This window comes from Diadema antillarum, unplaced genomic scaffold, assembly GCF_040938485.1.
Source record: "Diadema antillarum isolate AM-2024a unplaced genomic scaffold, OU_Dant_1.0 seq00000326_RagTag, whole genome shotgun sequence".
Lineage (NCBI taxonomy): Eukaryota > Metazoa > Echinodermata > Echinoidea > Diadematoida > Diadematidae > Diadema > Diadema antillarum.
Genome location: NW_027271344.1, coordinates 242,501 through 311,578, shown reverse-complemented (window position 1 = coordinate 311,578; position 69,078 = coordinate 242,501). Strand labels below are relative to the sequence as shown.

At 38.1% G+C, this 69,078-nt stretch overlaps 2 protein-coding genes across 2 annotated transcripts; both read left to right on the top strand.

Annotated features, from left to right (window-relative positions):
• Positions 1 to 19,246: 19,246 nt before the first annotated feature.
• LOC139730649 (uncharacterized) lies at positions 19,247 to 47,569 on the top strand. The gene is made up of 6 exons (XM_071641508.1): positions 19,247 to 19,448; positions 36,028 to 36,324; positions 37,177 to 38,060; positions 39,432 to 39,657; positions 40,362 to 40,505; positions 46,020 to 47,569. The coding sequence occupies exons 1-6, from the start codon at positions 19,298 to 19,300 to the stop codon at positions 46,337 to 46,339; spliced, it is 2,022 nt and encodes a 673-aa protein (XP_071497609.1). The 5' UTR covers positions 19,247 to 19,297; the 3' UTR covers positions 46,340 to 47,569.
• An 11,478-nt stretch (positions 47,570 to 59,047) lies between these two features.
• LOC139730674 (transmembrane protein 26-like) lies at positions 59,048 to 68,438 on the top strand. The gene is made up of 3 exons (XM_071641531.1): positions 59,048 to 59,238; positions 66,838 to 67,051; positions 67,689 to 68,438. The coding sequence occupies exons 1-3, from the start codon at positions 59,048 to 59,050 to the stop codon at positions 68,436 to 68,438; spliced, it is 1,155 nt and encodes a 384-aa protein (XP_071497632.1).
• Positions 68,439 to 69,078: the final 640 nt, after the last annotated feature.

Sequence of the window (69,078 nt, the reverse complement as noted above, 5' to 3'; positions counted from 1 at the left end):
AATAATCACAGGAGTGTTATAGCTTTACAATAATCTTGTCATTCTGGTGGAGTATATCATGTTTTGTGCTGTTTGGGAAGGAATGCAAAAGAGATGGTCCATCTTTAAAGTCATGTAACTCATGACCTGTCAGCACACTATCTCCTCATGTATTAGGCCTACACCAAGCTGGAAATTAGGCCCTATCCATTCATTTTCATTCATTCCTGTTTTATCTTATTACTTATTTTACCAGGCACTGCGTCCTTTGTAAGGCCATGCTTACTCATAATGATTCAGGGACTTCATAGAATGCCCTGATAACCGGGAAAAGTCGATCAGTGATGCGTCCTGTAAGGGGTCCAGAAGGTTTTGTCAGCCAGACATATGCCTAAATAATATCGTGGGAAAGTGAAGAAGGAAATGATGTGGGCTCACAAACTAAACAGTCTGCGCGACAGCAGTACTAGCAATATCAACAAAAACCTTATTTCAATTACATCAGTCATATACTGTAGATGTTGGCAACTGACGCAGAATTCCAAAATCACACAAAGAGAATGTGTAAGGATGCTTTTCTTGCAAAACCATTCTCTGAGATACAAACAAAGCTGAGTGCTTTTCTTACTTAAATGAATTGATAATATCTGCATCTTCCATCAGTCATTTGGTTTAAAAAAAAACCACACACACATTTTCACCAATTTTCTCTACGGTAGACTGCTACCGCAGAGATCACGTATTTCCTGCTTTCTGAGTTAATGGCAGGTGTCATGACAAACGTAAAGATACAAAAGACAGCATTAAATATCAAAGTATTGCACAATAAAATATTATGGATTTGTTTGGCCTTGTTCTGTTCACATTTGGTTGCGACTTCATTTAGCATCACTGTGTATAGTATTTAGTGCATGATATCATCGGTTACAACGCATCTATGCGTGGAAAATGTTTTGATGCTTCAGAAAGACTGAGGCATTATTCTTTGTTGATAGCAAATCAGAAAGTCATGTGACAAAGTTTGTGAAGCATGTTCGGCAATGTGACAGGAAGTTGATAGTCCATGGGCCAGGCCAGATATTGGTACTGTACCACCTGGGGTGGCAAAACCTTTTTGGTGTCATTTTGTTTGTCGGGCAAAGATATGCTTATCAAGCTATAAATGATAGCATTTCCAAAATGAGTAGCTTAGTCATAATAAATGAATTTTAAACCAATTTGGTTTCGTTGCTATATCCCTATACTTATGAATCGAGACTAACCGCTTCACAAAGAAGAGCACTGTCTTCTGTATGTTCACAGATGTTCTGTTGTAAACGCGGTGCGCTTAGTCTTTATTCAAGGCAGCGAAGGGAACATCCAAAGGTTATGATGTCCACAGCGCTTAGTCTAATATTCAAGACGGCGAAGGGAATATTCAAAGATTATAATACAGTGTACATTGTATATCCTTTTATCTGAAAACAGCAACAACAAAAAAGCAATTCCTCGTGAATTTTACCATATTTTTCAATTATTTATCATTTTCCGGTGAAAACGCTATGGTGAAAACGCTAATACCACGCCAATGTCGCTTTATTTCCATCCAACAATGAAAGATAATGCAAAAACAATGTAGGGGCCTACATGTACCGGTACACTACAATACATTATAATAAACAATGTGGTAAATGAACAGAGTGGTTTTTGTTTAAAAGTGATGTATTTGTTAATTGAAATGGTAGTATAAAGACAGTACAGATAATCCCTTTTATTAGGAACTTTAGATAATGATAACCGTACATTGTTCTAGATAAAGACTAAGCGCACCGCGTGACAGATATGGACATCATAACCCTTTAGATATTCCCTTCGCTGCCTTGAATAAAGACTAAGCGCGTCGCGTTTACAACAGAACACCTGTGGACATACAGAAGCTATAGTGCTCTTCTTTGTATAGCGGTTTGTTTCGATTCAGAAGTATAGGAATATATAAACGAGACCAAATTGGTTAAAAATTCATTTATTATGACCAAGCTACTCATTTGGAAATGCTATCATAGCTTGATAAGCATATCTATGCCCGACAAACAAAATGACACCAAAAAGGTTTTGCCACCTCAGGTGGTACCAATAACCCATTTTTCGGATCTTGGCCCATGGACTATGACTCTTGTTCTAGATTTTGTGTCCACCAAATATTATAGGGTCAAGATATCTCCCACTCGAAATTTCATTTTGGTACAACAGATAAATAGGAAAGATTCAACAAAAAAGTTGATTGTAAAGCTCACTACTCTACACATGCTGCAATAGCTACTTATCCAGCCACGAAGATTTTAGAGAAAAAAAAAGACCAACATGTCGTACATCATTGAATCTAGACGAATATCGTTTTCCAGTGCATAAAGGATCTTGTTCATTATTTCGAATTTGATTTGAATTGATTTCATTTCGTGAAATAAAACACAAGTTCATAATTACGATGAAAATTAAGGGATACACTAAAACGCTTGGCTTGTAAGACGTGGACCCCTGATGGATATATGTATACATACATATCATACATATTATATTATTATTAGTATATGTATGTATTATATACAGTTCGTTATTCCGAAGTTTCGTTAATCCGAAAACGAAATGAGGCTCGTAATTCCGAAGGTTCGTTATGATCACCTGGTCATTTTCGTGTTAACGAACCTTCGGAATAATGAACCTTATCATTTTCGGATTAGTGAATATTTGGAATAAAGAACCGATTTTACAGATTGCAACAATATGAACAATGTATACGCGTAGATGGCTTCAAGGAAAGAACACAACCCAATGTCAAAAAGTGGTATTTTAATCTTCGAAACGAAGGTTCTCATATCATCATTTATCTGCAGTAAAATGAAAATTGAATACTAGTAGTGGTCAAGTCTTAGCTTTCAAGAGATAAGTAATCGTGTCACTAAAAAAAAAATCGACACGAACGTGTCTTTTAACCATGGTCCCATAAGTCCCCCCCCCCCCCCTCCAAAAAAGAGACAAACTTTATCCCTTTTGAAAATCGATAACGTCTGTTTCGCAGCTTCAAAGAGCTTATTGCGCATCTAGTTTCGCAAAACAGAGATACTGAAAGGTGGTCATTTTCAGTCAATGAAAGCAAGTATAAACTCAAATGACAAGGAGATTTCCGTTTGGGAGTGAATCCGTGTGGGCACACCGGAAGTGAATATGTCAGACTTTCCGCTCAGACTTTTCCCATTGATCGTTAAATTATGGGATCGTTCGACACTATTACACAGTATGAACTTCCAGTTTTCTTATCGATAATTTTTTAAGCCCTCCTTAAAGGAGTAGAGAGATTAAGGGTCCAGTTTCAATAGGCATTGAGTCCAAGACGTCTTGCCCAATAATATGTTTGGTATATTTCCTACAATTGTTGCAGTTTTGTGATTACGCAAACGAAATCTATAAGAGTATAATCTAGTTGAGCCAATCTTGAATCATGTTGAAAAAGTGACAAAAAACTACGTAGGCCTTAGGATCATGAAAATATCGTTGGTGAAAAAAAAGTCGGTGAAATATTTCAAGTATTCTTATTCTTAGGGCTATGGATGTGTGATCAGATCATGAAAGCCAGTATTATTACAATACGATTAACTTTCTTCTGGAAGAGTAAGATACTGGTATCATAAGACGTTGAGGAAGCCCATGCTTTTGTTACAGCAAGAAACATACAACCACGATAATACCCACCACCAGCAAAGATAAGATGAGGCAACAATGGGATGTCACCAAACGATCGAGTATCGACTATTGGAGACGCCACGTTCGATAAGTAACAATCCTGACGCGCCGGATTCCTAGTAAAGGTTGCTTCCTATTGAAGAGATTATCTTTACACCATAGCGGTGCAATGCCCTTTAACTTCAGCATTTTGAACCAAGAGTGTCGAACGTCTATAAAGGATATGAAAACTATTGTTTAAATATCTGAAGGACGTTCGGCATTCAAGTACATCTGTGTTTTTGCATGCTGAAGTTGACTTGAGATTAATCCGTATACTGGCCCGCATACAATGAATTATTGGGTAAATCATACGGTATCAGAGATTATGAACGTCTTTGTAATACGTTTGCACACGTGAAGAGCATAAGACAGGTGGATGATTTTGAACTGTACAGGAGGGATTTCAGAGAGTGGTTGGACTTTATTCAGTTATTTATTTCACATCTTGAAAAAGGGTGACCCAAGTCAGCATTGGCTGGTTTTAATCGGGGCCCTTTAAAACACAACACGTAAAACATTGCAGAATTACTTAGCAAAAAAAGAAAAAGAAAAGGAAATAGATACATCTAAATACAATAAAAAATCAAACATGTAACGCTGATACAACAATTTCAAAGACATGTAAATACTACAACAGTTTCTAAATAAAAAAAAAAAACTTTCATGGTTTATAAACTCGATTGGAAGTACGGCTGATAAAAGTGATAAATGACAGATATACACAAAACCCTGACACAAAATCAATGGTGTTCATAGTATCGCCTACCACCGTGTGCTTCGACACGATCGCAACTACTATAGCATAACCACGAGTTATCAGTTACTTTCTAAGAGTTGATATCATACTATATACAGGATTTCAATAAACATGTGCTGGTTCTAGGGAGAATGATTTCTTACATAAATGGTATGATCTCATTATTATCTGATTTTGTTGGATCTTTGAAGACTGGAATGTATTCATTTGTTCACATAGTTTGTACTAAACTGTAATTGTTTACATATTGTTAACAATATGATTTATTAAAATATGTAGTTTGTTTTTGTATAGAACCTTTCTGTTGAATCGAAGTTTAGCACGATTTCATTGAATTGAAAATTAGAATAACGATCCTTACTTCATCTTAGTACAAACGAACTTATACGTAGGTAGGGAATTTGAGTGTTTTGGGATAACGAACCTTTGTGCAATAGTATTTTATTTGGGAATAACAATAGTATTCTATTTGGGAATAACGATCCTCACCTTTAACAACGCACAATTTTTCTGTTTTCGGGATAACAGATTTTGATTTGCAAGAACGAACGTCATCCCATTTCTGAATCCTGTACCATGCATTTCACCCTCTTGTGCATGATATCGCTGGTAGTATCAACAGCAGTGACACATGTAGGCCTACATATTCTTTGTATTCTAGACCTACTATGTAGGCCTACTCTTGAATATCACAGGATAAATCCCCCTCTCCTCCCCACGCCCAACAGGAAAACAAAGAAGTCCGGTTACCTGCTTTCAGAGACAACCTTCATGACGGCGCCAAAAATTATAGCATTTTTTTTTATGCGCTTACCATTCTTTCTTGTTTTCACTCTCTTTTGCATTGGTCTCTTTTCAGTGAAACATTTACTTTTTTTTTGAAGGACACCATCACTGTTTGTGTTTGAAAAAATGGTGAGAGAAACTACCGCACTGCTAAGCAATTTCTACAAGGCGACGAAGTGAGAAAATTAAGACTTGCGCATTGTCATGACTTGTCTTGTAATTAACATGCGTTGTAAAACAGAGGGGGAAAACATCAATTTTTAAAGATGTTACTGTATCCGACTGGAAGAAAGTCTTCACGAGGAAATGCTAATCGAGCTGCACTGACAATAACCGGGTTCTTCGTTGTATATGTAATTTAGCACAGGATTCTGCCTCTCATGGTTTTTTTTTTCCTTGTCTCTGTCCGTCTGGCTCTCTCTTCAGCTCGCTCTCTCCGTGATTACGACAGGAAGATCGTCAAACCAACATTGTTGACAATGACAGGAAGAGGGCGCGATAGGGCAAGTACAGGGCATAGAGTGGTCTCAGTATTACAGTGACTGCAGAGAGGGCTTTGAGCGTACGTCGAAAAAGCGTTCACCGGCCTTTGTTGTTATGGTTGTAAACATTGTTTTAGGTGTTGTTACTTTGTTTTTCATTCGATCCCCCCCCCCCCACTCATCGGGAGACTAATGGAAGTAAGACGAACCGTAAGAGAAAGCTCAAGATAACCCTTCAATCGTGTGATACAATATTTTCAGCTTCATTATTAAGTTTACAGGTAATGTTGATTGTCAAGAGTATAGAAAAATAACTTTCTTGTACAGTCTCTACAAATCTCATGTAACCGGATGCACATCTGATTGCCCCATGGTCACACCTGTTAAAAAGGAACCAACTGAAATTTGGGCTTCGGATTGTTTTTTTTTTTCTTTTGATAGTAACACCACTACATGTACTGTAAGCGCACATACAGGAAATACGTTATCAATCTCTCAAAGAGAAGCTGTAGTCCCTATACATTGATTGCATTCAGTTCTATTCAATTCAATTCACAACTCAGATTAGATTAATTCCACTTAACAAAAAGTATGATGCAAAGTACATATTTGGAAATTATGTTCGAATAATTTGTAAGAAGTACAAGTCACAAAGTATGATGCAAAACATAACATTATATGTAAGTATTAATGAGAGAAACAATGCATATTTTGCAAAGGATGACCAAAAAGAAAATATATAGCGATGGAAGAGAGTGGTCTACTAAAAAGCGGGGCTTGTAAGATACATGTACATCCTAGTAGATCACTCGATAAACAATACGCAAATAACATAATGTACAGCTAGAGCATTTGTTAATTGAAGTATATGATAATAACACATCGTAAACTGTATTTGTTTTAAGATACAGAGGAAATACTGAAAGTGAAATATTACTGCACAGCATAGACACTGTTCATCGATCAGTACGTACCAGGAAATCAACATGGTGACAAAAAAACAACAGTAAACAGTACACTCACGCACTTGGTCACGCGAAGAAAAAAAAATGCATATACATGAACAAACGAAGGACCCAATATTGTAATAACAGGAAACAAAGAACACAATGACATTCCAACACAACAAAGAAAAACGAGAAAGGAGCGCAAGCAGAGAAGACAGAAGAGACGTCTTAACACGCAACTCAATCGTCAGGACTATCATAATAATCCAAAGTTTATTAAGCACGCAGACGAATGAACGTTCATTTAAAATCGAACAGGTCGTAAAGGTTTTGAATGATTTAAGTTTCGCATTAAGTTTCGCATTCTTTTTTAAACTTAAAGAATATAATTCAATGTCGTTTCAGTCAAAATCGTAATTATACAACCTAGTTTAGGTGGTGATTGTCATAACCTCAACGCAGAGTTGGTCTGAAGTTATGTTTCAAATAGTGCTTTACTAAATTTCTCTCTATTCAATGAATTTTAAGGAAACAAATGCTTTGCATATTCGATAGTTGTGATGAACGAGCAATTTTTACATCCTAAAGGGGTAATGGGATATGATTATTGATCAAAATACTGATATTTTGTGTGCAATGCAATTTTTATTATGTACGAGCCAGTCTGATCGTTTGATTGTAAATATCCGCACACATCCTGGTTTTGATAAACACGTTGAGACTGCAACGAAAACGAAAAGTGACACTCTCCCTGTCCTCGAAAAAAAAAGGAGCATATTTCATTGCATGCATGAACAGAGTGATATTGTGTTCAAGGTCGCACTAGATTTTTTAAAGTGGAATTTACCTAAAAATGTGGGTTAAAATGGATGAAAAAATAGGAAGATTGTGTGAGTGAACTATGAGGAAAATTGGACTGTCCTTGTTATGGACTTTTTTTTTTAAAGATCTATGCATTGACATATAGGTGAACAAGAAGACTACAACTATTCATAATTAACAGTAGTGGAACAATACAAAGAAAATTCGACTAAAATTTTTTTTTTTTTAAACCGAAAAGTTCACATTCCCTGGACTCATCACGGACATATAGTGAGGGTGATATCATCAGCCCTGCATGCTTTCTGAAGGAGGTAAGACAAGTGCCTATTGAAACGTCATAAAAATGGAAATATTTTGCGGAATTCTCTGTGTAATTTCTTTACATCATTACACTATACTGAAGTATACTGTGACATCACGAACTGTTGAAGCCGTCTTATATCTAGCAATGGTGTCACCAAAATACAAAACTTTTGAGAGGATAGTCCAATTGTCCTCTATCTTCACTGATATGTTCTATACGTTCGCTAAATCCACAAAATGAAATTTCTCTTTTAAAGTAGAGGCTTCTCATCATTCTTTTTTACTGCCCGCATGGATGCATTACCATATTACGAAAAAAAAAGTAATCAAAATCAGCATGCAACATCGCAGCAGCACATGAAGTAGTTTTGGAAACGACAAACTTTATATCCAGGATCATAGCAACAGGTGGTCATTCGTACACAAATTGACGACCATTACAAGCGTTCAGCAGGAAAACAGACGTATGCATATGGACGTACAAAGTGCTATATAGGAGAGTGCGTTCAGTAGCGGAAACCTATCTAGAAGCTTGTCTGCGAGAAAGTGCAACGAACTGTATTGTATTCAGCTTTTGGCGCTGATCGTCCTGGCATCATAATTTTTTGCTAGAGGGATTTTAACGAACTAACTCTGGGATTTTGACTATTAGGGTAATTATTCTAATGAACATAGCAATACATTCGGTTCAGGTGATTTCCCAGAAAGTGGTGGAGGTATCATATTTCACCTTCACCTAAATGAACCAGGAAGGCCTTATTGTCACCGGAATTCAGTTTAATCCCGGCGTTGTCTTTATTGCAATATACCAGCTGCGTGTGGTGCGCAATGATTATTTGTGGATACACTCTGCCTATTATTGACTCCAGCTATAGCAGATCTGACCATCAATGTCTAACACTCCTTTTGCCTTCTTCTTTCTCTATTGACCTCTATCAATCATTTGTCATGTACAGGCTAATTTGCATCATTAGTGATCATATCTAATAGTTCCCGCTATTTTCAATGTACATACAGTGAAATATTTTCATATATTCAGAACACCTTTATTGTTTTTTATTAGCATGATACGTTTTGTACATAATAGCCGTTGTGGAAAATGAACATGAATATATGAATGAATGAATGAATGAATAAATGAAAAGAGAACCGAAATAAAGGTGACGAAGTGAAGTAGAATTGCAATGGAGTGCACGCACAAGTGAGACACTTTTTTAAAAAAAAAAGTAGGGCTTACGTTGTACTGTGTTCTTAACATTCAAATCTGTATAGTAACACAAAGATTCGAAGCCAGTTGCTGATATCAGTCTAAATGAAAAAAAAAAAAAAAAAACAGTGTTGATACTACAGACCCCATGACCTTTCGTGTATGATCGATGAGGCCATTCACGGTCACTGCAAAGAAGAATAACGCTTCTCAAAAAGTAGAGGCCTATATACCAAATTAAGTTGGGACGTATATGGTATTCCAGGTTTTTCCTTTTTTCCTCGTTTTAGTTTTTTTTTTTAAAGGTAGAAGGAAACGTCACTGCACTCTTAACTGTAAGTCCTATGTCACCGATAAGACGAAACGAGAGCGGAACTGATGGGGCTGATTAGAAAGGCAGCGTTTAGTAGGTCCTAGTGTGTATTACGGAAACGGTTTAGTAAGGAAGAAGAAGAAAAAAAAAATGTGCCCACATTAGCACACAGGTAGGACTGCTTTTGATTTGAAACTGCAGTACTATAACCCGATGCTGTAAGTAAATGTGGTATTGTAGTTCTTGCATTCCAGACATCAATTCTCCATTAATTTTTATCTAGACGTCGTGCATGCAGATCAAAGGGACAGTATAATACTCCAAGGTAAAAAGAATAAAAAATAAATGAATAAAAAGAAGAAGATGGGCTTAAATTGTTAATGTTAAGCTGACATCTTTTTGTATGAGGAAGAGTATTTCAAGTAAGGCAATTAATTGAAGTAAAACATTGATAAATATTTGTGATATATAGTTGGAGGGAAAGAGTGAATAATGTCAACCCATATTACACACACACACCTGCTCACACTAGCGCTGAAATTAAAGCACATGCGTGTTCTGCTATGCGATGTATGCCTATATTACCTGAAGTTGGACGACACATTTATTTTTTCATAACAATGTCTTACAAATTGTGAAGCTTTGACCCCGTTTTGTCAAAAGATAATATAATCAATTATAAATTTCCTTAACACACAGGCTGCCATAGACTTATGATAGAAATCAACTATATAATCAGATATAACTCTTCATAAAACAGGGCCCTGGACACATTATAGGAATACAATCTCATGTACTAGGAGTTTACTTCCCGGACTGACTTTGCTGTTCCAATCAGTTATAGCTTTTGGGAAAAAATGACATGGTATTTATTCTTTTGACTGCCAGCATGACGGCAAGAAGTCTTTCGATTAAGAAAAAAAAAAAGGATAAACAAGAAGAGTCATACAGGTTCCACTCCTTAACAACAAAGTTTCAAGTGTTGAATTGCATTGGTGGGAAGATTTGTTAGTAAAAAAAAAAAAAATTGCATGGTTGACAATTTGTAAGTTTCATAATCACACGTTGAAATCGAATTGTTTTGAATCTGTGATACAATGCTTGCCGATCAGCTAGTTTAAGGGCAAACGATTCATCTGGATCTCAACTAGACGCGAATTCGCAATCGACCATTGTTCAGTAGCAAAGGCTGAACCTTAATATCCTAACCCGACATATTTTATCAAATTGTCTTCGATAAGACTTGGAAATAAGGAAATGAAGGCCCTATAATCTCAGGTTTCAATCGTAATAACGGATACCCTCTGGCCCCGATGTGGTCTAGAAAACTTCATTGTTTTCTGGAAACTTTAAACCATGAAAGATCTTGTGGTTTCATCCATAACAACGAGTGGCAAAAGGCCGTCCTTGAAGAACACAATTAATGGTAGTTTACTATGAAGAGCCTAACAAAAGAGCTGAGCTTTCAGCTATATAGGGCACTTGTTTACGAGTGCACCGAATGAAAAGCATTTGGCCTGTGATATCACAAACCCAGTTTATATACATTGTGCGTGGTGCCCGGCTCAGTGCATTGAAGGGGCCTTATGACAAGTTTTAATCTGGATCAAAAAATAAACTCAAATCCTTTTTGATAATATATTCTTATTCATGGATGTTTCTTACGGATGATCTCAGTAATTTGAATCTCATTCACCTGCTTCAAAGCTTCTGCGAAACGTGTGATAAATCCTCTATGTTAAATTCTGGGTATGAGCCAATCGGATTTTCACAACAACGATTTAAACCTGAGGCTGAACCACCTGATATTCATTAGTTGTTTATGAATGCATATATAGATACAGGACAAGCAAGGACAGCTTTCTAGAGCTTCCAGGGAGAATCTTTTGTTGTTGGGTTGTGCAAAAAATTTGAATATAATTATTACATAACTCCTTCTTTGACATCGGAGAAGCGGCCTCGACTAACCAAGAAGAAACAATGGAACTCGCTAAGACTTTTGCCCCATAGGTGACTCGAGACAGCAACTAATAATGCTTTTAGTTTTATTTTTTTTTTCTTGTTTGTCTGTTTCGTCTTGATTTGTGTTCTAAACTGGACAATCTCAGTGATCAAGCGCATTAATTTCACACACAAAATATCGGGAAAATGGAAATGGGATTTTTTTTTTGCGTTTTTATGCAAATTGAATGGAGAAGTTGAATAGTAACAATAAGTCTTCACTACAAAATGAAAAGGTTAACCAGATAATTTTACATATTTTAGATATTTATAAGATTTGTCAGTCCACAGTCTTTAAAGGGGATGTCTAGTAACTGATCAGTAATCAGGAATCAGTGGGAATGCTGGGGGATGATTGTTCCAATCCTTGTGGGATTAATTTGAGTACATTATATATCTATTGTTGTGTGAAAATTATTTGCTTCAGAATGGTCTCATATTCAAGTAATGTGCAGATTAATGTTTCCAGGTTAGCATGCCTGTACAGTGACGGGGCGATCGTTAGCGGCCCGTTAAAGGGATGGTACAGTATTGGTGGAGATAGGCTTTTAACTTTTTGCGAGATACCAAGAAAACACTTATGAAATAGTACAGAGCATACCATTTTCAGAGGGATTCAAAGTTTATTTTATGAAAATCGGGTTTGGAGTGACTGAAAAATCCAAAAACAAGGTAAAACAAAGCGATCGTCATAAAGTGTGAGTCCCATACTTATTAGAATCACTCTGTTTTGGATATCTCAGCCATTTCAAAACCAATTTTCATCAAATATTCAATTCAATTCAATTCAATAGTTTATTTATTTCCATCATCACAAAGAAATGAAAAGAAAAGAAAAAGTTGACATAATCCAAAGTGATACAATTTTTTTTTCATTTCTCTTACACTCGTCTGATAAAGGATTTTTTTCAATACAATATAAAGTATATCATACACGAATGATGTCGTAAAAAAGAAACAATGCACTTTGTCATGGCAACAAAAATAGTAGATAATCACAATGATGGAAAACAGTGTTCCACTAAAAAAGCCACGCTTGTAAAACGTGGAACACTGGAACAAAACAACAACAGCACCAATTTGTTATACCAATAAGACATATTCATTTTAAATTCTTCTATATACTATTGTACATTTTACTCACTGATATAATGATGTTGATACTATGAACAATACTTACTAGGATTTTAGGATGCAAAGGTATAAACTATATGACATATCACATTTGTGGCACAGACACTATGGGACCAGGTGTGCCAGGAAAATTGAACGGAAAGGAAGATATGCAATCGGCCACAAAAAACATAACGACGACAACAACAACAATAACACAATAGACAGAAATAACAGAATTTGAGGAAATGCACTCAGACAGATACTGGACAACGAAGAACGAGGAAAAAGGAGTAGGGAAGAATAGAGAAGGAAAAGGAGAGGGATGGAAAAGGTCTGTGGACACACTACAAAATCTCAAGGAAAAGTGAAACATGACGGGTTTTTTCATTAAACAGAATTAACTGGTATATTTAGAAAACAAATATTTTTTGAGTTTATACTTAAATGTAATTAACTTCACAGATTCTTTTAGATCATTATGTAAGCTATTCCAAAATCTGGGTCCGGTATAAACAAATGTATTTTGAGTGTGTACAGCTCTAACTAAGGGAAGATGAAATTCTTTAGATTGTCTCGTGGGATAATTATGTACGTGGCTGTTACGGTGAATAAAGAATAAAATATTTTGGGTAGATGATTGCAGTTGTAATTAAACATAAATTGACCAAGTTGAAACAAATACAACTCTTTTATTTTCAGAATTTTGTGCTCAAGGAAAAGCTTGTCAGTATGTGCTCGGATATGAAGGTTAAAAACGATTCTGAGCGCCATCTTTTGCAGAAGAAAAAGTTTATCTAACAATGTCGAATATGTATTCCCCCAAGCAAGAATTCCGTAATTCAAGTATATACGGCAATACCAAACTTGAATAAAGCGTAATCAAAGCCGAAGAAGGAAGATAATATTTCAATCTATTCATTATGCCTATGTTACGTGCAATTACTTTACAAATATTGTTTATGTGACACTTCCATGATAACTTATTATCAACACAAACACCTAAGAATTTAATAGACGAAACCTCTTCTAGGGGAGTAGTGTCAAATATAACATTACCTGGTAATCTATCTAAAGAATTACTGAAAAACATATACTTTGTCTTCTCAATATTCAGTGACAATTTATTTGCATATATCCATTGTGAGACATTCTTCAATTCATAATTCACTGTACTAATTAAAGTATTAGGGTCAGGGTGGGAATAAAAAAGATTGGAATCATCCGCGAATAATGTAAAAGAGAGTTTATCTGAAGATCTATAAAAATCATTAATGTAAACTATAAATAACAGTGGGCCTAACAAACTTCCTTGCGGAACACCACATTCTATTTTCTTCATAGGAGAATCAAAACTGTTCACATGTACATATTGAAATCTGTCAGATAACATAACTCGTAAACCATTGCAAGGCTTTTCCGCGAATACCATAATGGGATAACTTAGAGAGAAGTATACCGTGATTAATCGTATCAAAAGCCTTTGAAAAGTCCAGGAAGATGCCTATTGTATGCGAAAATGTATCAAGTGCATGACTGTGTAATCTTTTCCACAAAGGTAAGTAAAGCGTGGGTGGTGTTGTGATTTTCTCTGAATCCAAATTGAAAATTCGTAAATATATTACTCATATTGAAAAATTTTACAGTTCGGATATATACTATTCTTTCCAAAATTTTAGAAATTAAAGTTAATAACGATATTGGTCTGTAATTATTGACATCATTTTTCTCCCCTTTCTTATATATAGGTATAACTTTGGCAGTCTTCATTTGACTTGGTACAAGCCCAGTACTAAGTGATAAATTAATAATATATACTAAAGGATCTATTATTTGAAGAATTATATTTTTCAACAAATAATTATCGATTCCATCACAACCTGGGCTTTTCCCTTCTTTCAAATAATAAATGATATCAATAACTTCTTCATTATACGTAGGGTCCAAAAATATAGTTTTAGGATTAGGTATATCTAAATAAACGTTGAATTCCTCATAGAATTTCATGCTCTTTCATATTTCATAGGATGTTTCTCATTAACTTACCAAAAAAATGTTAGAAATCTGAAATTAGGTCTCAACCAAAACTATACGATCCCTTTAACTCGGATTTCAGACTACATTATTTTGGAAGTGTGGGGATTTTGACTGTTTCCCTATCACCAACTGCCCCAGCACGTTCATCTTCGTGTTATATCTCTCCAATTCTAGATCTCTTCGTTTTCATCTTGACGAGCAACTCTCTCTCTCTCTCTCTCTCTCTCTCTCTGTGTGTGTGTGTAGGGGAGGAATTAAGGAGGTAGAAAAAAAGTAGATCAGCCTGCTTAATTGAAAAATAAATAAATAAATAAAACCGCTACGCTTACAGTAATATGGTAACATTCATTCGTTTACGATGTATGATGATGATGATAATGATTCACAGCTTGTGGCGACATAATATCATATAATATTTGTTTAAGAAAAACCAAAAGCTCATATCTCTTGTGTATTACGATGAGGAGGTTTAATCTTCCACACAAAAACAAAACAAGCAAAGCAAAAAAACAAAAAATTAAACAAACAAACAAACAAAATAAGGTGACACTAAGAGGAATATCGGGGTCGTTTGTTCTCCCTTGTTCTCTGAGCCAGAGTGATGCACAGCGGTACCATGATCATGTGATATGCCATCTTTGAATAGGGCGTTGCTTTTAATGGTTTCTCCCCTTTTATACATATTCCCAAACACTGGATCAACTAAGACAATTTTGCAAGCAGTTGATCCATTTACAAGAATTGATAACAATCTTATATAATTGTATGCATGTCTGTAATCAGAGATCTGGCAATTCAGCTATATAATTAATTTTGTTCAAACGCGTTATATTGTCTTAATGGAGTAGTTTGTTGTCATTAACAAGAACTACTGTTGTTGATGATTAATTTTGTTTCTATGTGTTCATTATACTTGATACGGACAAGTATCAGTGTGAAAATATTGCAAGAACCTTTACACAGCAAATATTTTATGCAGATAACTTTCATCAAATTCAGCTATCCAAAGAAACAAGAAGAGCTCTCCACGCTGCGATGCTCTTTTCATGATTATATCATTCACTGAAAACATATTAATTGTATATTAATCTGCAGACTGTGGTATTGCTGTAAGTACCATGTGGATTGAGTGAAAGCAGCAACACCAGAACACAGCAGCGTTTTGATATAGGCTTGTCCGATTTTCCTCAACTTTATTGATCTATTTAACTAATATTGAGTAAACTTTAATTACCTTTAATTACACACTGGATTTAATGACCTATTAATAACTTTTACGTGCTCTTAATATCAAACAGATATAGAAATAATCATGGGCGTTGTATATTCAATTCAATTCAATTCAATTCAATCATAGTTTATTTCCAATCATCGAAAATAAAAAACATAGTACAAAGTATACATGTGATGAAATAATTATTGTTCAAACGTTTGCAAAAGGTTCATGTAATATACGAGACAAATTATAGAACAACATATAACATATACAATATTTAGGAAAAACACTGTATAAATACTTCGTGGGCGAGCGGAAAATAAATTCGATTATGGAAAATAGTGATCCACTAAAAAGCAAAGCTTGTCGGACGTGGATCGCTAGATAAATAAAGAGTATAAAATGATATACTATTCTATAACAATATACATGTAATTATAATGTATAGGGCTGGTATACAGAGATTATTCACAGTAAATATTTATGTCATAGGTATAGAAAACGTATTCACGTCTATTTGAGATGCATATAACATAGGCTAACTACTTCAACAGGAGTAATGTTCATATATGCAAATAAGGCGGTGATGTCATCACCTCGCAAGAGGCTCTTTGACCTGAATACATTAACCTCCACTAAACTGAATCTTAATCTTTAAATCTTTGCGAGAAAATTGTAGTTTTCACATCAAGCAACATTTGTAGCGTGTAGCAATGTCATTTTTTTTTTCATGGAGGAAAGGTTCGTTGTTTTAAAAAAAAACAGCTCAACGAAATCATGATTTCTTGACCATGGCCCCAATGTACAAACCGATGAGAAGATTGTAAGGTGAAGGCATCATCGCTTCTTCCAATTTAAGTATGTGGATTGACCAATATCTCAAATGACTGGAAACCCATATCTTTCTTTTTTTTTTAATCAGGTTAGGTTCTGATTACTTAATTCCCTGCCTAATCTGATTTACTCTTTTTAAAAGTTAGAATCAACCTGATAATGTGTGGAATTGCACATCAAATTACATTTATATAGGCCTACTATATGTATTTATATGCAATTGGGTATCTGGCGGAATTGAGCGCTGATGCCATTTTGGTTATGGAACATAATTATATCATAATCACATACACAGTTAAAATATGCAAAGTTGAGAAAATTTGCAAAGACTTTCCATTCTCTCTCTTATATATAAATCCTCGACAATCCCTTTGTATTACACGTTGTTGTTGTTTTTTTGTCCCATGTCCCTATCATTATTAATTTTTATATAAGTCAAAGTTGATGTCCCTGTCAATGTCAGTGTCTGTATGTATGTTTCTGTGTTTGTCTGTCTCTGTCTTTGTCCTTGTCCTTACTTCGGTTTTGTATTGCTATTTACTATACTGTATTATGTAATGTCATATATAATTTTATACTCATTTCATCACACGTTTTTGTACTCTAGCCCTAGCACTTTCAAATTGATCGCATGTTACTTTTACTTGCTGGAAATAATGTCATTGAACAAAAAAAAAAGGCTTTAAAAAAAGGACCGGGCTCTGTACGTTGAATGTAAAACTATATAGTTGACAATATTCATAATATTGTCAACTATATAGTTTTACATTATTCACCTTACATGACCGGAAATATAGCGCATGAAAGCCTATATGATACTTCAAGTCAAACGGACAAACACTGCATTATACCCCTTCAACTCTTTTCTTTGAAAAGTACAAACAAACAAAGTAATAATCATTCTTCCTTATCACTTAATAAATAACTATCGCGTATAATGTAAATTATCTCAGGTCGGAATGCAGGTCAAAGTCTATACACTCGTTACTCTTCAAACATAATTTAGTTATCAATATCAGTTTAACGTTCTTTCTGTAGACGTCTCGCCCAAAGCTTTCTCTGTTAGGCTTGTTCGCGTTCTGTCATTTCTCTTCCTTTTGTTCTCTCATCGATATGCTTGTCATTGCTAGACTTCTTTATATCAAACACCTGTAATAGACAGGGTCAACTTTGTGTGAAACTGATTTCGCCCTTCCTCATTGGATATCCGTTTCCGATGCTTCCACCCCCTTTTTCGTGCATTTTCTTGGACTCTTGCCAATATTGCTTATCTGTGATGTGAGACATGTTGCCGTTAGCTTGATGCTAATCAGAGTTGTTAATAAGTTTAGACATCCATTTAATTGGCATGTTTATAATCGAATTATTGATAATCCTCCATGACCCGGTCTCTGCATTCTATTGTGTAATTTTTGGGTCGCTTCCGGGACAGAACAATAAGGTCGAATTCCTAATCGATTATTCAAAAGATGTGTAGTACATGCCTACGTATGGCGCATATCACAAAAACCGAACATTTAAATTCTTCCCACTAATGTGCTTGATATACCATAAGCTCGAGATCATAGCAGTCTTGTTTCTTTCTTCGTTCCAATAGGTCATGTAAGTTAATATCTGTTAAGTGGACCACTGTAAGGCAGAAGGATGGTAATACTGTAACTCATATCTGTTTTTCTTTTCTTAGTTATCTTTGTATCTCTGCTTGTATGACATCTGCCGTCGTAGGCCCCAAGGTTCTCGTGACATGCAAACCAGCAAGAGGCCTGTATGGGACATGCGGTGAAGGTCTCCTCTTTCTTCTGCTTTCGCAATGTTCAATTAGTTTCTCAGTCAAAACAACATGATTTCATGATACACCATCAGTCTTCACAAAATTACCTTCATAAATGGTAAATGACAGTACAGGCTACAGTCCTACGTTTTGCGTGAAAACAAACAGGCAACTGAGGGAGGTCACCCCGCTGGGCCTCCGCATGTTTACAACCAGAAAGCAAAGAGCTTGAAGGTCTTCTGCATCTTCGCTAATATGGTTTCTCCTCTGACCTTGCCCAACTTTTAGAAGAAATGTCATTAGTTATCAGTCAAATCTTATCAAATTTTCATTTGCTTCAAAATGTGGACAAGGATTTTAAGAGTGTATTGCAGATGCGTCTTCACCTGCCCCATAATCCACATGGAAATAAAATAAACATAGTGGGTCTGTAAATCAGACTAGCTTCGGACCGACCATAACAACAGCGTTTGGTGGCTTCTTTTACCTGAGCACGCGCTATTGGCTTACGTCTCGCGCATGACCCCTGACGTCAGATTGACCCTCATTATGCGCGATTGTATTTATGAGGGTGTCGACGGCACAAACAGCTGATCCACCCCGCTCACACAAAGCGGCTGCCAGCTGATCGCTAGTTATTGCGACATTCGACAATCGCGCTCGACGTACCGCCCACTGATGCGCCGTTGACATCCATTGCGCGAGCTCGCTGGCAGAATTACCAGTCTTTGAACAGGGGACGAGGCGCGTGAACATGTTGATTTCATCATCATTTAGCCACAGCAACGAGGTTCTTCTCCCTGGGATTACGGGTTTACTACATGCTTGATGGAAATATCACATATGTTTTGCCGTTAGTGAATCCGTTACAAAAGACATAAGGTCTATTCGAGACAGCTAATAACCACCTCATCAATAACAAGCCGTGCCCAGCAATTGACATCTCATCCCCTCATCATCCAGCGGCAAGATGTGTTGCTGGTGTCTGAAGAACTCATGGGGATGGTTGGTGACTTTCTGCACCTTCCTCCTCATCTTGCCCGTGACTGGGATTTTAAGCAGTTTCGGGGTAATCTTTGTCAAGCTTCAACATGAATATGACATCAGTGACTTTGCGCTCGGTGAGTATTCGAAGATATTAAAACTCTTCGCATTCGTCCATATAATACAATTCAGCTCTGTAGCCTCTGATACAACTTACGAGAGGGGCTGCTCGAAATTTGATTCAGTCGCCACGAAAAATAAAATGTAGTGTTTTATTGATTATCCAATCATTTAGGACCAATGTTTGAGCAACCAAGAGAGCTGGGTTTTAGTAGCCTATAAGAACTACTTGTAGCTGTAGTTGATTTCACCCTGCATTCGCCAAGCGTCCTGCGTGCCATGGCCGCACAGGTCAGGTGTCGATATGGGACGAGTTCGTCGGTCAGTTCGATATCCATTATTCATTGTAACAGTAAGGAGCTATACCTTCAGCTTCTTCCCAAGCTTTCAACATTGAATCTTCAGTAGATCTATTACATTATCATGGGATCAGAGCGATACAGGAGACTGTGTGTTCAGTCTACCAGCTAGAGGAAATACTTTAAGTGTTATTACTATAAGAATAGAGGAAATGCCATGAGGGATAGGAGATACATGGTTTGGTGCGTGGTGGTGCATGGTGCAAGGTGGGAGTAGAATTTCCGTCTCGAAACCATGCACTTCACAAAAGACCGAGGTATCAACGAAGGGAATATTATAGATTTCACTGATTTCCTCTACTTCATGACATGTTAGGAAAATTAATACTTCTCTTCGTTGCGTAATCGATGGATGAGTATTATACTCCCTACAGCATTTATTCTATCGCGGCAGCCAGCCGTCACCGCTATACGCCGCGCTGACATTCGTACAAGTACTTTGACACCCTTGTTTATACTGCGAAACCTGATGCGAAAGCGCGATATTCCACGTGATGGATCACGTGTACGACGAATGCGTATACATACTTGAGCTTGGCAGTTCATATTCCCTTGCGCTTCTGTTCTATTTCCTTAAAGCGAAGCTATAGGCGTACATAAAAATTTCCTCAGCACAAGTGATGCATTGTAAATATTTCCAACATTGATGGCATAGTCCAGCATATACCATTCAAGACGGAGATTGATTTAGCGTGCTTTCGCATTATCAGTTTTGAGTATGGGGTCGGGGTATAGGGTATGCAAGATAAGTGCATGCACTTGTTTTTCGCACTTGTTAAAAACGGATATATAGTTGCGGAGAAGTGTCTATTATAAATGTTTATTCATTACCTTATGTGTGTACGAGTTGTGTGCCTTTGTGTTTGTGAGTGTAAATATGTGTGTGAGTGTATGTTTATGTATAAACATAATCAACAGCCATCAGGGCAGTGTTGACCCGAGACTCAGTCCTCTCATGGATCTTGACCAGTTCTGCTGTAGTCACCGTCACAGATTGTTTGACAAAAGAATGTTTGAATAATTAAGCATTGTACAATTTCTTAGTAAAGGAGTTCATTTCCAAGCCAATTACTTTTTTGAGTATAGATTCAGGCTCTTACTAGAATAAGATTTTATATGGCAGCTCTTTGGATCTTCTTACAGTCTTGTGGCGTAATATACTGACGATTTTACATTATTCATGCTGTAGTTTTTCAGTTCTGAGGATGTTAATTTTGGGTTTCTGAAAAACTTTATTCATATACTTTTTCCTTTATTGAAACATAATGGATAAAGTTCAGGACAGAAGATCCAAAAAGATTCAGTCCTGTACTCGGTGGGTGTATTTTTGGACAAGATTTTCAAGCCACACTAGTTTAGCAATGTGTCGGTCCCAGGTGTATGATCAATTAGTTCCTGACAATACTTAGAATACTGATGCAGGGCCCTCTGAACAATATGCAGGTATTGTCGATCAATATAGGACCGCATCATTGCTTCCTTTTTCATGCACGCGCTTTGGTTCGCTAAACAGTTTAATTATTCAGTAGGGCCTACCCAACTGTCTAAGGAACCTCGGGTTTTCTGTCGCACCACACTTCACACTTATACCCTCATAGGGTCAGAGAGAGCTGTTGAGAGTTAGCATAACATTAAATGATGTAGGATTTATTCTTCAACACGACATGAGATGGACTAGGCCAGTCAAAGAGCAGAAAGTGAAGACACTTAATTTTAAAAGAATTTTCATCTATAAACCTCTGTTTAAACCACGGGAAAAAATATACACCGCGCTTGTTAAGCTATTCGTATGCGATCAGCGCGGGATGGGATCACGACACACCAGCAAAAATAAGTTGATTTGAGGGTGTTCAAAGCGCTGCCAGAAGATTAAGTATTTATAAACACCAATCGGAAAGATACGAGTGTCACAACTCTCAAAGAATGGCTATAGGATGGGTCCCACTCCAAAGGGTCATCTGCCTGTACAAAATGATGAAGGGCAAAGTGACTATCAATACTGTTATACTGTTTACCCACGCTTGACCGACCTCGATGGGGGAATGGCAAACAGTTCAAGATTAAATTGTGTCAGGATCGATGACGTATGTACATAATCATGCTATGTCCTTCCTCCCAAGAACAGTCAAACACTGGAATCCAATGACCGACCTCTCTTGTAACTGTACACCATCACTAGAAGGGTTTCAAAGTTTGTTACATGATCTAAAATTGACAAATTTTAAGTAGCCAGCCACCAGTCTTAACGCACCTCCAACGCTTTACAAGAAATGTTTCCGGAGAATTATCTACCAGGCTCCAAGTATGGCGATGTGCACTGTCCCCACTTCCGTCAGAGCCACTCCCACCTCTGTGCGCGTAAACACGGCCTATAAATGAAGGTCAAGAACCGGTCTTCATCTGTGGCAGCCTTCCGGGTCCCCGTTATTACAGGTGGGGGCATATGGAGCCTACAGATGGGGTTAAGGCAAGGAGCTAAGGCTTCAAACCCTCGACCGTTTCAATTATTGCTACCTAGTGAAGCATACATACACGAGAGTACCTATACGATGCCTCATTTCACGGTTTCCGGAGATTGGACTGTAACAAGCCTTTTTAAGCACCCTTGTACAGGTGTATATGATGCCGATGATGAAGGAAATTACGCAATTGCACTTTACTATGGGGTCTATAAACTCCAGTATTGCTTGACTCAAGTCAGTTTACATCGACATATTCAGTGAGATGCGCAAATTAAAATAAGACTGTATTCTGTCGATGCCCCTAACATGCATCTTATTTGCCAGATATCTGCTTATCATGGAGATACTCTCCCTATACCCATTCACGTACAGTGTCGCATTATACGTCACGCTGGTCCGAAGATTATATTCTATCATTTTGCACCATCTTCATGTAAGTTAACTCGCAGGGTGTTGGATGTATTGGTTATCTTAGCTTGTGATCAGTATGCAGGCATCATAATCTGTGAAAAATGACACATTGCCACTACAACGTCGATCAATTAACAAATGAAACAAGCGTTAACTTGGCGGTTCCGTTTTGTTGCCAGGACCATTCGTGCCTATATATTCCATTCTCGCTACAGTTTATCAGTTTTATATGGGCGTTCATCTGAGCCGCATGATTTCGATCACGTCTTAGAAGTAATCCTATAATGTGGTCATATTATGCCACTTGAGTGTCCAGAATGATAACACTGTCGGTTGTGTTTGATTTATTTGCAGTCTTACTGTAATCATTTTTTACTTCATAATGCATGGCGTAAGTTAAATTTGATTCCTCACAAGATTTTAGGTATTATTGAATGATCGGTAGAATTAGTTTAGCTAAACACTTAAGTAGTATGCACTATATAAGCTACAATAAAAGGGGTGGTTGTGGTTGAGATGGGAATTCAGATTGTAACTTTTTGCAAGATAATGAGAATCCAATTATATGAAATATTAACGAGCATCTTAATTCACATGTATATGAAGGTGAACAGGTTTTAGATGAAATGGCTGAGATATCCAAAAACAAAGTGGTTCTAATAAAAGATGGCACCCACCGTTATTAGGACCTCTTTGTCTTGGGATATCTCAGTCATTTCAAACGCGATTTGCATCAAATAAACTTTCAATTCCTCTTTAAGAGTTCATATAAAGGGTTTCTAATTATCTTGCAGAAAGTTAAAACCTGAATGAATCCCCATCTCAACCAAAACCATACTATCCCTTTAATGCTTTAGCATTGACTGTGCATGGATTCGTGAATACGTAGAGTAGTATCATCACTAGTGTCTTGCTCCCGAGCAATGAGGACAGATGTTATGAAAAGGTTTTGAGTACGAGATGGGATGTTCTGGGGGGTGTTTCATCAACGTTTGTCAGCGCTGACAATTTCAGCAAAATCCTTGGTTTTGATTGGCTGAGATGCTCTGGTCACTGACTGTTACTATGGTGATTCAAGTTGTCAGCGCTGACAAACGTTGATGAAACACCCCCCCCCCCCCCCATGTTCACTCCTCAGTGTCATTTTTAATGGCAGGATTGACAACCTTTTCGGTCCCTCCTGAGCCCTGACACCAGTCTCATACGACTCGGTACTTCTTCATATTCTTATGGGAGATATTATGTTTTATAGGAAAATGAAATGGAAACATTCACCACGCCCTATGGAATACCATTTTTTTTTTTAAATCATGAATACAAAACTGCATTTTAGATGCGACTGTTGGAGAGGTATTTTGCTGTCAGATATTAAAGTCCTCTTTAGTTGGTTTTCTTAGCCCCACAATCTTTTGATAAGTTCACCTCCATTTACAGTTATGTGCATTGAGTGAATGCAGCAATAGTAGAACACATCCGTGAAAGTTCGGGGGAAATCGGACAATCCGTTCAGATGTTATGATTTTTTAAAGTTTTCTGCACAGTTACTGCTGGCTGAGAAGACTACTACAGCTTGTGATGTCACATGCTTAAGACGATAATAGATAAGGAAGATATAAAAAGAATTTAACGAAATTTCATTATATGAAAAAAAAAACAGTCCCTCGAGTTGTTACTTAAGTATGATATAGGCAATTTATTCCCCCAGCCTTCTGAAAGAGGCAAGTCAAGTGCTCTTTTATGATGCGAGAAAAGTGAAAATATTCTTTATATTTTCTTTATATCGTTCTACACAAGTCATGTGACATCACAAGCTGTAATAGTCTTCTCATCTAGCGATTGCGGTACGGAAACTTTAAAGATTCATGACTTTTGAATGGATTGTCCGATTGTCCTCAAACTCTCACCAATGTGCCATATTGATTGCTGCATTCTCTTAATTCACATGCAAAGGTGAACACTAACTTGTCTTACTCTTGTCCTGTAATTTTCTCATTTGATTGTATATCATTCTTGCAACGAGGGTATAGTAGTGTGTGTGTGTTTTTCCAACTATAAGCAAGTCATATAACTCCTATACTGTGTGAGGTTTTGTAGATCTTTCCTGTATGATGATTAAATATACACGTATTATGATTACTTCGACATCACGAGCCTTCCGACCTGCAGCATTTCACGAAATCAGCCTCGTATAATATGCATGGACATCACACAGTATCATCAGCTTTTTCATCACCCGCCAAGGCGTTCCTAATCCTATCATTTGCAATAGATATTGCGATGCATGGCTAATCTAAATCATTTTCAGGTTTGCTTCCTCCAAGTAAATTAGATCAAACAAACAGAACAGAATGGCAAAGTTTCAGCAGGCTCGGATTTGGGCCCTGTTACCTAAAAATTGAGATCAAACAAAAGTCAGAAAATCAAACTTAAGTCTCTGATTACTCAAGAGTGATTGGCTGATGCCAGACTTATGTTCCATTTTCTGGCTTATGTTTGATTTCATTTGCGACAGGGCCCTGAAGTTAAAAAGAAAAAGAAAGTTTCTGATGTTTCCACGAAACAGTGTTTTGGTGAAAACCACACGCTTAAAATGGAACGTGAATAGTGATGACGTCATAGTTTAGCTCATAGGACTCCTGTTGATCTTAGCACAAGTCTTCGTTCACTTCTTTTTCATTTTTTGACATGAAATCGAACAGAATGAAAAGAAATCAAAATGTTTTCTCACCAAACGTCCGTTTAGCTGCGGGTACATGACAATGGCACTCTAAAGGGGAGTGGATTATAATTACAGTCTACCAAATAAATCGACTCTTAATTTTCATGAATTGTTTTTTTTTTTGCGCACAAAGCAATAAAAGAAAATTGCGTAACGGATGTGTGGTCGCGACGATATCACTTTCGGTGAAATCATCTGGCAAATTCAAATTTCAGTGCCTGTTTCTTCTTTCAAGTCCGATCTTATTCATTGCTACCACTGTATGTTCGTCTGACGTTTTTTTCCTATTCTTAAAGTCAACGCGAGTTACGCGACCATGGATACTAGGTAGGCCCCTTTAATCAATATTTCACTTCGAATCTGACTCTCACAGGTTAGAATAGTGTGGAACTCAGTAGGTTTTCTTTTCTTTTCTTTTTTGAGTCATTTCTGTCACAATATTCAGTGGTACACTCTCTAAAGACTTCAATTTCGAGTGTTCTTATCTATATCAGCAGCAGTAACGATCGATGACATACATTGTCGCATTATTTTCCAGGATGTAATCTATACGTAGGCCTACATGATTAATTTTCTTCATTTTTACCGGGGAAAAGATTCACTGTTTTGTTGCTTGTTTTCAGTGTTGTTTGCATTTCGTTTAACGAAGCACGCGCTCTTCCATAAGTTAGGATGGGAAAAAAAAAACACCAACATTTTTGGTTAATTAGCAGCGCAAATTGCTGACAGCCAAGTCTTTTCATTTGGGTTTTGAAGCGTTTGGGAGGAAAAGGCCCTGTAAATAGAGTTGAGGCTCTCATGGACCAAGCGGGTCTTTGAAAAAAAAAAACACAAAAAACCCAAACTAACTAACTAATTAACTAACTAATTCACTAACTAACTAACTAATTCACTAACTAACTAAATAACTAACTAACTAACTCACTCACTCACTAACTAACTAACTAACTAACTAACTTACGATAACTGACATATCCTATTGTTGCTGTGTTAATAGCAGATATTATACAGATTCTATAGATACTGGCAACTGACCTTAATATTATAGTTAAAGCGGCCTATTTAAGTTAAGATTCATTAGAGAGTCACAAACGAAACGGCCTAGGTTTATCAAAATCGGACATAGAAAAGTATTTCAACATTTTGAAGATTAAAAAATTGATATGCATTATAGGAAGGGAATCTATGTTAACTATATCGACGACGAGGTAACGGATTTCTTCCATTTCTTGCAATCGACTTCATCAATATGTAATGTTTACGTGGAGCGTCACCGCTGTAACTTGACCTCTTTCTATTCAAATTCCTGTGAATGGTGGAACGCCCTATTGTCCTTTTGACAATGGTGAAAAGCGCTTTTCCTTTCATTCTAAAGATTATACCTTCCTCATTCACCGATGGCTTCCTGCATTGACTTTGGCCCGTTACGTGGTCGGGAAACTGCAAATACTCTATTGTTACAGGATTGTAGGAAAGATGAGCGGGGCGAATCTTTAATGAAGTTGGAAGAGAGGGGTAGTGTGTTTGTGTGTGTGTGTGTGTGGGGGGGGGGGGGAGGTGCGTAGGCCTATTCTCGCTTGTTGGGCGTGTATTTATGCATGAGCGTTTATAATTAAGTAGTGATATCTCCTTGGTATAATACGTACCTGCTACACATGTAAAGTGACGGAAAACGTCACTTCTTGTACTGGAAGATCGACTCGTGATTGTTGAGTATTCGAGGAGTAGATAAAATGATAAGGTTTCAGTGTTTGTTTGGTTTTTTTTTTTTGTTAGTTAAAGGGAAGGTAAACCCAAAGAGCAATGTGGATTGAGTGAAAGCAGCAACATTAGTAGAACACATCAGTGAAAGTTTGAGGAAAATCGGACAATCGATGCAAAAGTTATGAATTTTTAAAGTTTTGGTGTTGGAACCGCTGGATGAGGAGACTACTAGAGGATATGACGTATGAGTGGACAACAATACAAAGAAAATATAAAGGAAATTCAACAAAAATTCACTTTTCTAGAATTATGAAAGAGCAGTGGACCAACCGCTTTCAGAAAGCAGGGGGAATAATTGCTACCCTTAACATATGTCAATATCAAGTTGATGGAATTTGTAATTTTCATGAAAAATGGATTTTTGTAGTATTTTCTTTATATTTTCTTTGTATTGTTGTCCACTCATACGTCATAACCTCCAGTAGTCTCCTCATCCAGCGGTTCCAACATCAAAACTTTAAAAATTCATAACTTTTGCATCGATTGTCCGATTTTCTTCAAACTTTCACTGATGTGTTCTAATAATGTTGCTGCTTTCACTCAATCCACATTGTTCTTGGGGTTTATCTTCCCTTTAATGTGTGATTAAAATATATTATGTAAACTACACACTGAGCTTTAATACGCGATGTTTACATTACGCTTGCAATAGGGAGTGATTGTACAAGATGCCATTGATTAGCGTTAACATAACCACCCAGCTAAAGATTTCAAACACAAACCAGTCAAAGGTATTGCAGTTTACTCTTATCAGCAGTAATGTGTACTAAGGGGATCGTGATAAAGTTATTTTTCTGTACAGCTGGACTGTATTTTTTTTTCTATATTGCAACTGAACTATCAGTATCGCTGATAGCGTCATTCCTCTCACGATGAAACAATATACCCGTGACCGAACACTTTACTTCAATAAGGGGAAATGAAAGTGAAAACAAAAGTGTTTTTGGTTTTCTTGAGTTGTCTGTGCCAGAGGCACATTAGAATTGCAAAAGTGTGGACGTGAATGTGTATGAGGGTGGCCTACACATGTGAAATTAATTGTGAAGTTGTATGTATAAGCATTTATGATATCGCTGACAAATTGCCCTTTTTTTTTCTTTTCTTTTCTTTTCTTTTTACATTTTCGTCACCCGATAAGTTGCTGCCGTCTATTACAATAAACAAGAGTTAGTCATTGTCTACGTGATGTCACACTTTACATTGCTGGAACCACACGGTAAAATGTAAGGGGATCAATGATCACGTCCTTTGTTATCAACTCCAACCTCAATACCGAATCGCAGTTGATAACAATATTGAATATTGGCATATAACAGCCTTGGGGGAAATGTGTGTCCTGTGTACGAGAGTGTCAAAGGTGTAGAAAGAGCGTCATTAAACTTCTGTGATGTAGGCCTACTTGAAATGTCAAGTCATTTTATTTATCCATTGCGCTAATCTCACGTAAATGGGACAATCTCAAGTACTGCCACTTATACATACTGTTATCGAATATTGTGACGATATTCTTTTTTATGCTTTGAGTGGAATGGAAATATCAGTAAGTACAGTGTATACTATACGTATCAGCAAACAGGTATAGAGCCACAACCAGTGTTGTATATAGGCCCTAAGCTCCCTATCAAGTCATGTGAAGAAAAGTTGTGTGCCCATGGTGTGTTCATTAGGCAGCGAAACCAGATTGATAGGCGCAATCTTCCTTTATCGTTCAAAGGTAATCCTGACTGGCTAAACTTTAAACTGAGTATCAATAGTGTTAGATTTCAACAATGAAGTATTGTTGATAAAATAAGAAGAAGTATAGATATTCGGGTTGTTACAACAATCATCTATTTCAGGGTGGTGTTGAAAACTTGAGTGCGAACACGATGGAAACAACTTTGATAAAACGGAATTATCTATAACCACTTGGAGTTTCTTACTCAGTAATTTTCGGCGCGGTTCCAACATCATGTTGACAAAACGCCGATGTGAATTTGGGTAGCATCAATGTATCTTTTCTTACCCTAAAACTAATACCGATTGTCGTTTTGATTTTCAGCGTGAAATCTATTTCATTTAATATGACTTCCACGAGATCAGTATAGGATGTGACTCCAACATTGATTTTGTGTGTGTGTGCTTTGAGATGTTAATACATGCGTAGTATGCTAAATATGAAACCATTAATGAAAATTCACCTTTCTCTGTACATAGCTGTAAAGAATGTTATGAACGTTACCGTATTTTTGCAAATTCATGAAGGCATGTAATATTGAATCGTTACAAAACTAATAGCATCTTTAGCAAAAAGAACAAAATCGGATCTCACTTTTTTTTCTTGAATAAAGACCAATACAATATCTGTTTAAGGTGGTGATATCGCTGCACCTTTTTCTTAATATTAGTTGTACTTTTTTTGATAAGGATTCTCACCTTTTTGTTTGCAAGTGTAGTAGCAATTATTAATAACGACTTTCCCCCTGTTTGTTGTAGTTATTACATCTAAGGGTGAATCTTTCGTGAGCACAGTCATGTTTCGCTTTCAGTTCCGTGCCTTCGGATTTGGCCGCTGTCGCCAATCGTTGAAACGGGAGGCAGGGGAAAGTTTCCCTAATGGTGTATACAACTCTGTCACGTGACATTGACACGAATTCATTTTCGTCAATGGGCGTGTTTGTTGTAGTACATGTGTAAACTTCACGCAAAGTTTGAAGAGAAACCGCGCCCAGCACACCTTTCAGCAATATCTAACGATGTTTGAGATAATGGTTTTAGGGTTGTTTATACCTATTTAGCAACTTTCACCAAAATTTCGCGAATGGTCCCGCTTCACAGACATTATACCATCTGGTTGTTTGTATGTCCGTATAAATAGGCCTACTTATATATAATTGTTTGTGTCATTTGTATGTTCATGGGAGTATGTGTGTATGTCAGTATATGGGTATCATATGGAAAGGAGATTACAAGAATTCGCTACTGTAATTCGCTCGAGATCTTTCGTGTGCATTCCTCTTTTCTCTTCCGCAACGTCATCTTTCTTGGATAATTGTTCTAGTGCGTGGAGTGTTTGTTCCAGATTCTCTGTTATATAATAAAGGACCAACAGCTGAAAGTGATTTTCTGTCGGACGCCCTAGAATGTGCGCCCCGATTGTTCTTCACTTCCCCGCTAGAAGATAACAGATTGCCTTCGCATAAAACGAACAATGTACTGAGATTAACCTCTGTGAAGAGGTAGCCCAATAAGAGAGGAAGCTGCTTAAAAACAAAGGCAAGGCGACGAATAGTACAGTTACACCTTTTAGCTTTGCTAACCTGGATCTTCGATGGCACTGTATAACTCAGAATCAGAGCACACATCAACGACATTCTGGTACTGGAAGTGGAACCAAGTTGAATGCAGGGAAATGGGTTCTTACTATATTGAAAAGAAGTTGTGATGTTGTGGACGCTGTAATGAGCAATCACAAAGAGTTTGAAAGAACATAATATTGCCGGAAGATAGAGAGGTATAAAAAGGACTGGTGTTTTTGGTGACAAGTTGAAGTTGAAGTTGAATTTGAATTTGAAGTTTTTTTTTATCATCCACATTCACATGCTCACATGGCATAATACATATCGTTGGCGGAGAATAATAAGGGCCTGATAACAGTTGCCACTAAAGCCTTAGTGTTCACGATATCAAAAGACACATGAATGAATACCATACAGAAGGTAAACCGGAACAAGGGGCTATACCGCGCACATCACTTCTCTGGTTTGTTTTGGTGAATGAGGGTGTTGATCATTTACAATGTAGGCCTACAGGTAATGATCACCACCTGCATGACATCGTGAGAACGCATAATAGGATTCAGACCCGTATTCCCGGTCGCACCAAAACTTGCCAAGTTTTCAAACGGACAAACTTGATGCTGTAGAGCCTGTCGTGTTATCCCGCGCCGCGCTTCTCAACCGGTGGGCCGCGACGTCGGCCAAAAAATGAATAACAAAACATTTCTATTCGATCTAATTGGATTCGGAAAAAAAAATATATAAAGGAGCTGAAGCTTGTCTCGGGTTAAGAAAAGATTGAGAAGCAGAAGTGATCTATTGTCTATACGTAGGATCGCTTTTATACTGAAGCCTGTACATGGGGTGAGAATGTGCATGATCACGTCGGACAAGGCGCCGACTTCTCACGGCGCCATGGTGACTTGTTCAAGCTCACGTAGTCACCAGTCCTTCGCAAGGATAAAGGAAGGGCGAGAAGGCAACTTTACCACAAGCCGCTTATCCAGGCGCTCGCCTTGGAGGAGAAGGCGAGACAGTGACTTGTTAAATCGGGCCTTTCATGTTATCTATTATGTTATGGAGAAAGGGCTTTAAAGCATCCTTCGGAAACCGATTAATATTGACATTTTGTTAGGACGATGAGGATAGCAAGAAAGCTTCTGCTAGGAAAGCACATGTGTGCCTTGTTATGGGCGAGAAGGTGGAGGAGACCACTTACTATTTAAACTATTACGAGATCAACGGTGTCATTTTGATCGAAATCGGATAACAAATAAGGAATTTACAACTTATATTTTGACAGGATTTCCCCTTTGAATCTCACCTTCATGCCTTGGTCAGGACGACAAGGCGAGAAAGCGACTCGTCAAAAACTCCCCCGTAATATAATAGCCTACATTATTATGCTTCTTAGCGCATTGGCGAGTTTCAAATTTCCGTATATGTTTCTGCACTTGTGACAGCTTTCCTAAAGAAAGCGGCATATTTGCAAAAACAGAATTGATATTATCTGATTATGTATTTTATTTGTTTGCTTGTTTCCCTTTTTTCTGTGCTGGAGAGAGTTTGAGAGAATGATATAGTATTAGTTGTGTGAATTTTAAACACAGGTTATTAATTTGTGTCTATTTATAGTTTCGTATAGGCCTCCCGCTCCTATGTTAAACTCGCTTTTCTTGTTTTTATAGCGCGACCTCTTGATGAGAGTGTTGTGTGAGGGAGTCAGGAAATAATCCCTTGCCAAACAAAAGACTTCCAAGTACCTCACCTTACCAAAACGACTCCAGCCGAGCTATTTCAACCATCGCTCAGTCGTCCGTCCTGCGTCGTTCGTCGCCCGTCCGTGCCCCGTGCATTGTCAGTCATCCGCATCGTGTTATTCTTCTTTTAAATGCGATTCCAAACAATGGTCAATTTGGCTTTGATAGAAAGGATAGAGTCAGTCAGATGAAGAGAGTGGTAGGGATTTAATCGAAAGGGCCTAAAATGCTTTCGTGAGACAGTCAGTTGTAACTAGTCCCCAGTGCCTGTGCTAATTAGGTGAGCTGATGAAGTCAGAACTCACAATCTCATGAAAACTCTCCCATTGGTTTTACACAAACTCTTCTAAACTTCATACTTTTTAATCAGCATAGCGAGTACTTCACAAACTCTTCTAAACTTCATATAGTTTTGATCGGTATAGCTAGTGCCCCCTCCCCCATTATTGTCTCATATTATAACCCTATGAAACGTGGATGTATGTTGAATTGGTCCGAATTTGGTAAAAACATTACTATCGTGTTAATGTTATCATCACCTATCAATAAAGCCAACATTAGAATAGTGCATGATGCGGAATTGCGCGTTAACGCATTTTTTTTCCCAAAACGAAACTTGCTTGGCATCAGTCATTCTGTAGGGCATACAGGCTACAGGGGGGCAAAGTTTTTGATATTGTTCAAGTGGCTCCCATTCAATAGAATCCAGAAGACAAAAGGTTGTTAATTTTCTAAACCTTATTCTCCAGATCTAGATATAATATTACTACCATTTTTTATCGCATGTGTCGATATAGTTTCTGTTGTTCATGATAGTTGAAGTGATGACTCAACTTCGCACTTGGCACTCGGCAAATGGGAAGCTGGTTCCTGCCATAAGATACATCATCATATTATTTTTGCCAAACTTTACAGATATAACTTACATTCCAGTGTAATGCTCCGACTGAGCACTTTAACGAGTGAGTGTGACAGGGTGGTCCAATTTAGCATTTATAAGGCATCAGCCTCTTTCCACCTCCTGGTCTTGTACGTATAGGCATAGACAGGCAGAAGATAGAATGGGAGGGAGAGGGGGCAGGGGCCCTTCTGGCAGGACCTCAGGACCAAATCTGAGTAAGTTTACAACTTTTTCTTTTTTTGGGGGGGGGGGGGGAGTAGGAGGAGTCTGATACTCTGCAATGTAAAATGTAAGTTATTCGTGACAGTGTCAGTGGTGTCCTTGTAACTTGTCATTTTCATCCTTTTATAGAAACAGCCCAGCATGACTGACCCATATCATACAGGGAGACATCATGTGACTTTGGTTAAACCATAATGATTTAGGGTCCATGGTTAAACAAAGTAATTTTACATTTTATAAGGTGGGACTGTCTTACGATGGATCACAGACGCAGGACCCCAAAGCAACCTCTCAAAGATAAAAAAGAATCAAGATAATTTATATCGAACGAAAATAAGTGGCGAGTTCTGCTTTCTTGGTAGAGTGTATAGCATTACTAAATTAGACTTTTCGTCGTATTTCTTCAAAATGTCTTTATCCTTCAGGACAGCCATTAAAGAGTTATACAAATACACGTTGTCCCCATGAAATCGTATTCTTTTTTTCCCTTTTTTTTTAGTAATTCTTCGTCAAAGAACGCATAGCAGACAGAACCGGTTGAGATAAAGAAAGCGCCTTACTGCAAGATTAGACGTACTCGGTGGTCTCAGTGTGCGCTCTAGTTCGTTGTGAAGGTGACTTTCAGACAGCTATTGTCTAGTGTTCATAGGAAGCAGAACGTAGTTTGTTTCCAGTCGCATTTCGTTATGTCCAGCAATGAAAGTAAATCTTGTGTATACCCGCTTAAATTCGTAATGCCTGTATTTTTTTTACAGTATAATGAGACACCCGATACCGTTAGAATAAAAAGATTTCATTACTGGTTTGGCTTTGCCTAGCGGTTTTAGTTAAAGATCACTACAGTATATTGGACGACTATGTCGATAACGGGGGGAGGGGGTGTTATGAGGGTTTTGTTTTGTTTCTTTTTTTTTAGGATACCTCTTTTCAGTCAGTACCATGATGATGCAGCAGTACTGTTTTGTTTCCATTCTCTATATCACGACACTCGATAAATCGTTGTTCAGTTGGCTAGAAACATAGAAACGAAAATTGTAAGCAGCGTGAAAAATCAACGCATATTCTTATGTTTTCTGCCCTTGGTAGACGTGGTCAATCGCAATGTTCAGCCTCCGTTATTTTAAGGTCTCCATTCCATGTAAAGTTTCATTATCGTCACCGACCGGCGATATCTACACCTAAAATCTTGATTCTCTGTCTCAGTTGCTATTTTTGATTTCGAGACGTACTATAGTATTTGTTTTCCGGCTCAGCGATGGGTGCTTTCCACTGGAGCAGGAACGAATCTTTTGCCCTTCAAGTTTTATATTGCTTGGAATTGTTGAGCTCCAGTATTATGAAATGTTAGTGAACGAAATGCATTAAATGGTGATTACTGTTTAAGCAGAATTACGTTTGAAAATGAAGGGTATTCTAAGATGTCAAATCATAACTTAATGCAGTATATATGTCTCTCATCTTGCTGTATTGGTTCACCCACACAATCAGGATGTTGCTGTAGGCTATTATAGTACATAGACTGCCTGTCTCTTGCTAAATATGATCCTATACCCACACTCCAACATGTACATGCACATCGTTCACACTTCTCCATCTGTTTTATCTAACGGAAATGCGTGTACGTAATATGCATATTTCTCCATTAATTATCTCTCTTTTCAAGCATTTATCATGATAGACATTTTAGTTCCCGAAAAGCGTTGCTATATCAATGATATTACGTAAGGCCTATATCTATTTTTGTTTTCTTGGAGTTAGTTTTGCTATCAATCTGCTTTTGGCGACTGTCGTGATAACGGCACATGTAATCCGTCGTGCATGAACCTATTCACATCTTTCTCTCCTTAAAAGTGAAGCAGTAGATACATGTTTTAACCAGTACTTGGACAGTAAAAATAAACGGGAAAGAAATGCTGTGTCAAATGCTGCTCCAAAAACTTCAAGAATTTGCAGAAATAAAAATTGAGTTATACCATCTCCTCTCATTCTCAAACCAAATGAATTTACGGAAATAACTCGTAAAATTGAATTTTGACTTATAAAGTTAGACACAACGTTATTATAGGAAGAACAGTGCACAATGCTATATAATAGAGAACTTGCCGATACCACACTCGCATGAATTTCAGAATGTTTTGATGGTGTCTATATACGCATATCTCATAAGATATACTTCTTTTCCGTTTTTATCGTGGAAGACTTTCCAATATCAAATTTAATAAAATGATATCAAGTAACTATACGGTTTCGTGGAAAAGCATGTATCTGCCGTAATTAAGCTTCTTTCTGAGATATTTATATTATTTCTTTTATGTCCTCCTGTTTAGCCCTGCATCCTTAAACATAATCAATCAAAAATAATATAAGACATGAGGAATACAGATCAAGGTACAGCTTAGTCACATGACCAAGACGGCAATCTTGACTTGCTCCTCTTCCTCCGCAACCCGGTATGAAAGCTATCCAAATACTTTATGACTCCGCGCAATAATTTTGCCTGACGTAGCAAGGCGTTTAATTATAACTGCTCTTGTTGAAAATCTCTTGTGCACTAAGTAAATGATGCTTATACTCATGATGGTTATGGCATAATCAGTAATGTACTGCAAATCAGAAACAGTCGCAAAGCATGGCATTTTTTTTTTTTGAATAAAAGTCGATGTGTCGTGTTCGATATGAAACTGCCTGCGTGTATATAGGGCCTACATTATTAATACCCGTTTTGTTCTGTGTTTTCTCAGGTTGGATCGGGTCTGTCGCGTTTGGGATCATGTTTGCCGCCTCTCCCATTTCCACCGGACTCTTCAAACGCTTTGGGCACCGTAAGGTCGCCGTCGTGGGCGTCATCTGCTGCAGTGCCGGGCTCCTACTCTCTGCCGCTGTCCCACACCCGTACTACCTGTTCGCCACCTACAGTCTCCTCTTCGGGATCGGCTCGAACTTCATTGACAATACCTCGCTGAACCTGGTCGGCACCTACTTCCCGCGGAAGAACAGCGCGAGAGCATCGTGCTTCGCCACACTGGGCTGGAGCGTCGGTGAGCAGTTTTAACGATCATCCCAATCTCAAATTACTGCCTATACCTCTTTACAAAAATAGAGACGGAATATTTATATCCAAGCAATCAATAGAAAAAATGCGTTTGGTAATAATTATGAAGAGAAGAATCATTGGTTTACATTATCGCCACGTCCAGAATTACAAACACCTGCGTCTCAGTAAGAGCCTATAACGCAGCTTATCTAAGTGTATGATAGAAACGTTGGTGGCGCAGTATAGGAAGTTCTCATTCAAGACAGACGTCATCTTGAACGTATATCTCTTTAAAAATAACACTTATGCTGATATCAACATCTCATTATAGAAAGGAAAAAATATGCAAAAAAAAAAAACTTTATCAATCTCCACATCTCCACTGGTGAAAGATATGAAGATTATTCAAATTGTGTCCCAGTTAAGCCCAGAAGCAGATAAGAGTATAGAAGTAGACCTACATTGTAATGGTATTGTGTGTGGTTGCATACAGAACAGAGGGAAGTTGTTTTTTCTGAACAGTAGCACGTGGTCCCTTCGGGCCATGGACGCGAAAATGCCTTCTTCCCGTCAAATACATACCGTCCAGAATTCTTTATTGATGTGCTATATGTGTCAATCAGCGCAGCACAGTCGTATTCACATTTCCGGCTGGAGGATGAACACTCGTACATGAAGTAATGGATTTTGAAATAAAGCTAATCAACAACATGAACAGAGGGCATTATTGGTGACGAGGCCAAATTATGAATCTGTGTACAACAAAAGTGTGTCATTGATCGAAACATAATCCGTCCATTTACGATGGAATAAACATTTCACATACAATTCTTTCTGTTTTCCTCATTTCCTGCAGGCTCACTGTCATTGAACCCAGCCATCGAAATCCTGTGTGAAAGATTTGGTTGGAGGAAGACGTTCATCATTCTTGGCTGCTCCCTCTTCGTCGTGGGGCTGGTTTGTGCAGCATCGTTCAGGAAGAAAATTGATTACATCGAAGTTCCAATCCCAGACGAGGAGGACGAGGAGGAGAAACAGGCCCTCGATGACTATTGTGATGGTGAGGAGGGGGAAGGCACCGCCAAAGATGATGCAGTCTTCAGCAAAAACGGGTACACCAAGGTCGCCGGTGACAACAAAGTTGTCGACTCTATGCTAGGCGCGCAGCTTGAAACTATAAAGGAATCAGCTCTTAGTACTGAAAATGTCAATCAAAATTGTCATAATGCCACGAGTGAAAGCAAAGAAAGTGCTACATTAAAGTCAACAATGTGCACGCAAAATGCCGCCCCGTCAGACTGTGACCCCGCAGCGCCGAAAGACAACAGCGCGCCTTCAGGAACCGGCAGCGAGTCCCGGCAGGGTAGCGTTGGCTCCAGGAAGGACAGCACGACTAGCAAGGGTCGTCGGGACAGCAACAATAAACTGCGGCGGAGCAGCACAGCAACAAGGTCGGACAACAGTTCAGGGGTGCGGCGCGACAGCAAAGGTCGCAGGAGTAGCAGCTTGACGTCTCGCCGGGACAGTATCGTCAGCTTCATCAGCAGGCGGGACAGCGTGTGGTCGAGGAGGGACAGTACGAGGTCGCGCAGGATCCCGATCCCGGACAACACACCCAAGCATACCACCAAGCAGTACATCAAGGCTTTCCTCGTTACCTTCAGGGCGCCGGGTATTGTGCTGTGGTGCATAGCCAATGTTCTCATGAACATGTCGCTGATATTCCCGTTTGTTAACTTCGTGAGTGAATACATGCCTTCTTCCTTGGACTTCCTGAATTCACCTTTTGTTATACCCCCGCCAAACGAAGTTTGAAGGGGGTATATAGGAATCAGCGGACGGTCGGTCGGGCGGTCGGTCCGTTGCAAATCTTGCGTCGCGAACTACTTCCTCAGTTTTCAACCGATTCCCATAAAACTTGGCACAGATGTGTGCCTTGGGTTGTAGATGTGCAAGACGTATTTTTTGACAGTACCCAAAAGTATGTTGCCATGGTAACGGCATATTATGGGCAAAAATGGGTAAAAATCTTGCGTCGCGAACTCCTCCCACAGTTTTTGATCAATTTTTATGAAATTAGGTACAGATGTTCATCTGAATATGTTAATGTGCAAGACACATATTTCCACAGTGGCAAAAAGTGCGTTGCCATGGTAACGGCATGTTATTGGTAAAATATAGGGCAAAATGCTTCATGGCAAAACTGCTTCATCAGTGTTCTTCCAATTCTCATGGAATTCATATTGAATGTTTGTCTTAGGATATAGGTCAGCATGACACATTTCTTGACAGTGACAAAAAGTATGTTGCCATGGTAACAGCTCACATATTATGAGCCAAAATGATGGAAAATTTTGTGTTGCAAACTACTTCCTCAGTTTTTGCCCAATTTCCATGAAACTTGGTACAGATGTGTGCCTTTGGTTGTAGATGTGCAAGACGCATTTTTCGACAGTACCCGAAAGTACGTTGCCATGGTAACGGCATATTAATGGCAGAAGATCAAGGAAAGATCTTGCGGATTTAACTACTTCCTCAGTTTTTTGACCAAAGCTTATGAAATGTTGTTTTGACCAAAGCTTATGAAATGTTGTTTGGCGGGGGTATAACCAGTCGCTGTAGCGACATTTCTAGTTATTCATGTGCCAGGCTCTCGAGAACGGAAATGCTGCATACACATTCACTATTATTGCAAACAGAGGTCTATTGTAATGAAAGGAAAGAGTGGACGAAAACTGCTGAGCTATAAATGTGCATGCAAGATCCATGCCCTTTTGACACTGAAACTCTGACAAGATATAATTGCTCCTTACGTGAGCACATTTACAATTCAAAAGTACTAAGAATAATACATTCTCTAATGCAGTAAAAATCCTCCGTCCTTTGAAAACACATGAGGGAAGCATAATCTTGTTTGTATTTTACTTTTTTGTTGGTAATTTACTTTTGTGTGGTTTGTTGGAGTGGTTTAACTGAACGTATCAGTCGAACGAACTTTTCCCAGTGAAAGTCTGTAGCTTCAGAGCTCCCATATAATGCAAGGGACTGCTTGATCTTTGCCAATGGCAGTGTTCAACCTTCGTTTTTTTTTCTTCGATCATCTTGTTTCAGATAAAATACATGGAAACAATAGGCATTCCGTCGTCAAAAGGTGTCCACGTGTTGATGGTCTTTGGCGTCTGCGATATGATCGGTCGTGGCGGATCGGCGATATTTGGAGACTACATTCCCTTTCACACCGTGTACGTGTACCCCATCTCAAACCTGATCATGGGCGGGGTCACCCTCTGCCTTCTGGTTATCACCAAAATACAGGGTCTCTATGGTTACGCTATTGGTGAGTGCAACCCTCTACTCTTCTTTTTAATCGCGACCCTTCACCGAGAAACACAAGGGGAAATCAGACAAATCATTGTTACTTCATTTGAATAAAAAAATATATATGTCTTCGTAGTGTATATCATACTTTGTGACAAAATTGGACAAGAAAATGAGTAACAGCAATTGCGAATATTAGCAATTTGTGTAATAAGTGATAAAATTCCTTTCATTCAAGCGGTTGATCATCAAGAAGGTATAATGATAATCCTCTTAGATTAGAGGATTATCATTATACTTAATAATGATTATCAATCACTTTCCTCGGCATAATATTTTACTTTCAGTTTAGTAAGTTACTATCTCATATTATTCTGCTGACAGGTTGGAATACCCTGATCAGCTATATGGTCCGACTTTCATGAGGCTTTACACAACAAAATGCATTCACTATTTTAAAAGCCCAACTTTTTAATTAATCTTAATGATAATATTATTGAAGAAAGTCTTTAGTTTCTGTAACGGTCTGCAGTAGACCCCGATTTGTAAAATATCATGCTCTTGACCCAAAGATTTTCTTGAATGCTTAATTTTTGCCGTGATCTCTCTCTTCCTTTTTCTTTTCTTTTTTTTTTTTCGAGAGAGAAATTCTCGTTTTGTCATTATTCGATACTGACACTACTTAACGACGATTTATCTTTGACAATGCCATTTTCTTACTAGTTGTTGGCATCTTGACGGGTGTGGTGAATAGCATGCTCCTCAAAGTTTCAATGGACTTATTCGGGCACAAACTGCTGGCAGAAGCTTGGACGCTAACCCTCCTGTCGGCTGGAATCGGCATCACATTCGGACCCTCTATAGCAGGTGTGTATACATCGCTTTAAGGATATTGGCTTGAACTGGGATAAGGATTAAGAAAACCCATCGTTCTTATAGTACTTCATGACATACCATGAGTTTATGGGCGATTCCTTCGTTCACATCTTTAATCGTAGCTAGTCACTAACCATCCTACACATGGCGAAGAGGACATCGCTGTGTCATTGTATAAGTAGCAATCACTGTTTGGTCTGTTGCAACTGGGTTTGTAATGGAGGATGAGCATGCTTTCTGGATTGAACTGGTATTTCACTTGCGTGACTCACGTTATTGCTATTTTTCACAAGTATACCCTCCAAGTAGGAACAGATAAACGTACAAGGTATATTTAGGCCTATATCTTGATATGATGTATCAAGATATATAATGATATAATATGGAAACCGACTTAATATATTGAGAGTAAAAAGTCGGTTGTTTTAGTTTTTGTTGCCTCCTGTGGCATATCACATGGGGTATTATGAAGTTAAACATAATCTGGACTAGCGCGTGTGGTATTACTGCAGTGGCTATCACATGGCTGATCACATTTTTCTCTCTCTCGTTCTCTCGAACAGAGAATGTGTAGGAAGTGGCTTGAGATCGAGGGTCACAATTGTTCTTCTTTGACAATGGCTATATACTCGGTATATCTATTAACATGAAAAGTAAAGGGGAAAAAAAAAAACAACAATAAAGAGCCATTGTGGGATGGGTTGTTTGATTCGCTACCGTAATCTTATATTGGGGTGACACACCTCCCGGGTTATCTTACACACCTCCGCCGTGTTGATTTATCACGAGGGCGAGCTTGGTTTATTGCCAACTGCTTTTTCTGTGCGAAGATAAAATGGCGCAGTCATCGACCGCAGTGAGGGGAAATAATGGCAAAAAATAATGGGATGGTGATGAAATAGTCGAATTTTGCGTTCTACTAAATATCGCATTGCATCCCGTCTCTAAAAAACCACAACAGGTGCTATTGTGACTGCAGGAAACGGTTAAAGGTGATCACATAAAAACGTTCAAACTGAAGTTCTGTAACAGTTTCACCGAACCTCATTGATAGTCTCTCTGAGTATCAGCAACCTTTACTTTCCGGTATCTGTGTTATCGAGGCAAAATGTTATCACCGCAATGCAACTACTTTGTGATTTCCGTGTCGTCAATGTTGTTACGAACTTTCTGGCGAGGCAGATTGGAAAGCGTTTTACGGAATATGCAACCTTTAATATCCGGGAGAGAATTTACCTTTTACCTTTTCAAGACCAAACGAACAAACTAGAATACGGCTAATCAATAATCCATAACAATGATGATGGAGGCAGTCCATAAAAGTGCAGTTACCCCAGTGAGGCTGACCTTTTTTCGGCCATGCTATATCTGCTACAAATCATTCCGAGTACAACAATGGACAGTTAATCAAAGCTTGATTAGAAAAAAAGTAAGTTATAAAGCGTTGAACATTCATTTTTTGGGGGGTCAAAATAGTTCTCAAACAGTTGATTTGAATGTGCAAATGAGTGAGCTGATGACGTCATTGTATACCTCACAATACTCCATCCATCGTTCGTGTAAAAAAAAAACACACACAAAAAAACAAAAATTCCGAAAATTCCATTCCTCTGCTGTTAAAATGTGAAATGTATTTTCATTCATAGCTGAATAACTTCAAAATAGTAATTAGTGTGATATATTTGGATTTGAGACCAGGGCATAATTGCCCTATTTTTAAACGAAAAACTTGAAATTTCAAGAATTATGTACAAACTTTATCGCATGTTGTGAGGTGATTACATCAACTTACGTTATTTGGCATATTTATTTTGACTGTTCAAAAACTTTTTTCTTTTTTTTTAAGTGAGCGAAACCCCACAAAGTCATAATTTCCCTAATGTTTCATCCGATGGTGCCAAGTTCAAGTTTCGTTTGCAGCTCACGTTAAACCTTTCAATTCTCAACGAAGCAGGAATTTTCTCCCCCTCCCCCCACCCCCCCCCCCTCTCTCTCTCTCTCTCTCTCTCTCTCTCTCGCTCTCTCTCTCTCTCTCTGACGTTGGGGGATATGGTCTAACTGGCACTATAGAAGGGTATTCATCTAAGGGGACTGCCTTACTGGATCTGGTAAGCTACAGTGGTAGTGCCCGGGGATCTTAAAACGAAACTCATATTTCCAGACCCATGGGTCGAAGTTTTGATGAAAACTTATAACTAGTCAAACAAGTTTTTTATTATTGTGCACTGTGGTGGAGATTTCAGTTTCTAAAATGTCAGCAAGAAAAAAAGAGGATCTGATGTTATTCAATTTCTAAAGCATGCGTTCTCCTTTTGTGTGTGTGTGTGGGGGGGGGTGGTGGGGTGGGGTGAGGAGGTATATATGAGATGTCTCCACTCTAACGAGTACCCTCCTCCTCCTCCTCCCCCCCCCCCCCTCCCCCATATATATCTAAGATACCCCATTAGACTGTCATTTAGTACCGTCTGTCTTACAACACTAAAGCTGTATTTTAATCTCTTATGCCTTCCGGGTATTGTGTTGCAAGAACTGCCGTGACAAAGTAGTTATCCGATCACCAGATCTATAATCTTTCAAAAGACATGGTCTTTGCCCAAGATGAACTTTGAACTGCATGTGTACACAACACGAAGGGTACATTGTTTAAACTAGTGATGATAATGACGAATACAGTCTTTATAGGCCGTAGATAACATGCTTGTACACGTGATGTTTACTGAAACACTAGCTATACAGCAAATGACATGATAGAAGAATATAGAATAAATCACCTCTTAATTTGCTTTTTTTATTACAGTTACCAATATGCGTGGATAAACACGATTAGTCGATCGTAGCAGAGAAAACAGATCTGTAGCAAATCCATAATGACTGCTAGAGGCCACCTTTTGCTTAATTGTCTCAGTTCTTATACAATCGTGTCACTTGTAGCTTTAGTGCAATCGTAGTTATAAAGATAGGAGAGAAACACACCCGTAACTCTTCAACTAATTCTGTTCCCTGAGGAATGGCATGAAAGGAAATTTCTTCATTCACATACCAAAGTCATTAATAGAGCTAGAAGGAGCACCTAATACCACAAGAAAGAGAAAGAGAGAACAAAAAAAAAATAGATTAGAAACGACAACCTCGTTTCATGACACGTGTGCTTTTGCCATCTGTTTCAAGGTAAAGATGTAATGTGTCACGGTAGTAATATATTAGAGTCACCGTTTACGGAATTTTCCGTTTCATTGTTGCTTTTATCTTTAAATGCATATCGTTGCCTTGTGCCAAGGTACACTCGCTCCGTCGTGTTTGCCTTGTTTAGATAAGGACTCGACGTCAAATGGACAGGCGTTTTGATATAGTTTTTTTGTGAGTGCTTGCTATAGTTTCATTATGTCTTGACGAGTACTACCCTTGTGGAAAACGAACGCTTAGCCACCTCTGTTGGAGGCGATAATTTCGCGATCGACCAGAATCGAGTAAACTTTCGATTTGAGACTATCGCTTTGTATGACCGCACTTCAAATTATCAACTTAAATAACAGGCAACTACGTAATAAACGGATGAGGGTCACTTTCTGAGATAACCGTGGTTAGAGATGACTGAACTGTGAAATCATTCATGGTATGTCATGACTTGAGATAGGACTGTGATGTTTGTTTTTATTAAATATATTCTTGACAAGGAATATCAGAGCGCCATGGAGGGTGGAAGTTGTAAATGTGAATCTTCAGATACTCTTTTGTGAAAACACTTTTGTGTGCCTCCTGTCCAGTGGATGTCGGAGGCATTATATTTACGGGTCCGTTTGTTCAACTGTTTCTCCAACAGTGACCAAACTTAGAGATGCACTTAGGACTTATCAATATCATAGTGCTTGCATGCTTTAGTGAAAGATCTGCCTCTGCTAGCCCCTAAAACGCGTACGTGTTCATAGTACGCATCGCTTATGATTTATGTTCCATTATCAGTCTTACATTATTTTGCATTTCTAATCGTCCAAAGTGGGTAAGACACAATTTGGCAATTGTGCTGTTTTGTCCGAGTTTGGGGAAGCTTGCATTGCTCTGTTTATTTTAGTATGTTGTCTCTATCAACATGAACACGAATTAGAAATTCCTTTGATTGGTCAATAAAATATTCATTGTGTCAAACATCGTGATTTTTAACTTCAGCTTTATGTTATTTGAGGCTATAATTTTTTTGTCCGAATACGCCTATCGCTTGAAAAGGAGAGGGTTTGACATTTTGATCTGTCACAAACTGCATGGTTGTATGACATAATTATCTCTTTATCACTACATCATAGAACAGTGTACTAACCTGTTCGGAGTGATTTTTGTCCCTTCACACTAGATTTTTTTTTTCTTCACACGACTGGAGAATGCATCTCAGCTGAAAATGCAGACTTCATGCTCACTGGTCACTAATCCCTGTCTAAAATTGTCACATTACGACCATGACATCAGCCTGTTAAGGCCAACATGAATGTATTGTAATCAGAATCAAGAATAAACGGTAACTGGAGAAATGTTCTATTTCTTTTCCTGTAGAGGAGGTTTAACCCTAATCAGGCTGGGGGGGGGGGCGGAATCCGCCCCCCCCCCTCGACGTTTCGCGCAATATCTTCGCAGCGCGATAAGCTCCCGCCGCGATGTTTCATGACTTTTTTCTTTCAAGTATCGCGCAACTTTTGAGACCAAAATTGTTGCGCCCGCGTGTACCGTTTTGACACGACGCCCGTTCGAAAAAAATTTGTCAACCCCAAAATTGCTCCAAAACGTGATTTTGTGTACAAATCCAATGCAAATTGTGTTTTTTCAATTAATTCACATAAAAATTCATATCTTGACTTAGAATGGACGAAATTAATTTATTTTAGCATAATAAAGCTTCGAAAAATGTCTGTGACAAATTTTGGCCAAAAATAAACAAAAACAAAAGGTCGAAAAACAAAGAAATACATAAGAAATTCAAAAAACAATCAAATACATAACAAATTAATTACGATACAGATTTTTTTTTTATCCAATGTCTCAGGAGAATGATACAAGAAACATTTTAAAAAAGAAATTAGCTTAATTAGAGCATTAATAAGTGATTTAGAGCCCAAAACTGATTTTATGCATAAATTACAATAATTAATTAATATGAAATATAAAAAAAAATTTTCAGAGAAAGCAACCATATATTTTGATAGTATACGTCGCGGGCGTCGCGTGTGCCGATTTTCGGCGCGATCACGCGTTCCATAGGCGAGATCTGAAAGGGCCCCCCCCCCCCCCCCCCCCAGATATAGCATAGCCAAAAAAGCCCAGCCTGATTAGGGTTAAGGTGAATCATCATAAGGCAAGCTCGCAACAACTCTATGCGCAAGTTAATGAAGGGCCATACTTCGGGCAAGGAAATATTATAACAGGAGAAGGGGGAAATGTCCCAGTCAATATTAAGATGCATAACAGTCAAACTTTGCATTCTTGAAGATTTCTATGTGATTTCTTTTTTTTTAAATCCAGGTGCTTCATACGACTTGACTGCATCATTCGACGTTGCCTTCTACATTGGTGGTGGTATCTATATCGTAGCATCCTTCGTCACGCTTCTCATCCCTCTGATCCAGCGACGGAGAGGCTGGGTGCCGGAGAAGAAAGTGAAGCCTCGACTGGACTCGCTGGCGACTATCGAGGGCTTGGCCGCCCTCGAGGGGCTGCACGGCATCCAACCAGGTGTTTTCAAGAACGTCGAATTGTCCGTTGGCACTGGCTGCAGCGACGACAAATGCGAGGAAATGAAGGCACAAGCGGCCATGTTGGAGGAGAAACTTACGGTGGTTTAGTAGATTCCCCAGGAAAAGCATAACAGCCTTGCCTGTGATCAATATGGACCATTGTTTCATGTTCTTTCGCGGTAGAAAGACTACATACAGGATGTAACAATTTGGAGCTTTGTCATCTGTGCCCACGATTGTTCAGAAACTCACACAAGCATGTACATTCTCAAGAAATTTGAAAGTAGTTGAGGCCGATCAGTAATAAGAAGTTGGAGTGAACACACTGCATGTAAAGTGGAAAATGCTTTAGCCTGGCAGCTGCTCTTCCTGCAAATGGAGTTGAATATTTGGTACATCCTGATAGCAAAAAAGCACAAATTACGTCAACTCAATCCTCACACTCGCAACTGTGAACGTTTTGGCGTATGAATGAAAACTATTCGTGTGTGACCAGTTTATCATTTTACTGTCGTGAGGTTTCATGATGCAACTCATGTAATTTGTTGTTGTCTGTGCAAAGAGACCACAGTTCTACATGAGCAATAAATTTCACAGAGTACTTTTCAGAGTTTTGTTATGTATTTGACACAAACATTATTTTTGCTTTATCTTAAAGTACGCTCTGTGAAGGGAGATGTCGCCAGAAAGGAAGTTGCGTCTTCTGACATTTGAATTAACTTAAAACACTAATCATGCAAGATTAATTGTTTCGTCAAACGGTCTTCCATTGCAGAGTACCGTTTAAATTACCCGTTCATGTAACGTTTCCACGTAAGTAACAAGCAGTGAAATTAAGTCTTCGGAAATCGATGACCTTTCTTCAAAGGGCATGCTAGAGTGATATTCAAATATGTGCTCTAGCTTCCTTTTATCTGTCACTGCAGTTTGTATGACTGGTGTGATGACGACAGGGAAAAGAGGTATAAAACCATATGTAATAAAACAGAAATGTGTGTGTATTGAAAACCGATTGATAACTTTGGCACAGAGTATCTAATGTAGATACACGTGTAAATTCCATTCCCATGCAGAACCCTTAGGCTTAAGTGTGTAATTCCCGTCAAATTTTTGGTGGTACATGTCGTATGAATTTGACATCACTTTACTATGGTTACAAAATACAACCGGATGCATAGCTTGACTTCCGTTACATCAATCACAAGCGTCATGTCTGCAGCTTCTACAACCTGGTGTTCGTCAAAACTGAGTACAAAATGCGTAAGCTATTAACATCATAGCTTCGCTCAGTTGTAAATGTTGTCCTATTTCACCATTCATCGTTACTTGTTGACGCAAAATATTTTCTCCAGCTTTTTGACGATAGATGAGTGTTGAGTTATTTGAAATATTTGTCACAATAGTAAAAACGAAGTTAAAGGAATAAATGTGTGCTGATAAATATCATTTTCGAAAATTTCGCGAGATGCCGGACCGTGTCGTTTGTTGAAGATAGACGTGCAGAACAGATCACTATCTTATGGTTAAGACATAGAATAGGAACCGCAACAACCGACGATCCTTCCAAGTTCCTTTTTATTCTCTGACAATGATGAAAATCATTTAAAAAAAGAGAGAGATAAAGATTCATGTTGAATCAAATGTCATGCGTATATATGAATACACATGATGTTTGTGCGTGTACCAATGTAGCATTTGTCTTTACATCCATGTGAATAATTATGATTTATTGATAATTTTGGCTACTACGAAAGAGGTTTTCTGAATTCAGAGATCTTTAACTCTTGACATTTCTATAGAACAATTGAAAACACATATTGAAGAAAAAAGAAAGTCCATCTATGAATATCTACATTGTTGTTTCCCGATTTCTTTGCATTTCTATTTGATATTTAGTCCACAGCATGAGATTTAAGACCATGATAGGAAAAGCAAGTGCTTGAAGGTTTGATCTTCAAATTTTATTCATCATATTCTGGTATGGTTTGTCGTTATAGAATCCATAGCTCAATTATTATTGTTATTATTTTGGCCGTTTTGCAGGCGATCATCTGGTTTTATACTACAGATGTAAATCTTCGTCATATATCTTTGGTTCATTTTGGCTGTTTTCATGTATGTCGTGTATGTCATTTTCCTCTTGTTTATATGTGATAATACTGAGATATTTGCAAGGTTTAATATCCATAGGTTCAACTCATCACACCGCCTTAGTTTTGCTTGTAATAATTATTCAGTAACACGTAAAGCAGTCGTTTCTAATGACTTCTCCCCGCCTGCTTTATTTTGTAGTCTCAAACAAAGGCATTTGCTTCAGGCACAGTCAATCGGTTTTCAGAATGTCAATATTATTATTAAAATCAGAGTTCTTGTTGTACGCTATCACTCTGTCTGTTTCTTAAACAGGGCCCAGATGTATTGGTATTAACTTATTGTGCGTATGTTAAGGAATATACCTATTTATGTGTTCATGGGTCATTGTGTCAACTTACCAATTCGTGTAAGATTAAGACGCAAATATTCTGCTGATGAAGATGTTAAGTAGTATTTCTATTTTTCTCTTGCCAGATACATATATATTGAAGGCGTGTTAGATAATTGTTGAAAGGTGTTGCTGCGATGTTAAATTCCTCGCTCGATTGATGGGATGATCATGTGATGAGTGAATGGCAGTTCAACGTTCAGTCCTATTTTAATTTCCTCTATTTCATTTCCTTTTTTTTTTTCATTTCCTCTGCTCATATTATTCTTAATCGAACTCATGTCCTTTTTTTCGGTTTTTTTTTTTGTGTTTAATTGTTTGTCTGATGTCTTGTTTGAAATTACCTACATCGGTACTTCACAGTTTTTATTTCGATGGCACGTTATAGTCAGATACTAGTATGAGTAGATGAGATACAGTGTATTTAATTGTGGGTTTCAGGGTGTGTATGGTTTTATGTTGATTAGTGGTGTTGTATTCTGTCAAAGCAAGATGACATTACCACCTTCGACAGACTTATCGCAAGTTATATTTTACAGTCTTTTACGCGTTTTGTTTACAGTCTGCTCGATCGCATGCCTCGCGCCAGATTCAGTTGATCCTTTTGATCATTGCAACAAATTCTAGATAACCAAGAATTTGTGAGAAATACTGGGCAACTATAAAATCCTGAGAGATATGTGTGTCGTAGAGTAAAATTTTCGGAACATTTTTGTGATCAAAAGATCATCATTTCAAAGATGATTGTGATGACGATTTATTGTGCGTGCAGGCGATGGCGCTGATGTTGATGTTACGTGAGTGTTCTGATGATACTGTTATTAGAAATACGTGTAACGATGTGCTGCTTGCTTTGGTCATACTGATGTAGTAGATGTATATGGGTCTGTAACTTTGATATTCATTCGTTACCTCAATTTTCTGACGAATCAGATTGCTTGTAACTGACTTCAGTGGAAACTACGCGTGCCATGGCAAGGTACAGTGATCCAAAGATCAAGTCAGTGTAGTATAGACAATAATGCTGCTCTTGTCTGTTTACTGTTGATCACACGTTTTTGGTACAATTGTGAAATAAATATGCACAAGCTTTTGACATGGACGTAGAAACCATACAGATGCTCTAAAAAGTGCCTTGCACAAGCATTTATGATGCGTATAATGATGATTCCTTGAATATCTATAGAGATATTGAGATAGCACTGTGTGTGCTACAAGGTTTCCTTGAGTCGTTTATTGCTTTTCTTTCTTGCTCCATGTTGTACGATATTATGACAGATGTCTGTACATATCGAGTTTAATGAATTTAGTGCTTTCTCTTTCGAGTTTAAAATGAGAACAAGCTGTCTTAAATCGTCCGTTGTTCAAGTGCTTAACAAGATGTACCTGAAGACATTTTCCATTTGAAGTATATGGAATGTTATATCGCAAGTTAATTTTACAAACATTGATTTGTCCCGATGTTGGTCGTGCAAGGAGAGCCATATTTCATATCTCTCTTTGCAGTGAACAGTCTTATTCTAAACTTTTCGAACAGTTAAGTATTAGTTTCAGTGTCGTTGTTATTACTGTATAGATTAGAATCATACTGATAAATATTTGTCAGTCGTTATGTCAGCATATTAAAAATAACTCAATTGACGAAAAAAAAATACAAATTGCAAACTTGACTTGTTGGCAGTGTCTGATTATTAACCCTGGTTGAGTACATGCATTTCTTTATTTTGTTTTGTTTTTTCTGTTATAGTATTTTGTTATTATTATCCTGTTTTTCTTTTCTTTTTTTTTTCTCGGGAGTGGCCTCCGCCCCGAAGGGTGCAGGAGAACAATTATGTTTTCGTGTGTCCGTCCAGCCATCTAAGTGCGCCCCCCCTTTTTTTTTTTGGCAAAGTCGCTTGATGGATTTTCTTGGTATACGTGGTCGAGACAGATATCTCAAGGACATACATTTAGCTCTCTAGTTGTGACTAAAATGTCATTTTCCAGTCATGGTTAACTCAAGGAATCGCAAGTGGTGAAAATACACGTATGTGGTAGGAAAGGTATAATACTGGCACACGATTAGGCCCCTAATATGGAGGAATGGGGGATGTCTATAGGTCAATGGTCTTGCTCTTTACTATGGCTAATTTTCTAATCATCAACTCATTGAGAAAATACACCAAGGAAATGCAGTGAATGTTTAATGGCAACACATTGAAATTTGGTCGGGAGATTAATCACTCTGATGAAAATAATGCACCATAGTTCCTATATAACATTCAAAATTATCCATACTTAGTTAACTCAGATTTTAAATGAAGCAGTAAAAAAAAAGGTAGGGCCTATAGGCCTAATTTTTATTAAGCTTCACAATATCGGGTTGTCGCAAACGAAGATATAGGAACCGTCAATATGATCCAAGCAATTCTTTGAAAATGAAGGGAGCTTTCAGAGTAAGAATCGCAGCGTTCCATCCGAAAGAATTCGTCCGGTACCCTCAATAAAAAGTAATATGCAGCTGTAATCATAACATATACCGTGTGTGTGTGTGTGTGTGTGTGTGTGTGTGTGTGTGTGTACTTCTGAAACGGATTTTACAGTTTAACATCACTATCGCATCCATGGTCGCTCACGAAGAATTGTTTATGCACTTCCCGGCAGAGTTAAGCGTTTTTATATCATTTTTAGCGTTTTATCACAATTATTCCTTTTATGGATAAATTATATTTCAAAACCTCATTATAAATGGGTGAGAAATTGTCCAGCAATCGCAAAGTTAGCTTAAGGTACGTATGTCTTACATCATGTTTGTTGTTCATTTTATTTATTTCATTTCCAACAACATTTTCATACACAAAATAACACAACATCAATGCAATGTAGTAACAAAGAAAAATACGTGAAGTTGACAATACTACGCATCACAAAAGCAAAGTTGTTGTTGTTGTTCATAAGTGCTCTTTGTGGGACTGTGCTTACCAGCACTAGAACACACTCCTATCATGTGAACAGCACTCTGTCCCATAAGGCGTTTTCACATCAGCCCGATAAAAATCCAAGCTCGAGATATTTTTCGCGATCGCAAATTAGCGCGCTATTTCATTTCCTATTCACATCAGCCCGAAGAGAATAAGCCCGAATTTTTTTCGAGCTACTCTCTAAAAAAATCGAGTGAAAATATTCACTCTTAAAAGAGTGAATACAAAAAAGAGTGAATTTAGAGTGAAATTGGAGTGAATTTTGAGTGAAAAATTAATGTTCATTTTCACTCGTTTTGGAGTGACCTCAGGGATCACTCGAAGATTTTGGAGTGATCCCTGAGGTCACTCTAAATCTAGTGAAAATGAAGATTTTCACTCAAAATTCACTCCAATTTCACTCAAAATTCACTCTTTTTTGTATTCACTCTTTTAGGAGTGAATATTTTCACTCGATTTTTTTTAGAGAGTAATTTGACAGCTGAGCATGCGCAGACAGTGTCGGGTATACCAGTAGAGCGCACGCTTTCGGGTCCACACACGCTAGGCATGATGGGATGCATCGCGCTTAATTTTCTTGAGGCGATTTCACATTATCAAATAGCGCGCTAGTTCGCTATGTTATCCCGCTATTTCAGAAATTTTCCGAATGGACTCGAAAAATTTTCTCGATCAGAGCGATACAATTAGCGCGCTAATTTGTGTTTAAATTATCAAGTAGCGCGCTATTTCGTAATCGGGTTAATTTCCCAAGTCAAAAAATAGCGCGCTATTTCGAAATATCGGGTTGATGTGAAAACGCCTATAGATCTATATTATATAGATGATGACTGACGGGGAAGGGAACATACCGAATGTTCTACCCGAAGGGTTTGAAATGCTATTGAGGGAGGTTATAAGTTCCGAGACGAAGTCGAGGGACTTATAGCCTCCCGAAATATCATAACCAATGTTCCTCCATCACGTGACGGTGTTTAGCCAATCACTAACTGGTATTTGACTAACCCATTTAATATTATGTCATTAATGATTAGGATAACACAGTGTGGTTGCGTGAAAAGGCTGAAGTATCAGGGGACTTCGCGCTGCCGTCGAGCTGGTCTACGTATCAAGGTTGGGGAAGTGTGATGCAAGTTGTGTCTGTGTCTGTGTATGTGTATGTGTCTATGTATGTGTATGTGTATGTGTATGTGTATGTGTGTGTGTCTGTGTATGTGTATGTGTCTGTGTCATCGTCTGTGTATATCTAGACACCATGTTACACTAGATATATTTTTTATTCTGTGTAGTGCCTCTTTATTTGCTTTCCAGTGAAATTATGTTCGTGCAGTGTGTTCACTCAAAAGGCAAAAGGGCTCCTTAACGATCTCGAGCGTCAACGGGTTAGATGGTGTAGGCCTAGTACATTTCCACATCGTGGCATACTTCATCATCAGAGGATGAGAGGTGGTTTAACTGATTTGATATAATTTGCCATATCAAAATTACACACGTGTACCAAACTGTCATTGAGCATACAGCCATTGAACGTCATACAAACAGACATAAAAAATAAAAAAAGTAAAGACAGGTAGGGCCTATATGGCTCATTCAACGTTGCCTACAGCCTTTACCGTCGATGGAGTGCACAAGTATATTCTAATTAGTTATGATACAATAATATACTGTACAAAAAGCGTGTAAATTAAATCTGTTCGACTGGACTTACTTGTGAAAATCACGGAGAGAACAGTTTCGTGACTCGTCCGAGTCACTATAATTCTTCAGCTCTGTCTGGCCGGCGAGCATTCACCCGTGGAGGGTGAATGGCGATGTTACTGCCTTTATTGTCTGCACGTCGATGAATTTTGCGGATCACTGACTTGTATGTTGGTGAAAGGCTGTGTCAGAGTGTACATCGAAATATACTATACAGCAGATATCAAACTAAATGAAGTGTTTGTAGGAACAATAAGCATGCGTAATATTTTTTTTTCAAACTTAATCACAATAATTCTAACACACACTGTAACTTCTCTGGCTCACACAGAACCGATGACCGACATGTCCGCTTCCCTTTTCATTCAGGCAGCAGCGCATTAACAATTCATTTTTTTTTTCACAGTTATAATAAATACATGCTTGAGTGAACGCTCCCTGCGTATTATCTAATGAGCTGGAATAAATTATTTTCATATCCCAAATAAACTTAGAAAATCAATTTAATTAGTTGAATATGATCATATTCAAGGAATCATGCCCAGCTGTCGTGATATTATGTAATTGTGACCTTTTTTCTCGTACAAAATTTGTAAAAAAAAGGTTGAAAATTATTTTTTTAAATAAATTTTAAGCATTTTGAACAGTTGAAAGTCTAGTTAAACATGTTTGCTGTCACCAAATTCTATACATCAGTCATGTCGGTATGAAAAGCAATATGTTTTTCTCTTTGCCATTTGTTTTGCTATACTCATGCTTTAAATCTGTCGGGAGACAGCAACATACAACGGAATACTGAATTGCAACTGATCAAAATGTGAGAAAGCATGTCACTGGCTGTTAGATTGTCTACTAAGCTGTGATTGGACTGAGGGAAAGTCAAAGTAAGCCCACATTACAACCACAAGGCATCCAGGTACACATCAAGGTGAACGAGCGACCTTATTTTGAATTAACCATCTTTAGTTCACAAACCTGGAATTGATATAAAAATCCATGGTCACATTTTGCACCTACTTGATATTTTGCTGGATCCTGTCCCATTTAAAGTCCTGAAAGTCCTGGCAATAGAGAGGGAACTGTTATTATTCACATTGATGTAAAATAAGGGAAATGCAACCAGACAGATTCATGTAACAATTTGAGCTTGTTAAACAGACAGCAACATTTCATTTTTAATCATCTTTTCGACAGTAAATTATGGTTACCCAGGAGTCAGGCTGAAATAAACATCTACAGTAATAAAGCTTTTAGTGTCTCCTAGCAGCTGCCATACATGCTCATGTTTTCAGCATATACACCATTAACTGTGATCGTGCATTACTGTAATTTTTTAAAAGCGGTGTGTCAGTTCATTAAGGATATGCAAAGTGCACTGACAAGCCTCGCCTGCCGTCGTGTACTGCATGTATGTAAACCCCACATAAGTTTCCGCCTTATTGTCTCCAGAGTTACGCTCTGACTGTTGTATGACATGTTGCAACGCTTTGACTATCTCGAACGAATTAACCAATTAATCATAATCTGAAAACAAATTAGTGATGTATGACTGTGCAGCAGTCCATTAGCTAATCACAAAAATAAAAATGATACTGAAGAAAACTATATCACAAGCGGGGACACCAAAAAGTGACAAAATGATATTTGCCTATAGGTTTTTGTGTGTTATCTGGGGGCATTTCATTTTGTCAGATATTTTTTTTTGGACAAATTTGCTCACAGCCAATCAGATACAAGGATTTCGATAGCTTATAACGATTTGTCAGAAAAATAAATAATCTGAAAATGCTTCATGAAAATGCCCCCTGAACGTGATCTTTGTATAAAATAATTGATCATAAGTAGTTCATGCCAAGTGTGGACAACTACGGCTTTGATGTGCTGCAAGACGGGTTTTAAAAAATTCATCGCACGGGATGATCCGGCGCAATGCTTTGTTGTTTTGGGGTTTTTTTTTATGCCTCCGCCACGAAGTGGTGCCAGAGGCATTATGTTTTCTTGTTGTCCGTCCTTCCGTCTGTCCGTCCGTAATGAATTTTGTGGACAGCATAACTAAAAAACCTTTTGAGGTATCCTAATGAAACTTGGCATGTATGTGCATAAGGGGTTGAAGTTGTGCCTATCAACTTTTGGGTGCACATGCTCAAGGTCAAAGGTCAAAAGGTCAAAGTCAAATGCTGACAATTTCACTATTTCCCCCATATCTAAGCAATGCCTGAAGATATTTTCTTGAAACTTAGTGTATATATGTATTACCCATAAAATTCTTTGGTGAAAGTTTGGGGTCATGAGGTCAAAGGTCTAAAGGTCAAGTAAAAATGTTAAAATTTCACTTTTTTTTCTCCGTATCTTGGAAATTGTTCAAGGTATCTTCCTGGAATATAGTATATATGCATGTACTGACTGGCAATGATTATCTAGGGAATTTGGGGTTCATGGGTCAAAGATCAGGGGTCAAAGGTCAGGGGCAACACTTCAAAATTTTATTATTTCCCTGATATTCAATGCCAGCAGGATTATTATTTTTTTAAAACTTGGTGTATGCATGTATAACCCAATAGAGATTCTCTTGGAAGGGGTTTTTTTTTTGCCAAAAAGGTCAAAGGTCAAAGGTCAAAAGGTCAAAGATCAAGTGAAAGTGCTGAAATCACTTCTCTCTCCATATTTTCGGAAGTGGCTCAAGTTATCTTGAAACTTAGTACTATGCATGTTCTGCCTGACATCGATTCTCTTATGAATTTAAGGGCAAAGGCCAGATGAAAATGGTAACAATTTACTATTCAATACAGAAATTGCACTTTTTCTCCATACCTTGAAAATTACTCAATGCATAAACTTATGAAAGGGTCAAAGTCAAGTTAAAGTCCTTAAATCCCAAAATACTTGCTCTCCTATTCATCCAATTAAATCTAGGTCAAGGAAGGTGAACATTCAACACATTTGTAACAAACATGTCATTTTAATCATTTTGCCACTTTTATGAAAATGTAATCACACATTGCCCACTGTACTATAGACCTATTAGGAGAATCATGCATTATGTCGGAGGCATACCAGTTGCCATAGCGACATTTAGTTTATTTTGTTTTTTAGTTTTATGTAGATGTATACTTACTGTATCTTTTGAACTGTCAAAGGGTTTACTGAAGCTTACGACGGGAATAGTCTTCACATTATACGAAAAGATGAGCGATGTCAATACCAGGGTGTCAGTATTAGGGTCTTCAAGGCAATAATGTACACATTGCATGCATGGAATATATAGAGAGGAGTTGAGATTAAGACTAGGTGCAGAAAAGACATTCTGCCTACACACACACACACACACACACACACACACACACACATGATTATATACGTATTCACGGGTGAGTGTGTGTGTGCGCGCGTGTGTGTTTAGGTTTGTGTATTCACCAATATTACAACAATTAATTTGCGTGATATGATACGTCACGCAAAGTCACGCATTGGGCAGTCTCCACTTGCATCTTTTATACCAGCCTATATTTTTCCCCTCTTTAATTCCTCTTTGACTATAATGTTTGTCTAATAAACTCCGGTGACCCATCATCTCTGCCAACGAGGAGTGGACCTCGCCGTTCGGAGCCGTGTGTCAATATCGGTCTATCACAATTTAATGCTGTCATATTAAACAACTCGCTTTTAGGATCTATTCGAGCCACTTGATGGTCACGGGGTATGACTTGTGAGGACTTCTGCAGTAGTTGAAAAATTGGATGATGATACAACAAAATCTACGTCCTTGACGTTGTTTGATTTCCATTAATTTGTAATTGGCAATCACGCATTAACACTTAATTCTAATGAACAAATACGAAAAGATCATAACACAGAGCGATTGCAATACAAATAGTTCAATGATATTTGAAAAGATAATTACAAGAGACATTACTATCTTCAACATCTCGCAATTTCAAGGTGTGAAGAGTAAGTCCACAATAAATCACCATCAAACGTCATATTTCATTATTCTCCATGATAACCTGCTATTATACAGGAAACAATAGTACGCCATGTCACTTCAGAAATGTTTGAAAACAATAATAGTGGCACCATGCACGCTGTAACAAATAATTCGGAGAGGGCTATAACATGAGAAGTTGTGCTTGTATCGTAATATGGAAGATCCAAGCTCTATAATTTTAATCATACTTTAAGTTTTGCCATCAAAGGAAACTTTCAGATGCAAAACAAGCTTTCAAAGAAACTGATCATTTGTTTTCCAATAGGTATCTGACATGATGCAGTTACTTCTCATTACAAATTTATTGTAGAACAATAAGCTTATTACGCGACATAAGATCTTCAGCATTACTCTAATGATGAGGCAACTTAATATCACGTCAATGATGACATCGCGAAACTATAATGGCATGGATGAGATGATTGTTTCCCGCGTGCGAAGTTATATGGGGCCTATATTTGATATTGAAGATAATTCTTCCCATGAGTGATTCGTAATTAATTGTGATTTACCACATGACATGATCATGCATCTTTTCTGCCTCTCCATCCGTTTTGCTGTCTGTCTCTCGTCCCTGTCGTCCATGTTCCATGTGTGTTGTCTGTTGCTCATCAGCCCACCTGTCTTTCCCTTTTCATCAGACAATCGCGTCCTTCAAAGTCATGAATATCTCACGTATTTTCATTGCACTGTGTCGTCATAATCGATTCACTTTGATTAAATCGGTTTGATGGGAACACTTTCGAAGAAGGGCGCGGCGGCTTCAGCTAGTGGGCATGCGCAAATGAAACTCAGTCGTTCAGCAAATCATGCATTCGCTCTGAATATTGGGTACGGCATTATTGGGTAAACGGGTTTATCGGAGGACCATGTCTGTTGAGTGAAGTGCAGCAAATCATTTGATGGATAGGAGTTCAATGTTGTTGCAAGGGGGTTTTCTGAATGATTAAGAACTGCGTTGACTCTGAAATAGCAGGGGGAGCTTGTACATCCTTCCGTAGACCTCTATAAGTAGGATGAAACAGCGAGCAAAGGTGGGAGACAATTTTGAACATTGGTTTTGACGGGGCGATGATGCGAGTGAGACAAATGAATGCTTCGGACCTGCTTCGACTATGAACGACACTCCTTCATAAGGATACATCAATGAGCGAAGTACTTGATGGTCCATCTGTAAAATCATATTGGAGTAAACGTGAACGTCTCATGTTTGTGGACACGAATAGACATTGACAAAAGTGGCGGAGTCGGGAGCACATCGTTATGAAGCAAAGACGCTATAGGAAAAGTAAAAGGTAAACAACCTTCAGGAACAATGATGTAGGGGCCTAAAGGAATCACAGTGGATGAACGTGGTCAATAGATAAGAGGTTTGGTGACACTATCCAATGTCTTTGGGTGGATTGTCACGTCACAGACATCATAAACATCACTATAATTTCAGAAGGTGAAAAGGTATTAAAATCATGGATGAAATGGACAGTGAATATAAGCATTCTGTAGAATCCGATCATGACATGTTCAGGCGGAATGCTACGAACAACATCCACGCCGACAGCCAGGAGTCCGGATACGCTTCACCAGCTCCTCGTCACAATCTAGCCGTGCTCCAGGCCGACGATGAAGCGAGCGATCGGCCAGCCAGGACACGGTCCACGAAAATGCGCCCACCAAGCTATGAGTTCTGTTCGATGAAACTGCAGCGGGCATCGAAGGCCTCGGTCGTACGAGCCGCGTTCCTCTTCCACGGTCTTGCTGCGATCTTTTGCGTCGTGTACACGTTGCAGAACTCCTACTACTGGTTTCTTGGAATCGGTTTCGTCTTTCTTGCCATGGAAATGGTGCTTACATACTCTTATAATGAAGAAGGGGAGTGGAAATGGTAAGTGCTCCATACTCGTCCAATTTAAGATAATCATGCTAACTTAATTATGTACAAAAAATGTTAACTTTTGATGAAAAGAATAACGAAAATGGTTCAGAATTGACAGATAGTGTCCAAGAATCCTTGTCACCACTATTGGTTGGGAAAAATTCAAAGAACCATGCTTAAGGATGTGTCACACCTTTCCGGGCAAGCCTTGCGTGCGACTTGCGAAGAGCAATTTTTACTACCCGGAGGTCCCCGCAGATGACCCGCATATGACAGTATACCTAGCGCGTATCTCACCAGTAGTCGCCCGGAGGTGCGCACTCAAATCTTTTTTAGGCCCTGTCACACATTTCCGGGCAATCTACGCGGGTTTGTTGCGTGTGGGTATTCTCCAGCATACCGGACAATTTCTGAGGGCGGGCAAGGATTTGGACGAGTTTTGAATGCGTTCTACTTAAGTTCTACTTGCGGGTATTCTGTGTGACCTGCGTGCCAGGCGCGTGGGGGCTGTCAACTAAGTGAAGGAATTCCTCTGAAGGAATGGCAGAAGTCCCACAGAATGTCATTATCTTGGCCGCATTCGGGGGCTGCGAAGTACCTGCGTGGGAGTGTTGCCTGCTAGCGAGGTGCTGCCGCTAAGGGCCATCTACTGGCGTTCTGCGTGGACCTCTGTGGGCAATCCCCGCGACTCTTCCGGAAAAGGTTTTGGTCATGCTCAAAACATGGCTGCGGGTAAATCGGACTTGCGTGCGCACCTCCGGGTAAATACGAGCGAGATACGCACTAGGTACTGTCAGGTGCGGACCAACTGCGGAGATCTCCGGGTAGCAAATTTATTTCCCCGCAGGTCAACCCGCAAAATTTCCCCAGATACGGTGACAAGGCCTTAAAGATGCTCAAAACTTGTTCCGAGTGAGTCGCGGGGGTTTGCCAGCAGAGGTACACGCAGAGCACCAGTAGGAGACCCTTTACCGGCAGCACCTCGCAGGCAAATCCAACGCAGGTACTTCGCAGTACCTGTAACTCGCTCGTAACAGAAAACGGATCGGTTTCAAAGCTCTCACGCAGGTCACACGGAATACACGTAAGTAGAAGGTGAGTAGCACGCTTCTAGCAGGTAACACACAAGTGCGAAACTCGCAAACTTTCTTGTCCGCCCGCAGAAAATTCTCCTGCGTGCTGGAAAATCCCTACTCGCAACAAGCCCGCGTAGCTTGCCCGGAAAGGTGTGACACGGCCTTTAGCTGAGACCATGATGAGAACGTCTTGTACTTTGTTTTATTACAACGTACTAGGCCCTACTACTTATTTTTAAGATTGTATCCACACAATACTATATTCGGGACAATGTGATTGGTTAATTCAGAATTCAATGTTCAAAATTAGGCCTTGTGTACACTCTGACTGTGTGAATATGTATTTTAATGCTAATTATAAAATAAATGTTTTTTTTTTTGGGGGGGGGGGGGATACTGTAAATCTACAGATATTAAAATCATGAAATCCATACCTGACTTCATCTGATCTTGATGTCATTCTCCCTTTTTAGATTGGTCAAGCAGTATCACACCCGAAAAAGGCATCGTAATTTGCTTTGTATCCATTTCATTGTATTTCTTCTGGTTCTTCTCATTGCAGCAAAGGCTGAAAAAGTGTATAAGAGAGAATGTCTGTAAAACAATTGAGTATATGAATATAAGAACGACCCAAGTCCATGGAAGACCATTTAGAGTAAACTAAAAAAAACTTCATATCCTTTTTATTTGTCCAATAATATTCTATTTAACTGTGATGGGAAGGCAACATTGTATATACAAATTAGAACATATATTATTATGACAATTAATATTTTCATTAATTGTGGAATGGCCATTTTGTGTGGTGGACTTGGGTCGTTCTTTGATTCATATGGACTTGGGTCGTTCTTTGATTCATATACATGATATTCTGCTATAGAGATGAGAGATGGATGAGAGAGGGTGCTATTATATGAATGTAAGAACGACCCAAGTCCTTCATTCTTACATTAATTTAAGATTTAACTCATTCATTTCAGGCACTTCCGGGGGTAATTAGGATTTATCAGTAACACGCAAGATGAGTTCATGCATAAGCTACAATTTCCCATGTCAAACTGAATTTGGCCAAAAATTGGACTTGGGTCGTTCTTATATTCAGGTCTTCAATTCACAATAGTGAAAATCATTGTATATCAATTCATCGATCCGTGCACATAACGTCATCCCCACCCCCCCCCCCCCCCCCCCTCTTTGGACAGACAGGGAAACTATTATTTTCGTCATGGTACATGCAGGACTAACGCTCTCTTGTATAATGAGCGTTGTAAATTATTCGAGAGAACATCATTGCCATATAGTGCTGAATCCCGCAGTCTTTTAATTTGTTCGCTCGAATCATGGACTTCCAAAATAGCTTACATTGCCATTTTGCAATTTTGAACATTACAGTCTCCACTCCCAGTGGTCTTATGTTTTGATTTAAAAAAAAATTATCAGCATGAGTTGCGCCATCGCTGCATATATATTTTGTTTTCATGTTGCATCAGCAATCATTGCTAATTAGATTCTAAACACAGCTTATAGTATGTACCATGTTCAGACCTGAAGTTAGTTGAGTTGCGCCATTGCAATGTTCAAATGAGACACAAACATACAGATAGATTTCTCGATTCTTTTTCTTGTTAATTCACACAGAACTATAAAAGCAATGTAATCATACTATTGAATGCTATATCATGACATTTCTTTCATTTGAACATCTGCATACGACTCTTTGTTGATTTTATTTGATACCACACTGATATTATTATAGTCAACGTGACTTGAACTCACAATGTTTTACATATAGGTCAGAATCATATTCAACCTGCACTGATCAAAGGCTTTAGTATTGCAATCTGCTACACGGAAATTTCCGTATCGATCTGTGATGACAACTTGTCTATGGAAAATGAAATTGCATTTGAGGTGTGATTCGAACATCGACGGTAATCTCACGCCCAGCCTAGCCGATCGATACTTTCGTATCCAAACTCAAGCGGTTATACGCTAGATTAAAGTAGACTTGAATTCGCCACTGTGCATGACGAAATTGAGTGATCTACTAATATTCATCCTTGACTATAGCTGGAATTCGACCCCTAATGATAAAATGTGAATTAGATTTTTCCGTATTATTTTTTTTTAATGATCTGAACAAAATATTTTGCCTAAATTCCAAGCAAGAGATACGGAAAGAACAGGAATATTTGGGATGGAGCGGCAACATCCATTGCATTTGGTGCCCATACTGATAACTGTCATCTTTCCAAATGCCTGGGCGCTGGAGGCACGCAGTCATTTCATTTTCTGCGTAATGGTTTGGTCTCAAGAAGTACCTTCATAAGCTAGGTCTGTTGGGGACTGCTGCCACGTTAAGTATGGATTACTTGTCCAAATAATCAACGGCATATTTACGGTACATAAAAATCAGCAAAAGATAATATGATAATGTTTATGAGACTGTCAAATGCAGTCGATATGTCCAAGCGTCCCGCTGAGAAATGTGATGGCAAAAACGCCCATTTTCTAGGAACTCGATGAATATTAATTCAGTCTCGCTGTCAGGCGCTGAACAAACAAACATATCGTGAATCAGATTTTTCGATTGGTGTTTCTTGGCAACGAATTGATATCTTCTAAGTGTGTATTATTTCTTTAAATGAGACAGTTAATAATAAAAACAACAATATATTCAAACGAAGAATTACTCATGAAAGTATAGCTAGGCTAGGTGCTAGCTTAGACACCGCAGACTGGTCCTGTATCTTTGATACAGATGATGTTAATTTGTCTTATGAATATTTTATGAAGATTTTTATCCAACATTTGGACATTTGTATTCCAAAACGTAGAGAAAAATCAGCTAATTATAAAAAAATACCCAGGCTCCCATGGATTTCAAAATCGCTCCTGCGTTCAATAAATAGAAAGAATAATTTATATTACAGATTTAAAATGAAACGTACTGAGCAATCAAAGTTGAAATACACTAGTTACAAAAATATTTTGACGAAAATTATACGAATAGAAAAGAAAAAATATTATACTAATCAGTTACAATTTTACAGGCATGATATGCAAAATACATGGAAAGTTTTAAAGCAAGCCATGAATATATCAAATGTTAAGTCAAATATTACAAAAATTAGATTTGATGGTGAAATTTTTGAAGATTCTCAACAAATTTGTGATATTTTGAATAACCATTTTTCTTCAATTGGGGAAAGCCTGGCAAGTAATATTCCTCCCTCCACAAAACATTTTTCCGAATTTTTGGGTCCCCCAAATTCTAGTTCAATATTTTTTAATCCAACATACACTCAGGAGATAATTAATATTGTCTCTGATTTTAGTTCCAAAAAAAGTGCTGGACACGATGACATCAGCAATTTTCTTTTAAAGGGGGTAATATCGTCAATTGCGGATCCTTTAGCTCATATATTTAATCTATCCCTTTTTAATGGCACCCTCCCCGAAAGTATGAAAACAGCAAAATCATCCCCTTGTTTAAAAAAGGTGACAAATTAGACGTAAATAATTACCGACCAATTTCTTTGTTAAGTGCATTGTCAAAAATTCTTGAAAAAATTATTTATAAAAGAACTATTAATTTCTTTAAATTCAATAATATATTTACGAATTCTCAGTTTGGATTTAGGGAGAAACATAGCACCACACATGCATTATTGAGTTTTATAGAAAAAGTGGCACATGCTATCGATAAATCTTCTCATCTGATAGGTTTGTTCCTGGACTTCTCCAAGGCCTTCGACACCATCAATCATGATATTTTACTTAACAAATTACATCTTTAATCTTCAAAAAACAAAATATATGCTCTTTAGTAATTCTACTGAGGCATTGCCTGTTGATATTGTTTTAGATGGTACTCCACTCGAAAATGTTTCCCATATAAAATTTCTTGGAGTAACAGTTGACAATAAGCTGTCCTGGAAATTTCATATTGACAGTATATGTAAAATTATTTCACGTAATATTGGTATAATTAATAAGCTTAAGTTTTGTTTTCCTTTGTCGTCCCTGCTCGTATTATATTCATCCTTAATATTGCCATATTTAAGTTACGGTATTCTCGCGTGGGGAAATACATATAAAACATTCTTAGATAAATTACTTTTATTGCAAAAGAAATCACTCCGTGTTATATGTCATACTGCATTTTTGTCCCATACTGACCCACTATTTTATGAGCATAAAATATTGAAAATGAATGATTTGTATTTGTTTAATCTAGGACAATTTATGTATAATTATAATAAAAATAATCTCCCAAATATATTTGAAACAATGTTTCAAAGAAATCAATCTGTTCACAATTATCCAACACGGCGATCAAATGATTTCCATTTGCCATTTCTGAGAACTTTGTTGGCTCAAAACACATTCATTTACGATGGGCCAAAGTACTGGAATTCACTTCCCAGTAACATTACAACAGCTCAATCTCTGAATTCCTTCAAGAATAAATTAAAATCATTTTTATTGAAATGTTACAACATCCAACAGAGTTAGTTTCCCTTTATCATCTCAGTCAAGTCATCATTCTTTTTTACATAAGTCCTCCTAAGTATGTCTCTGTCTGTGTTCTAAATATAACGATGTGTTTTTCTCTTTCTCCTGCATTCTTACCAACATAACTACGTATAAAAAATGTTTTGCATTACATTCAATCCAGCTTGTATTTTATCACTTATTTTACATTATGAAATCTAGATTGCTTGCGTCCACGATGGCACATGCTGTAGTTCCCTCTTTTTTCTCCCTTTTTTTCTCTCTTTTTTTCCTCTTTTTTTTTCCTTTCCTTTTCTCTCTTTTTCTATTTCCAATCATCTTGATGTCAGTTGACATCGGTTCGTTTATTGTGTTTTATATTGATGTTTTGTGTATTTTCTGAGGGTCCCATATCTTACAAGCTTTGCTTCTTAGTGGGACCCTCCACTTCCATCCTCATCCTTAGTTGACTTGTATTATACGCTTTATGTATTTAACAAAGATGTAATCGCATCTACTTCTCATTTTCATAATTTTCTTATGTACTTTTTCAAATTTTGTTCTGTATCACAAAAATCCCGTGCATATGCAATGTACATAATTTCTTTGTTCATTTTGATGGAGGTGAAAATAAAGTTGAATTGAATTGAATTATATTATAATAGAGTGTATGTATGAAAATATGCAGGGTGTGAGATAGACGAACTTTAAGTTATGCTTTATTTTGTGTAATAATGAATGCTGCATATTATTAAAATTTGTTATTCCGAAAATGAAAAATTATAGGTTCGTTAATCAGAAAAAAGAGCGTAGTAACGAACCTTCAGAATTACGAACCTTATAGAATTTTCTGATGAACAAACCTGCATAATAATGACCCTCTTTTATTTTTGGATTAACGAACCTTCGAAATAAGATACCTTATTTCATTTGGGATCTACGAATCTTCGGAATAACGAACTGTAACTATTTCGATTGTTTGTTTGTATGTTTGTTTGTTTGCTTGCTTGCTTGTAAGCAGCGATTTCCTCTCCCAATTTCACTTTGACATTTCACACGCAGACAGAAAAACAAAGACGTGATATCAACTCTTGTAGGGTTTAAGTTTCAGTTTCGATGTACGTCATTTCTGCATTTTCCATGAATATCATGTGTAATTAACTGTAAAATGGATCCTTTAGAACATTGTACATAGCCTACCTGCATTGAGGGTCGTGAGGAATGGGTTTGGAGTGTCCGCTGGTTTTTGGACCCAAATGTGAAGTTTCCGATCTCTTTCGTCTAACACTACCCTTCAATCGTTTTACATGTGCTTCCAAAACCAGCGATTACATGTGCTTAGAAACGTCAGTATCAAGCGCTATATAGGTGTTATTTATTATTTATATTATCATTATTATTACTATTACTTTTAATGTTAATATTAATAATTATATCTTATCATCTGACAGATGAAGTGCCTATTGTAACTGTCAAGTGTACTTTTTTCCCCTCACAAACTGTTATGCGGACAATTATTTTGGCATATAGCTGATCTCTCAGGTGGGATGTGCTGACTTTTGCTTTTACAAGCCGGGCTAATAATTACTATATCTCAAATCTGTCAATTTTACATCCTTCTACTAAGCAAATTCAATCTTAAACATGTCAGCTACTGATAAAGACCTCCATAATCAAACGAAAGAAGAAGGGAAACACAAACTGCATTATACACATTAAAAAAGACAAACACATGATAACATGTACAGGTATAGACAGAAACTACAGAGAGCAATCAGCATATTGTTATTTTCTATAATGAATTATTCATCTTGATTACATGCCGTTTCGAAATACCTTCTGAAATTGAATGCTTGTTATTATCAAAACAACAAAGCGGCATATTTAGCGACAGGGTAATAAGGCATGTAACGACCACTTGATATAACATGGCGTATCACGGCACATCCTATACCAACGAAGATCATAGTAATATCTTTAAAAGCGATACTAAAACATTTTTTTACGACTACATTTCTTGTCTGTTGACCATCAGGTTTGTACCATCGGCGTTCATCTACATGGCCATTGTCGTGCCCGTTGTGTGGTTCATGGAGCTGGGATCACTCAATCTCCGGCTCCTCGTCAAGAGTCGTGTTGGTTTGGAGGCCGAGTGCCCGGTCAGCATCAGTTCCGTACAGATCAACGCCTTCCTCTGTCTCAACAACAATACGTCACCATACGATGAAGTTGTTACTCCCGTAGAACAGGTAAGAAGCATGCACACACATTTTAATGCCTGTATAGGGAGCAGTGGGGGAAAGGTGTGTTGTATTCGCGGCAATACGTGAGCAGAAACTGCTGGCGAGTTGTGGGTAAGTTTTACAAAGACAGTCATATCGCATAGCTAAATTATTTGCCTGTATAACACACCCGTGATTTCTGCCTGAATTGGTATGTTCCACATAGTTAAAGAGTTTACTTAATTCTATCTTATTTCATTCAGTTGTTTTTTAAACTCTTTCCTTAATAACTACTGTTGTGAACCAATGTCTTCTTAGACTGCGAGCAGAAACCCTTTGCTGTTATTCATAAATGCATACGAGATAAACATAAATACATATGTAACACAATAGACCCACATGTCACTATAGAGAAACGTAATGTGTCTTTTTTGATTACATAAAAACAACCGAGAATTCAGCTTTGCTGTAGTTTCAAGCTACAGATCTATGAAGTTTCCAATCACTGTTGCAAAGAAGGCCTATTTCCATTAGATTATGTTCTTGTTTTTTACTGTAAGGTTTAAACTGCGAATGTGAAATGCACTTCTGCGTGGCGTCATATTTTTATGAAGCGCATAACATAAACATTTTCATCTTCTTGTTTGGTCATTTTCCTTCACAGAGGGTGTACGAAATGCAGCAGTTGTATTCCACCACCCTGCAGCAAACTCTGATGCTGATTCTCATCTTAGGTCGCTGGTTGATGCCGCGCGGTCAGCTGACACGTGACCAGCTATCTCAACTACTATTGGTCTACATCGGTATGGCGGCAGACATGCTGGAGTTCTCACTGGAGACCCTAAAGCTGGAGGCCATCGCCTGCATGAAGGACATGTTCTACGTCATCCTTGGCATCTGGAGCTGGAGCTTGTTGCAGTTCACTCTCGGCTTGACTGCGACGAAGGCAAGGAAGCGCCGAGTGTTCGGCAAGGTAGCCAGGCCTCCGGAAGACGAGACCGCTCGGCAAGAGGAAAAGAGGCGAAACAGCATTCTGGGGCGGGCAGCGATATCTCTGTGGTGCTGTGGCACAGAAACCTGGGCGCTGATGACCAGCGTGATCCTACAGGACGGACCCTATCTTGTCATTAGACTCTATCTCATCATTCGTTTTAGAATTTTCGATCAATCCATGATCTTTTTCACGTGCAAGAACATGCTGCTGCTAGTGCTGCAGTTCTATCGCCTCTACGTGGTCATCAGCGAAACTCAAAAGGCACACGCACAGAGTTCACTGCGGCGCCGCCAGTCCATGCTTCCAATGATGAAAGCACGGTCTGATGATTTACAAGGGCGTTGGCCTCAGAATGGGAGTGTCTATGCAATTCATCCTATTCCAAGGGCCAATGGCGAAGTAGAAGTTGGTGTGCGATAGACATCATGTAGAAAATGGATCTCTTGCTCTTGCAATGTTTATAAAAAGCTATTCTTGATTTCAATGGAAACAGATTTCAAAGAGTCCAGCGTCGGTGTTTAGAGTTTCAGACAATAAACAGTTTATCACTATCTCTCGATAGCAAATTGAGACTTTTGTCCAACAGAGCCCCTCTTGCTGGGAGACAGGCCATAGAAATCTACATCCAAGAAATGAGAGTGATAACGAAAATATTGCAATGAAACAAAAACTCAGAACGCCGAAATAGTACCTGTCTGAAATGAGAGAACGTGAAAAAGGAGCTTCTTGAACTCCAACTTGACTCTTCTTTATTGCTTGCTGAAGAAAAACACTCGCAAATAAAAGTGGACTCCATGCCGTATAAACGCATTCATTTCATTTTTTTTTTTCATGTCTTGTCGATCAGAATTGAAATGAATTTAAAAAAAAGTACTGGAGTGATCACATTTACATCACGCCCTTATTTTCCGTTTAAGTATTATAGAAAGATCTTTGAGGATCAATTTGATCACGATGTTAAGAATAAAATGTGACTTTTGACAACATTCAATGTAATGATGTCCTTGCGTGATCTACAGGCGGAGCGAACACCCTCATTCGTTGGGAAATAATTATGTGC

Excerpts from the sequence above, each read along its gene's own strand:
- LOC139730674 (XM_071641531.1), top strand. The coding sequence starts at position 59,048 with ATGAAACTGCAGCGGGCATCGAAGGCCTCGGTCGTACGAGCCGCGTTC. Across the intron at positions 59,239-66,837 it reads GAAGAAGGGGAGTGGAAATG|GTTTGTACCATCGGCGTTCA; the intron begins GTAAGTGCTCCA and ends GTTGACCATCAG. Across the intron at positions 67,052-67,688 it reads TTGTTACTCCCGTAGAACAG|AGGGTGTACGAAATGCAGCA; the intron begins GTAAGAAGCATG and ends TTTCCTTCACAG.
- LOC139730649 (XM_071641508.1), top strand. The coding sequence starts at position 19,298 with ATGTGTTGCTGGTGTCTGAAGAACTCATGGGGATGGTTGGTGACTTTC. Across the intron at positions 38,061-39,431 it reads TATTCCCGTTTGTTAACTTC|ATAAAATACATGGAAACAAT; the intron begins GTGAGTGAATAC and ends ATCTTGTTTCAG. Across the intron at positions 40,506-46,019 it reads ATTCGGACCCTCTATAGCAG|GTGCTTCATACGACTTGACT; the intron begins GTGTGTATACAT and ends TTTTAAATCCAG.